A 72089-nucleotide genomic window follows, 5' to 3' on the forward strand; every position below is an offset into this window, starting at 1 on the left:
TCTCGCCTCCGTTTTCATGACGAACAGAGGTTTGTTTTTTTTCTTTTTAAAACTGCGGCGATTAATCGTGATTTAAAACCGCATCCGCGATTAATCGGGCATCCCTAATATCTATATATTTATATTTTGCCAATTGTTGTGATATCCGTTTTCAATAGTTGCTGGTAATATTTGTGCTATTATGAGATAGAAATGTGTTGTATTTTACTGATGTTTTGTATTACACATTAAAGATGAGCAAAACCCAATTTTTTTTTTATTTCACGATTCAGATAGAGCAAGCGTTTTTTAAACAAAAAGTGTTTGAATGCAGTTGTTTGAGACATATCTACATATGCTCATTGCACAGTAAAAGCAACGAAATAGTGATACATTTTACTGATGCATTTCTGCTAATACATGAGCACAACAAAAGTTATTCTTTTCAAAGATGAAATGTGTGCTTCAATTGTTGCATTATCTTTATCATTATAATTTGGTTACATTAGATGGAACTATTGCTTTCTAGAAAATGTTTATTTTCTTTTGACTTTTCTACTGTATTATATATAATATTATATATAATGCGGATTGTTCATCTTTTAAACTATAAAACCTTGACATATTTATTTTGTTTGTATTGCTATGGAATAGTATATATTTCTACTTATTTTTTTTAATATTTTCTGCTTCATGCTATGGCTGACAATATTAATTTAATAATATTTTCATATATAATATTTACATTGTAGATTAGAAAATTGCTCGCTAATCATTTATGAAAAAGAATGTTGTAGATAAAAACCTGTTAAAATGACTATCTATGTAGTTTGTCCTGTAACCACTAGAGGACAGTAGAGCTCCATAAACGATTTGGAAGCCGTAATCATGAAATTAATGACATATTTTCAGCACTGCAGCGTCTTGTCATTCCCTTGACAATTCTAATTCATGAAACTGGCTGTTGCATAAGTGGGACACTGTTTTAAACATATTCGCATACATATAAAATTCATTCATAGTCTTCAAGTACAGCTCAATGTTGACAGGTACTTAATAGGAAGCCTTTACTGACGTAATAGTAACAGACGAAACAGCTTGTGTTTTATTCATATAAAATATTTGAAAGACATACATGAGTTGTCTCATGATTATATTACACACAAAAACATAGTTCTGTACAGCGTTCCCTCTAAGGTCAGTTTTGTGAGCGACCCAGCAGTGAAACAGTTAATAAGGGAACCACACCTTGCAGTCGTCACTGTGTATTATTTGGTAATTGCTCTAATTAACTGTATCACTACTGGGCTACTCACAAAACTGGCCTTAGAGGGAACACAGGTTCTACAGTATAAATGAGTTGTCAGATGCGTTTAACCCCTTGGCAGATCTCTCTGGCAGTCAAGGGGTTAATGTTCCAGCATGTTCTCATCTAGGCCAGCACCTAACAGGTCTAGTCTGGGTCTTGCTGACCCTTTTCCCATCTAATATCTAAATGATCCACTAGGGATATGCAAAGGCTCCAGGTTTCTGCAAGAGGTTGGCATCTAGCATAGAGAGATATGGTATTCTGTCTGTAGGGTAGATGCTTTATACTCTTTCACAATAACAACTTGCTCAAGAGGTCAACCAATATCCACCAAAGTGGTTTCTAGCTCTTAATTGGAAAGAACAATCCTAACAATACATTTAAGAGAAGCAGCGTACAGCTATTACCTATTTCTGTCAAACAACTATGTATATTATCCATTTCACTCTTCTATCTGGGTCAAAACCAATATAGAAGGTACCCTAAGGCACTGGCTACGTCTCTTAGAGCAGCAAATTCAGGTAGAAGCTCAGAAACAACAATTGATTTTCTTTATCAGCTTCTACAAATTTCTTCTCCAGCATCCACCCGGGAGAGATTATTTTATCCAGACTGATTTAAACTGAGAATGATCTAATGCCGCGGACATGTATGTCGTATATTATAGTGAGATAGAACTGGGGCAGGATGCAAGACCTAGTTAGAATTGAGACTGTAGAAAAAAAAAATCAGAACAGCAAGGCTTTGGAAGATTATCAATGTAAACCAGAATTGTTGCTAGTCAGCCAACAACATAATAGATTTTAGGGAGCAATGTAATGTTGCAGCCAATTTATATGTGCTTTTGTTTGTGCAGAATGTTTTGCACAGCAATGAGTTTAAATTAAAATTACATTTAAAGGGACATTAAACACTAAATACATGCTAGATAGAATGATGCATTCAAAGAAAAGATTAGTCCATGACTAACATGTAGATGTATTTTTTAAAGTTTCATTAGTTGTTTAAAAAAAGTGACAAAATATGTGTAAAGTTTTAGTGTCTATAAAACACTGGGAGCTGCCATGTTGTAACTTGTGTTACCTTCTCTGCTGTGGCCAATTAGAGACGGTTATAAATAGGTCACTAGAGTGTGTAGCCAATGGTTGTGCTGGATTTAACAGTGTTCTGCACTTCCATTTCTAACAGGAACTGAAAAGCTCACAATTTCAGAATGGAATTACAGGCAAAGAGGACAAAATAAATAATGAAAGTATATTGCAGAGTTGTTTTATATATACAATTTATCATTTTATATTACCATCTCAAAGTGTTTAATTTCCCTTTAAAGTGAAGGTAAAGTTTTTACTTCCAGAAGACAGCACTGCATTTGTTAATATTAATATAATACAATCGCTAAGTTTATTTCTCTATTACATAGCTAGTTTTAAAAATATATTTCTTTATAAATCCCTACCGTTTCGCAGCTGACTCCTCCCAACCCCTATTTCCGTGTTTTAAGTAAGTGACGTATAGAGCGGTCCCACCCGCCTCTCTACGTCTCTCAAAAGCATGTTCCTGATGGATGCAGCTTTTAACAGTGCATGCGCTAATACCCGATTTATAGACATAAACTATTATACTTAAAAATAATAGCTGCTATTCAGATATAAAGTTGTGTTAGATGTATTACCCATTAATGAAATTTATATTAGAATTTTATGGTCAAATCTATGTATCTGTTGAAATTTAAATTACTATTTAGCAAACATGATGAAACAATTTGTTTCTATTCAATTGTAATAACCATTCCTTATTATAGTATTGAAATTCAATACACAATACTTGTATTACGGTAAATAATATCATTAATAGTTTGAGACATATAGATTTTGTTTAAAAATCACGATCGTGGGCTGCTTGCAAAGTGAAAAGATGCGCTTGTCCGTATCATTTATACGATGCGGATGACGTATTGGATTCAGACCTGTAAATAGAATGCATGGCAAACATGGGAGCGTGCTTGGTGTTGAATGTTACGAAAAAATTAGTTGCGCATGCACGCTTTAACGAGTAGGCGGATGACGTGCAGTGACGGCCGCCTAACGGCCTACATTTCAAAAGGACAAGCTAAAAACGTGACCGCAGTGAAAAAAAAAACAACAAAAAAACGGGTTGAATAAACAAGGTTAGTAAATTGCTGGAAAAATGTTGATAACTCGATTTAAAGCAATAATGAACAAAAATTATGAATGAGACCTGTGTTATTTTTACCACATAAATGGAATTCTGGATAGAGACTAACGTAACTTTACATTCACTTTAAACTCGTTTTACTGTGTTCTAGAATTTTATTATTGTACTCTTGCCTTCAAATGAGTTAAACGCATAATTAAAGTCATCTCTAGAGCAGCAATGTGCAACTACCGGGAGCTAGCTCATCTGGCGAGGCAATGCCAGGAGGTACCACTCACCAGCTAGCTCCCAGTAATGTGTTACTGCTCCTAAGCTTACCTAGGTATGCTTTTCAAAAAAAGATTTTATATTTTGAAGAAATTTAACATTAAAATCATGTTAGATAAAAAAAATTATGCTGAATACAGGGACATGGGAAGTCTAACCCATCACTTTCTGTCCAGTTGTATAGTGCATGTATCGGGAACATGTACAGAAAAAAACAAACACATTATAACACTCATTTTGTCAACACAAGTTAACCCCTTCCCGCCTGTACTTATTTGTCTACATCAGAACAAAGTTCCGATGTAAGCAAATAAGTAAAACATTTAAATCACGCAATCGTTCAGGTGATCACATGATTTCAATGATGGGAACTGGTCAGGGGGGAGTGCCTGTGATGCTAGGCACGCCCTCACGCCCGCAATCCTATTTAGGAAGAGCCTTTGGCTTTAGTACAGCCAAACGGCTATGACGTTCTATAGTGTAATAAGGGCTTTAAAGCACAGTGCGGCATAGAACGTCATAAGGTCGTGAAGAGGTTAAGGTCTTGCAACTGAGTGCAATTCAGATATGTACCCCTTAAAAATCCTGTTGCAGCTAATAAGGGAAAGATATAAATGCACTTTTGCTTGTATCTAAACAATCACTGTGTAGAATAAAACAGGGTCATGTAAACTTTACCATCCAGCATCTCAGGAGGGCGTGGAACTACAGTTTTCAGTGTACTTTGCAAAAGCAGGGTAAATAAATACGTTTCTTTCATGTAATTGGCAAGAGTCGATGAGCTAGTGACATATGGGATATACAATCCTACCAGGAGGGGCAAAGTTTCCCAAACCTCAAAATGCCTATAAATACACCCCTCACCACACCCACAATTCAGTTTTACAAACTTTGCCTCCTATGGAGGTGGTGAAGTAAGTTTGTGCTTGATTTTCTTCTGTGATATGCGCTTCTCAGCATTTTGAAGCCCGATTCCTCTCAGAGTACAGTGAATGTCAGAGGGATGTGAAGGGAGTATCACCTATTGAATTCTATGGTTTTCCTCACGGGAAATCTTTTCATAGGTTCTCGGTTATCGGTCCTACCTCCCTTTTCAGATCGACGATATACTCTCATATTCCATTACCTCTACTGATACTATAATGGAATAGGCCTAGTACTTCTTATATTCCTTCTTTTAGGTTTAAGAAGTTGTATCATTTGCCAGCAGCTAGCTGCCAAACATACTACTATTACTATGAGATAGTACTTCTTGTAAGGTTCCTTTAGATAGGAAACTTGAATTTTATCTAAGGAAAGCTTATTTCTTTTCTGGCTATATTCTTAGGCCTGCTATATCCATGGCTGATGTTGCAGCTTCATCATTATTTAGGTTGGAAAGCTTAGCGCAACAGGAAACAGATTTTGATTTGTCTAGCATTGTTTGCTTTCTTCAACATGCTAATCATTTTATCTGTGATGCTATTTTTGATATAATCAAAATTGATGTTAAATCCATGTGGCCTATCTATCAAGCTCCGAATGGAGCTTGATGCCCTGTGTTTCTGGCGAGCCTGCAGGCTCGCCAGAAACAGCAGTTATGAAGCAGCGGTCACAAAGACTGCTGCTCCATAACCTGTACGCCTGCTCTGAGCAGGCGGACAGACATCGCCGGAAATCAACCCGATTGAGTACGATCGGGGTGATTGACACGCCCCTGATTGAGCTGCTGGTGCAATGCTGAATACGGCGAGCGTATTGCTCGCCGTATTCAGCGAGGTCTGGTGGACCTGATCCACACTGTCGGATCAGGTCCGCCAGACTTTCTTAAATAGGGGCCTATGTCTTTTGCTATTTTAGCTAGAAGAGCTTTGTGGCTTAAATATTGGAATGCTGACATGGTATCTAAGTCTAGATTACTATCTCTTTCTTTCCAAGGTAAAAATTTATTAACCTTCTTCAAGTTGGAATAGATCCAAGCCCTTTAGGAAACCAAAGCTAGCCCCCAAGTCTGTATGAAGGTGCGGCCCTCATTTCAGCTCAGCTGGTGGGGGGGCAGATTTCATTTTTTTCCAAAACATTTGGACAGATTCTGTACAAAATCAGTGGATTCAGAGTATTGTCTCTCAAGGGTATCGAATAGGATTCAGAGTAAGACTTCCTGTGAGAAGATTTTTTTCTCTCACACGTCCCAGTAAATCCAGTAAAGGCTCAGGCTTTTCTGAAGTATGTTTCAGATCTGCAGCTTTCAGGAGAAATCATACCAGTTCCGTTTCAGGAACAGGGTCTGGGGTTTTATTCAAATCTATTCATTGTCCCAAAGAAATAAAATGTATTCAGGCCAGTTTTGAATCGTTTTGTAAGAGTGCCATCTTTCAAATGGTAACTATAAGGACTATTCTACCTTTTGTTCAGCAAGGTCATTATATGTCCACAATAGGCTTACAGGATTCATATCTTTATATTCCGATTAATCCAGACCACTATCGGTTTCTGAGATTCTCTTTTCTAGACAAGCTTACCAATTTGTCGCTTTTCCATTTGGCCTAGCGACAGCTCCAAGTTTTTTTCTCAAAGGTACTTGGTGTCCTACTCTTTGTATTCAGAGAACAGGGTATTGCGATGTTCCTTATTTGGATGATATTTTGGTACTAGCTCAGTCTTTACATTCTGCCGAATCTCACACGAATCAACCAATATTGTTTCATCAAAGACATGGTTGGAGGATCATTCTTGATCATTCCCTTTGCTAGTTTTCATATAAGACCTCTTCAGCTTTGTATGCTTTATCAATGGTGCAGGTATTATACAAGGATATAACAGTCAATATCCTTAAATCCCAACGTTCGAGTCTCTTTGTCTTGGTGGTTAGACCACCATCGTTTAGTTCAAGGGGCCTTTTTTGTTCGTCCAACCTGGACTGTAATCACAACAGATGCAAGTCCTTCAGGTTAGGGAGCTGTCTAGGGATCTCTGACAGCACAAGGAGTTTGGAAACCTCAAGAGGCGAGGTTACCAATTAATATTTTAGAACTCTGTGCTATTTTTAGGGCTCTTCAGGTTTGGCCTCTGTTAAGAGATAATCATTTATTTGTTTTCAGACGGACAATATCACAACTGTGGCATATGTCAATCATCAGGGTGGGACTCACAGTCCCATAGCTATGAAAGAAGTATCTTGGATACTTTCTTGGGCGGAATCCAGCTCTTGTCCAATTTCTGCGGTATATATCCCAGATATAGTCAATTGGGAAGCGGATTATCTCAGCCATCAGACTTTACATCCGGGGGAGTGGTCTCTCCATCCAGATGTGTTTTTTTCTGTTTTTTTCAGATGTGGGGTCTTCCAGAAATAGATCTGATGGCTTCCCATCTAAACAAGAAACTTCCCAGGTACTTATTCAGTTCCAGGGATCCTCAGGTGGAGTCGATGGATGCGTTAGCAGTTCTTTGGTTTTACCAACCTGCTTATATTTTCCCGCCTCTAGTTCTTCTTCCAAGAGTGATCTCCAAGATCATCATGAAACAATCGTAGTACCAGCATAGCCTCACAGGTTTTGATATGCGGATCTTGTTTGGTTGTCCGTTTACCAGTCTTGGCCACTTCCTTTAAGACCAGACCTTTTGTCTCAAGGTCCGTTTTTCCATCAGGTTCTCAAATCTTTAAATTTGAACGTATGGAAATTGAATGCTTAGTGCTTAGTCATAGAGGTGTCTCTGACTCAGTGATTAATACTATGTTACAGGCTTGTAAATCTGTTTTTAGGAAGATTTATTATCGAGTTTGTAAGACTTTCTCCAACATTGGTGTGTCAGGTCCACGGCGTCATCCTTACTTGTGGGATATTCTCTTCCCCAACAGGAAATGGCAAAGAGTCCCAGCAAAGCTGGTCACATGATCCCTCCTAGGCTCCGCCCACCCCAGTCATTCTCTTTGCCGTTGCACAGGCAACATCTCCACGGAGATGGTTAAGAGTTTTTTGGTGTTTAAATGTAGTTTTATTCTTCTATCAAGTGTTTGTTATTTTAAAATAGTGCTGGTATGTACTATTTACTCTGAAACAGAAAAGGATGAAGATTTCTGTTTGTAAGAGGAAGATGATTTTAGCAGACAGTAACTGAAATCAATTGCTGTTTCCACACAGGACTGTTGAGATGAAGTAACTTCAGTTGGGGGAAACAGTTAGCAGTCTTTTCTGCTTAAGGTATGACTAGCCATATTTCTAACAAGACCATGTAATGCTGGAAGGCTGTCATTTCCCCTCATGGGGACCAGTAAGCCATTTTCTTAGTTAAACATAAAAGAATAAAGGGCTTCAAAAAGGGCTTAAAAACTGGTAGACATTTTTCTGGGCTAAAACAATTGCTTTACTAGGCATATTATGCAGATTCTAACTAATTATTGGTATTATAATCTTGGGGAACGTTTAGAAAAACGGCAGGCACTGTGATGGACACCTTTTTCAGATGGGGGCTTTTCTAGTTATAGACAGAGCCTCATTCTGGGACTGTATAGGGGTTAAATGTAAAAACGGCTCCGGTTCCGTTAATTTAAGGGTTAAAGCTCTGAAATTTGGTGTGCAATACTTTTAATGCCTTAAGACACTGTGGTGAAATTTTGGTGAATTTTGAACAATTCCTTCATACTTTTTCACATATTCAGTAATAAAGTGTTTTCAGTTTGAAATTTAAAGTGACAGTAACGGTTTTATTTTAAAACGTTTTTTGTGCTTTGTTGACAAGTTTAAGCCTGTTTAACATGTCTGTACCATCAGATAAGCTATGTTCTATATATATGAAAGCCAATGTGTCTCCCCATTTAAATTTATGTGATAATTGTGCCATAGTGTCCAAACAAAGTAAGGACAGTATTGCAACAGATAATGATATTGCCCAAGATGATTCCTCAAATGAGGGGAGTAAACATGATACTACATCATCCCCTACTGTGTCTACACCAGTTATGCCCACACAGGAGGCCCCTAGTACATCTAGTGCGCCAATACTTATTACCATGCAACAATTAATGGCTGTAATGGATAACTCCATAGCAAATCTTTTATCCAAAATGCCTACTTATCAGAGAAAGCGCGATTGCTCTGTTTTAAACACTGAAGAGCAAGAGGACGCTGATGATAACTGTTCTGACATACCCTCACACCAATCTCAAGGGGCCATGAGGGAGGTTTTGTCTGATGGAGAAATTTCAGATTCAGGAAAATTTTCTCATCAAGCTGAACCTGATGTTGTGACATTTAAATTTAAATTAGAACATCTCCGCGCACTGCTTAAGGAGGTGTTATCTACTCTGGATGATTGTGACAATTTGGTCATTCCAGAGAAATTATGTAAGATGGACAAGTTCCTAGAGGTTCCGGTGCCCCCCGACGCTTTTCCTATACCCAAGCGGGTGGCGGACATAGTAAATAAAGAGTGGGAAAGGCCCGGCATACCTTTTGTTCCCCCCCCCTATATTTAAGAAATTATTTCCTATAGTCGACCCCAGAAAGGACTTATGGCAGACAGTCCCCAAGGTCGAGGGGGCGGTTTCTACTCTAAACAAACGCACTACTATTCCTATAGAAGATAGTTGTGCTTTCAAAGATCCTATGGATAAGAAATTAGAGGGTTTGCTTAAAAAGATTTTTGTACAGCAAGGTTACCTTCTACAACCAATTTCATGCATTGTTCCTGTCACTACGGCAGCGTGTTTCTGGTTCGAGGAACTAGAAAAATCGCTCAGTAAAGAATCTTCGTATGAGGAGGTTATGGACAGAGTTCAAGCACTTAAATTGGCTAACTCTTTTGTTTTAGATGCCGCTTTGCAATTAGCTAGATTAGCGGCGAAAAATTCAGGGTTTGCTGTCGTGGCGCGCAGAGTGCTTTGGCTAAAGTCTTGGTCAGCGGATGTGTCTTCCAAGACAAAATTGCTTAACATTCCTTTCAAAGGTAAAACATTATTTGGACCTGATTTGAAAGAGATTATTTCAGACATCACTGGAGGAAAGGGCCACGCCCTCCCACAGGATAGGTCTTTTAAGGCTAATAATAAGCCTAATTTTCGTCCCTTTCGCAGAAACGGACCAGTCTCTAATTCTGTATCCTCTAAGCAAGAGGGTAATACTTCACAACCCAAACCAGCCTGGAAACCAATGCAAGGCTGGAACAAGGGTAAGCAGGCCAAGAAGCCTACCACTGCTACCAAAACAGCATGAAGGGATAGCCCCCGATCCGGGACCGGATCTAGTGGGGGGCAGACTTTCTCTCTTTGCTCAGGCTTGGGCAAGAGATGTTCAGGATCCTTGGGCGCTAGAAATAGTTTCTCAAGGTTATCTCCTGGAATTCAAGGAACTACCCCCAAGGGGAAGGTTCCACAGGTCTCAATTATCTTCAAACCAAATAAAGAGACAGGCATTCTTACATTGTGTAGAAGACCTGTTAAAGATGGGAGTGATACATCCAGTTCCAATAAGAGAACAAGGAATGGGATTTTATTCCAATCTGTTCATAGTTCCCAAAAAAGAGGGAACATTCAGACCAATTTTGGATCTAAAGATCCTAAACAAATTTCTCAGGGTACCATCGTTCAAAATGGAAACTATTCGAACGATCCTACCTACTATCCAGGAAAATCAATTTATGACTACCGTGGATTTAAAGGATGCGTACCTACATATTCCTATCCACAAGGAACATCATCAGTTCCTAAGGTTCGCTTTTCTGGACAAGCATTACCAGTTTGTGGCACTTCCATTTGGATTAGCCACTGCTCCAAGGATTTTCACAAAGGTACTAGGGTCCCTTCTAGCGGTTCTAAGACCAAGGGGCATTGCAGTAGTACCTTACTTGGACGACATCCTGATTCAAGCGTCGTCCCTGTCAAAAGCAAAGGCTCATACGGACATCGTCCTAGCCTTTCTCAGATCTCACGGATGGAAGGTGAACAAAGAAAAAAGTTCTCTGTCCCCGTCAACAAGAGTTCCCTTCTTGGGAACAATAATAGATTCCTTAGAAATGAGGATTTTTCTGACAGAGGTCAGAAAAACAAAACTTCTAAGCTCTTGTCAAGTACTTCATTCTGTTCCTCGTCCTTCCATAGCGCAGTGCATGGAAGTAATAGGATTGATGGTTGCAACAATGGACATAGTTCCATTTGCACGAATTCATCTAAGACCATTACAACTGTGCATGCTCAGACAGTGGAATGGGGATTATACAGACTTGTCTCCGACGATTCAAGTAGATCAAAAGACCCTGGACAATCTGTCACAGGGAATGAGCTTCCGCAGACCAGAGTGGGTCATTGTCACGACCGACGCCAGCCTAGTGGGCTGGGGCGCGGTCTGGGAATCCCTGAAAGCTCAGGGTCTATGGTATCGGGAAGAGTCTCTTCTCCCGATAAACATTCTGGAACTGAGAGCGATATTCAATGCTCTCAGAGCTTGGCCTCAACTAGCAAAGGCCAAATTCGTAAGGTTTCAGTCAGACAACATGACAACCGTTGCATATATCAATCATCAGGGGGGAACAAGGACTTCCCTGGCGATGAAAGAAGTGACCAAGATAATTCAATGGGCGGAGGATCACTCCTGCCACTTGTCTGCGATCCACATCCCAGGAGTGGAAAATTGGGAAGCGGATTTTCTGAGTCGTCAGACATTCCATCCGGGGGAGTGGGAACTCCATCCGGAAATCTTTGCCCAAATAACTCAATTATGGGGCATTCCAGACATCGATCTGATGGCGTCTCGTCAGAACTTCAAGGTTCCTTGCTACGGGTCCAGATCCAGGGATCCCAAGGCGACCCTAGTAGATGCACTAGTAGCACCTTGGACCTTCAACCTAGCTTATGTATTCCCACCGTTTCCTCTCATCCCCAGGCTGGTAGCCAGGATCAATCAGGAGAGGGCCTCGGTGATCTTGATAGCTCCTGCGTGGCCACGCAGGACTTGGTATGCAGACCTGGTCAATATGTCATCGGCTCCACCATGGAAGCTACCTTTGAGACAGGACCTTCTTGTTCAGGGTCCATTCGAACATCCGAATCTGGTTTCCCTCCAACTGACGGCTTGGAGATTGAACGCTTGATTTTATCAAAGCGTGGGTTTTCAGATTCTGTAATAGATACTCTGATTCAGGCTAGAAAGCCTGTAACTAGAAAAATTTACCATAAAATATGGAAAAAATATATCTGTTGGTGTGAATCTAAAGGATTCCCATGGAACAAGATAAAAATTCCTAAGATTCTATCCTTTCTACAAGAAGGTTTGGAGAAAGGATTATCTGCAAGTTCTCTGAAGGGACAGATCTCTGCTTTATCTGTTTTACTTCATAAAAGACTGGCAGCTGTGCCAGATGTTCAAGCATTTGTTCAGGCTCTGGTTAGGATCAAGCCTGTTTACAGACCTTTGACTCCTCCCTGGAGTCTAAATCTAGTTCTTTCAGTTCTTCAAGGGGTTCCATTTGAACCCTTACATTCCGTAGATATTAAGTTATTATCTTGGAAAGTTTTGTTTTTGGTTGCAATTTCTTCTGCTAGAAGAGTTTCAGAGTTATCTGCTCTGCAGTGTTCTCCGCCCTATCTGGTGTTCCATGCAGATAAGGTGGTTTTGCGTACTAAGCCTGGTTTTCTTCCGAAAGTTGTTTCCAACAAAAATATTAACCAGGAGATAGTTGTACCTTCTTTGTGTCCGAATCCAGTTTCAAAGAAGGAACGTTTGTTACACAATTTGGACGTAGTCCGTGCTCTAAAATTCTATTTAGAGGCTACTAAAGATTTCAGACAAACCTCTTCCTTGTTTGTTGTTTATTCTGGTAAAAGGAGAGGTCAAAAAGCGACTTCTACCTCTCTTTCCTTTTGGCTTAAAAGCATTATCCGATTGGCTTATGAGACTGCCGGACGGCAGCCTCCTGAAAGAATCACAGCTCACTCCACTAGGGCTGTGGCTTCCACATGGGCCTTCAAGAACGAGGCTTCTGTTGACCAGATATGTAAGGCAGCGACTTGGTCTTCACTGCACACTTTTGCCAAATTTTACAAATTTGATACTTTTGCTTCTTCGGAGGCTATTTTTGGGAGAAAGGTTTTGCAAGCCGTGGTGCCTTCCATTTAGGTGACCTGATTTGCTCCCTCCCTTCATCCGTGTCCTAAAGCTTTGGTATTGGTTCCCACAAGTAAGGATGACGCCGTGGACCGGACACACCAATGTTGGAGAAAACAGAATTTATGCTTACCTGATAAATTACTTTCTCCAACGGTGTGTCCGGTCCACGGCCCGCCCTGGTTTTTTAATCAGGTCTGATGAATTATTTTCTCTAACTACAGTCACCACGGTATCATATGGTTTCTCCTATATATATTTCCTCCTGTCCGTCGGTCGAATGACTGGGGTGGGCGGAGCCTAGGAGGGATCATGTGACCAGCTTTGCTGGGACTCTTTGCCATTTCCTGTTGGGGAAGAGAATATCCCACAAGTAAGGATGACGCCGTGGACCGGACACACCGTTGGAGAAAGTAATTTATCAGGTAAGCATAAATTCTGTTTTTGTTTTATTTTACAGTTTCTTCAGGATGGTTTGGATAAAGATTTGTCTGCATGTTCCTTGAAGGGAGAAATCTCTTCTCTTTCTGTTTTATTTCACAGAAAGATTGCTAAGCTTCCTGAAATTCACTGTTTTATACAGGCTTTGGTCCGTATCAAGCCTGTCATTACATCAATCTCTCCTCCTTGGAGTCTTTAATTTGGTTTTGAAGGTTTTACAGGCTCCTTCTTTTGATCGTATGCATTGTTTGGATATTAAACTACTTTCTTGGAAAGTGTTGTTCCTTTTGGCTATCTCTTCTGCTAGAATAGTTTCCGAATTATCTGCTCTTTCTTGTGAGTCTCCTTTTCTAATTTTCCATCAGGATAAGGTTGTTTTGCGGACTTCATTTGAATTTCTTCCTAAGGTTGTGAATTCTAATAACATTAATAGGGAAATTGTTGTTCCCTCTTTGTGTCCTAATCCTAAGAATTCTTTGGAGAGATCCTTACATTCTTTGGATGTTGTTAAAACTTTGCAATATTATGTTGAAACTACTTAATATTTCAGGAAGACTTCCAGTCTATTTGCTGTCTTTTCTCGTTCTAGGAAAGGTCAGAAAGCTTCTGCCATTTCCTTGGCATCTTGGTTAAAGCTTTTGATTCATCAGGCTTATTTGGTAGTGACGTAAATGTATGCAAAGAAGACCAAGTTGCTGCTTTGCAAATCTGATCAACTGAAGCTTCATTCTTAAAAGATCACAAAGTGGAGACTGATCTAGTAGAATGAGCTGTGATTCTCTGAGGCGGGGCCTGCCTTCTATATCGTGCAAAAGTTCATTTATTTCACTAATGCAACTTAAAAGGTGAAACTAATATATGAGATAGACTAATTACATGCAAAGCAAGATAGTTCGTGATTTGTCATAATTCGTGATTTGTCATAATTGTGATGATGATGGCTTACAGCTCATGAAAACCACAAATCCACAATCTCAGAAAATTAGAATATTACATGCAATCAATAAAACAAGGATTGTACATACCTGTAGAACAATATCTGACCTCTGAAAAGTATATGCATGCATACTTTATGTACTCAGTACTTGGTTTGGGCCCCTTTTGCAGCAATTACTGCCTCAATGCGGCGTGGCATGGAAGCTATCAGCCTGTGGCACTGCTGAGGTGTTATGGAAGACTAGGATGCTTCAATAGCGGCCTTCAGCTCTTCTGCATTGTTCGGTCTCATGTCTCTCATCTTTCTCTTGGCAATGCCCCATAGATTCTCTATGGGGTTCAGGTCAGGCGAGGTTGCTGGCAAATCAAGCACAGTAATCCCATGGTCATTGAACCAGATTTTGGTGCTTTTAGCAGTGTGGGCAGGTGCCAAGTCCTGCTGGAAAATGAAGTCAGCATCCTCATAGAGCTCGTCTGTGAAAGGAAGCATGAAGTGCTCCAAAATCTCCTGGTAGAGGGCTGCGTTGACCCTGGACTTAATGAAGCAAGTGGACCAACACCAGCAGATGACATGGCTCCCTAAATCAACACAGACTGTGGAAACTTCACACTGGACTTCAAGCATCTTGCAGTGTGTACCTCTTCATTCTTCCTTCATACTCTGGGTCCTTGGTTTCCAAATGAGATGCAAAATTTGCTCTCATCAGAAAAGAGGACTTTGGACCACTGAGCAACATACCAGGTCTGTTTTTCTTTAGCCCAGGTAAGACGCTTCTGACGTTTGTTGTTCAGGAGTGGCTTGACAAGAGGAATACGACATTTGAAGCCCATGTCCAGGATCCGTCTGTGTGTGGTGGCGCTTGTGAAAGTCCCCAACACTTTTGAATGGCCTTTTCCTGACAATCCTCTCCAGGCTGCTGTCATCCCTGCTGCTTGTGCACCTTTTTCTTCCACACTTTTCCCTTCCACATAACTTTCTATTAATGTGCTTTGATACAGCACTTTGGGAACATCCAACTTCTTTTGCAATTACCTTTTGAGGCTTTCCCTCCTTATGGATGGTGTCAATGATGGTTTTCTGCACAACTGTCAGGTCATCAGTCTTTTCAATGATTGTGATTCCTACTGAACCAGACTAAGAGACCATTTAAAGGCTCAGGAACCCTTTGCAGGTGTTATGGCTTAATTAGCTGATTAGAGTGGGATACTTTGAGCCTAGAATATTGCACCTTTTCACAATATTCTAATTTTCTGAGATTGTGGATTTGGGGTTTTCATGAGCTGTAAGCCATAATCATCACAATTATGACAAATCACGGCTTGAACTATCTTGCTTTGCATGTAATAAGTCTATCTCATATATTAGTTTCACCTTTTAAGTTGCATTAGTGAAATAAATGAACTTTTGCACAATATTCTAATTTTTCGAGTTTCACCTGTGTATCTATAATTTCTACAGTATGTTTTTAATTAAAAAAAAAACATTTTTTATTGAATTTTCAAACATAGGTATATAGATTGATATAGAATGATATGATTCTACAAAAGTATACATATCCTGTATAGGAACTTGTATAAACATAGGTGGTTTAACCTTTTCTTTTGAAGCAACATGTGTGATTGGCAGTCTTTAGTTCTCTGCCTTAGCTGCACAGTCTCCAAAAGTTGCTGTGTTGCTTGAGAAGATGTTTGAAAACAAAGCAAAAACTTATAGATTTACTTTTAGAACATTAAAACTGGTTTAACTTATACAATAAACCATATAGAAACCTGTAAATTAGAAGGTTCTTACTTTAACATAGCATATGTCTAGTTGTTGTGGAACCAAGTATCACAATTAAAAATTGAAAATATAGTTTCTCAGCTGCCTCGGGTCCATAAGGGGGGGGGGGGGCGTCTATCCCAGATGTGTTTCATTCCCAATGTCATCATGCTTCACGGGGGTATGTCTGGATTTTATTAGCGATTCCCAGTAGAATTTAACATCAAGGAATATAAGAAGTTTATTACGTTTGTAATAGCCATACTGTTCTAGGGGTATGGTTTCTGTGACCTTTGACATCCACTGTTTTTTTGTAGGTGTTTGTATGGACTTCCAATGTTGTGCAACTAATGACCTAGCGCTATTTAAACTTATCTGTATCAGAATAGAAAGTATTTTGTAATTACAGGCTGGTCTCTTATTTAAATAAGGCAACTTCAGGTGTCAACGTAAAATCTGGGCCTACTACTGCCTGTAATATTAGTTCCACAGATTTCCAAAAAGGGGTTATTTTAGGACAGTGCCACCACATATGTAGCATAGCTCCTGTTTCTCCGCAGCCTCTCCAACACAATGGGAAGGAGGAAGGGTAAATCTTATTTAGTCTGGCTGGAGTTAAGTACCAGCGTAGAAGTATCTTAAAATTAATTTCTATTATTCGTGCTGAAGTGGATGATTTTTGTGTGTTATTATATATCTTCCACCATTCTTTCTCTTCTAATTGTAGGTTTAGTTCATTTTGCCATTGGGTAGCATACGTTGGGATTGGGGATAGTCGTACGTTATCAAGTGTGTTCCTTGCAAGTGAAAGGGTACCTCTGAGCAGTATGGATGATAGACATAGTTGTTCAAATGATGTAGGGGGTCTAACTAAATTTTCTCTAAATTGGTTGATGAGTATAAAGTGGTTTAGTTGGGAGTTTTGTAGCTATGACAAAAAGACTCTGTTTAGTATGTTTGACAAGCTGTGGCACGGTTTTAGTGTACCTCGGTCTAGGAGTGTGATAATGGGTACCGAATCAGGGAGTTCCCATGTGACTATGGTTTTCCCTAAATGTTCGTAGCCGCCTGTGAGTTCCATATTTGGTGATATTAGTGTAAGTGGGGATTGTGGTGAAGAGAGTTTCGGGAAATATCGGACCAGGTAGTCCCAAGTGTCAAATATATGCTTGTAAAAGGGTGATTTGTGACATATGGGTGGTCTAAAGTCTTTTGGGATCCAGCATATTGAACCAGGTTTAGGGGCTCTAATGACACCTAAGCTTTCGTGTCTCTTTTGCTATGCCAGTTCAGTATATGTTGAAGAGCTATAGAATGATAATACGTTTCTAGTTTCGGTACTCCCAATCCCACTCCTCTGAGAGGACGATACTTGTGACTGCATTTATACGAGGTCTTATTCGACCCCAAATAAATAAATTAATAGATCTTTGGAGCTGTTGAAGGCATTATTTTGGTATTGTGAGTGGTATCGTCTGAAAGATATAAAGTATTTTTGGAAGGGTCATCATCTTTATTGCTTGGACTCTGCCCCTCCATGACAGTGGTTTGTCTTGCCACGTATGCAGGGTAGGCTGTATAGAGGTTTGTAATGCTTTATAATTATCGTCAAATAGTTGTAATATTTTGGGAGTTAGTAGCACTCCTAAGTATTTTAGGTGGGTGTTTTGTAGGGGCAAATAATCTTAATATTGCTGAAGTCTTTTGGATGTAAGGAGATATCAAGGATTTCCGACTTTTGTTTATTAATTAAAAAGTTTGATCATTTACCAAAGTTGTTGAATTCTTCTAAAAGTGCTGGTAAAGACTGGCTAGGCGATGTTAATGTGAGCAGAACGTAGACACTTTATACTGATTTGGGCCTATAGTTGCTCCTTCTATGTTTGGATTTGTTTGTATGTGTGATGCTAATGCTTCATTTGTGTATGTTTAATAATTTTTATTAACTTTTAAAAATATTTTATATGTAATATTTCAATAATGCGTCTTAAAGGGACGTGCACATCTGGAGCACCACATAACAGGAAATAGTGCTGCCATCCAGTGGTCTTGCTAATGTATAATATCGTTGCTAAACTGCTGCCATATAATGCTGCAGTGCAGACAGATGCACACTCCTGAACTTACCTTTCTTGCTTTTCAACAAAGGATAACAAAAACACAAAGACAATTTGATAAAAGAAGTAAACTGGAAGGTTGTTTAAAATTGTATGTTCTATCTGAATCATGAAAGAAAAATGTGTGGGTTTATGTCCCTTTAAGGATATACAATTTCCATGTGTGCTAACCTGACTGCGTTAAAATCTAAATCCCGAAAAACAATGGGCAAAACACTTATTTTTAAATTCCTATGTTCTTCACATAGAATATAATTTTTTTTTAAATTAAATATATATTTCTATATATCTGATACTGTTCATGTAAAATAGATATCTATGCTATATATCTATATCTTGGAGACCAAGCTGATTTAATCCTGCTATGTGACTAATCCATTTGATATTAGTCAGGTAACGAAACTAGTCAGGTAATGAAACTAGTCAGGTAATGAAACGTCATGGGATGTTGTATATATCTATAGGAATAGATATACAGGTATAAGATATAGATATACAGGTGTGTGTATATATATATATATATATATATATATATATATATATATATATATATATATATATATATATATACTGACAGGTAGCCCTCAGTTTACGCCGGGGTTAGGTTCCAGAAGGAATGGTTGTAAATCGAAACCGTTGTAAATTGAAACCCAGTTTATAATGTAAGTCAATAGGAAGTGAAGGAGATAGGTTCCAGGCCCCTCTCAAAATTGTCATAAGTAACACCTAATACATTATTTGAAAAGCCTTTAAATGATAGACAGCATTATAAACCTAATAAAATAATCACACAACACAGAATATATCATTAAACTTAAGTTAAATAAACAAAAACTTTTGCTAGACAGCATTTTAAACCTAATAAAATAATCACACAACACAGACTTCACTTGCATTTTTCTGCAAACGGTTCTTTCTATGCATTCCAATCTGGACTGAGTTATAGACAGGAAGACCTTGTTCCTTTGAAAGCTGCTAGATAGCTCAGGTCTGGTAAAAACTGATTAATTTCAGCTTGCTTGGCTTTGCTGCGACACAAGCGGACAGCTCCACCTACTGGCTATTTTATTAAATGCACTGCTTCTCAATGCTTTTCAATAGCAGTCACATGACTGGAAAAAAGGTTGTTATTCTGAAACGGTGTAAATTGAACCGTTGTGAAACAAGGGTCACCTGAATATATATATATATATATATATATATACACACAGTATATATACTGTATGTAATGTGTGTGTATTTAAAATAAAAAGTACAATTATCCTGAAGAACATTGGAATGTTACTTTTTTGTCTCACGTAACAGTTAACCAGAGCTCTGAAGTTGTGCTCACACGACGCATATTAAATTCGGTTGCGCTCAAACACACGTTTACTTTCAACTCGTAATACACACGCTACTTCCGATGCGTGCAGAGTTGCAAAATACCCTTTATTGCTCGTGCACAACAGTTACCGCGTCACTCGTCACTCAAGCCCTTAATTGGGTTTTGATTTCATTTACTAGAACCAGTTATTTTGTATACAAAAATAAACTTCAAGTTACAATTCCCCATGCATTTTAAACTCTGTAGCTTGAATAAAAAGCCATTAGAAACACATTAAAGGGACAGTCTAATCAAAATTAAATTTTCATGATTAAGATAGGGCATGTCATTTTAAACATTGAACTTTCCCATTTACTTTTATCATCAAATTTGCTTTGTTCTCTTGGTATTCTTTGTTAAAGGCTAAGCCTAGGTAGGCTCATATACTAATTTCTAAGTCCTTGAAGGACGCCTCTTATCTGAATGCATTTGACAGTTTTTCACAGCTAGAGGGTGTTAGTTCATGTGTGCCATATAGATAACATTGTGCTCACACCCATGGAGTTAAGTATGAGAGGGCACTGATTGGCTAAAATGCAAGTCTGTCAAAAGAACTGAAATAAGGGAGCAGTCTGCAAAGGCTTAGATACAAGGTAATTACAGAGCTAAAAAGTATATTAATATAATCGTGTTGGTTATGCAAAACTGTGGAATGGGTAATAAAGGGATTATCTATCTTTTTAAACAATAAAAATTCTGGAGTAGACTGTCCCTTTAAGGGAACAGATTTTACAGTACACTGTCCCTTTAATCACTAAAAAACTATGTTATTTTTTTTATCTCTTCTTTGAAATAAATTAATATGTTTAAAAATAAAATTGTTTACAGCTTGTACTGAATATAATTAGATATCATAAAGGGCTATGCATTGTTATTCAGTATAAAATACAATGAAGCATTTTATATATATATATATATTTTTATGTTTGTTTTTTGTTTTGTTTTTTTCAACCGGCTTGTTGTCATACATCTCTATAAGTGACCAGCAGAGGGCACACTATTATATATTTTGCAGCTCTGATATTAATGAAATAACCACTTTACATTCTAAGCAGGGCAAACAAAAAAATGAACGTTTCTCTTTCTACAAACTATTTAAAGGAACTGCAAGGATTGTTGACAACGGAGATAATTTAATTTTATATTCAAATTCAATCATACTCATTAATGGGGCTCTGTATAAGCTTCCGTTAGATAGATCATATTAATTTTATGATCACTGGAAGACTTTACCCATAAAAGCAAACAAATCTCTGGTGCATTGTACAAAGTAAGCTTTACAAGATAAGACCTCATTATCAAGAAATTCATGAGAATGATAAAAGCAGTGAATATAATACATACACGTAGAAAACAGAAAAAGCAAAAATTAGCTTTGGCAGTTTCACGTGTAGGAGTTAACCCTTTAGTGACCAGACATTTTTACATTTTCTGACTGTTTGGGACCAGGGCTATTTTTACATTTCTGCAGTGTTTGTGTTTAGCTGTAATTTTCTTCTTACTCATTTACTGTACCCACAGATATTATATACTGTTTTTCTCGCCATTAAATGGACTTTCTAAAGATACCATTATTTTCATCATATCTTATAATTTACTATAAAAATATATAAAATATGATGAAAAAATTGAAAAAACAAACTTTTTCTAACTTTGACCCCCAAAATCTGTTGCACATCTACAACCACCAAAAAACACCCATGCTAAATAGTTTCTAAATTTTGTCCTGAGTTTAGAAATACACAATGTTTACATGTTCTTTGCTTTCTCTGCAAGTTATTGGGCAATAAGTACAAGTAGCACTTTGCTATTTCCAAACCATTTGTTTTTCCAAATTAGCCATAGCTACATTGTAACACTGATATCTGTCAAGAATCCCTGAATAACCCTTCACATGTATATATTTTTTTTAGTAGACAACCCAAAGTTATTGATCTAGGCCCATTTTGGTATATTTCATGCCACCATTTCACCTCCAACTGCAATCAAATAAAAACAAATTGTTCACTTTTTCACAAACTTTAGGTTTCTCACTGAAATTATTTACAAACAACTTGTGCAATTATGGCACAAATGGTTGTAAATGCTTCTCTGGGGTCCCTTTAGTTTAGAAATAGCAGACATATATGGCTTTGGCATTACTTTTTGGTAATTAGAAGGCCGCTAAATGCAGCTGCGCACCACACTTGTATTATGCCCAGCAGTTAAGGGGTTAATTAGGTAGCTTGTAGGGTTAATTTTAGCTTTAGTGTAGAGATCAGCCTCCCACCTGACACATCCCACCCCCTGACACCTCCTCAAACAACTCTCTTCCCTCCCCCCACCTCACAATTGTCACTGCCATCTTTTTTAATTAAAACATTTTTAAAATTGATTCTGCAGTGTTGGATCCCCCCTTAGCCCCCAACCTCCCTGACCCCCCCCCCCCCATAGAGCTCTCTAACCCTCCCCCCTCTACCTATTTGCCGCCATCTGGCAGCTGTCTGCTAGTACCCAGTTTGCCAAAAAAATGGGTTTTATTATATATAATAAAATATTTTTTGTAGTGTAGCTTTCCCCGCTCAATACCCTACCCCCTCCCATATTCCTTGCCCAATATTTATTCCTCCCCCTCCTTATCCCTCATTCCAATGCATTTCCAATATATTTATGTAAATGTGGTGTGCACGCGTGCTCACACACCAGCGCCAACCCCCCGCCGCACTCCCGACTCGTGGTGCACACTTCATGGGACCAGATCAGAAAATTGACCAATGATGGGATGCCCACCCGCCTCCCTGCAACAGCTCCCACCCACCAACGATCAGAACCATCGATGACACAGAGTGGCCCTCTCTTCATCGGTGGGTAAAAAAGGGTATTGCAGTGATGCCCCAATATTGCTTCCAGCGCATGAAACCACAGAGGACGTGTCAGGTACATCCTTGGTCCTTGGACGTGCCTGACATGTCCTTGGTCATTCAGAGGTTAAAGGGATACTAAACCCATTTTTTTTTTTCTTTCATGATTCAGATAGGGCATGTAATTTTAAGCTTAGTACATGGCCCATTTTTGGTTCAGCACCCTGGGTAGCGCTACTTTTAGCCACCAATCAGTAAGTGCTACGTAGGTGCTGAACTAAAAATGGTCCGGCTCCTAAGCTTACATTCCTGCTTTCCAAATAAAGATACCAAGAGAACTAAGAGCATTTTATAATAGGAGTAAATTAGAAAGTTGCTTAAAATTACATGCTCTATCTGAATTATGAAAGAAAAAAAAATGTGGGGTTAGCATCCCTTTAAAGGAACATTAAAAAGGGAAAAGAAACCCACATTTTTTTCTTTCATGATTGATAGAGCATGCAATTTAATACAAATTTCCAATTTACTTCTATTATCAAATTTGGTTTATTCTGTGGGTATCCTTTGTTGAAGGAGTAGCAGTGCACTACTGGGAGCTAGCAGAACACATCAGGTGCAGTGTTAATTTTGGCAGCAAATTTCTATTTAGTCTTAGTTTTAGTCTTTTGACTAAAATTCCATTTTAGTTTTAGTCGTATTTTAGTCATCTGAATTGTTTTAGTTTTAGTCTAGTTTTAGTCGACTGAATCTCCAGTAGATTTTATTCGACTAAAATCTTAGGGGTGTAGTTAAAGTGTAATGCATTATTTAAGCATTTCTCTATAATTTGCAAACTGATTATATACTCCAGAAGTAAACATAACACCTGTTAATATTTATGGTATTAAGGTTTAAACATGCAATACAGACACAGATTTAGCCGTTGTGATATGTAACATCTTTATTAAGCTTAAAATTAAATAAAACCAAGTTTCATAAACAAACAGAAGTGTAACTTTAAAATATAAAAAACCCTGTAAACTGTATTGGCTGTATTGAACAAATTACCCATAATAAAAACTTTAACAGTTCTCTGTTACTAATTAAAACAAGTGTTAAGTAACTCAACACAACAAAATGTTTCTGCAGCTAGCACAGGCACAGCATAACTTAAACCCATATTCGTGGGTTATGCTTATTTCTATAGGAAGAATCAATTCATTGTTCACAGATTCGAAAACAATTTGGCAACGATATTAGCACTGCTCTAGAACTTCCAAACTCATTATATACTCCTGGAGTAAAGGTTTATTAACCTGTTTCTATTTATGGCATTAAGGTTTGAACATGCAGTACAGATTTAACAGATTTACCTGTTGTGGTATATAACATGTCTTTATTTATCTTAAAATTTAATAAAATTAGGTTTTGTAAAATTTACAAAAAACAGTAATTGGATATGGATTGATTATAACACCTTGCATAAAATGTTTTTGTCAGCAAATTTTGATTTAGTTTTAGTCATAGTCTTTTGACTAAAATGCAATTTTGATTTAGTTTTAGGCATAGTCTTTTGACTAAAATGCCATTTTAGTTTTAGTCGTATTTTAGTCACCAGAATTTCATTAGTTTTATAGTCATTTTAGTCTAGTTTTAGTCGACGAAATTAACACTGATCAGGTGAGATAATTACAGCAGTCATATACTTCCAGCCACCAATCAGCAGATAGTTCCTGTGTGATATTGAGATTATCAGTTGGTATGAACCATATCAACCTGTTATGTGCACAATGGTAGAGTCAGGAAGTGCCTCTTGCATAGTGTGTGTGTGCATAGATTCTTAATAAAGTTTACAGTTATGAAGACCTGTGCTTGATCCCACTTCTAGTAGCAAAAAAGATTTGTTCCAGCCACCAATAGTTAAAAAACCTTTATTTCTTCATATAGGGTCTTTTGTCAAAAGACCCTATATGAAGAAATAAAGGTTTTTTAACTATTGGTGGCTGGAACAAATCTTTTTTGCTACTTGAAGTATTTGCAGGATAAGGCAGATCCTGGGTTCCGTGCCCCACAAGCCACATATCTGTTGGTGCTGTTTTCCACACTTTGCTTTGAGGACTTGATCCCACTTCTGACACCATGTTTTATCTTAGTTTATATAAGGAGATCAAGCACAGGTCTTCATAACTGTAAACTTTATTTAGAATCTATGCACACACACACTATGCAAGAGGCACTTCCTGACTCTACCATTGTGCACATAACAGGTTGATATGGTTCACACCAACTGATAATCTCAATATCACAAAGTTCCCAGTAGTGCAGTTAGGGTTGCCACCTCAGCCATGTTTTCCTGGACACTTATGAGTTATACATACTGCTGGGTGTGCAGGTAGAAACATGAATTTCCACCCTGGACAGCACACAAATAGTTACACTGAACAACCCTGTTCATGTTCCTCCCTGCACACCCTGCAGCATGTATAAATCATAAGTGTCCAGGAAAACATGGCTGAGGTGGCAACCCTAAGTGCAATGCACTACTACCTAGGTATGCTTTTCAAACATGGATACAATGAAAAGGAAGCAAAACAGAAAATATAATTAAATTGGAAAGTTGTTTAAAGAACCACTAAATACAGTAAAATTGCATAATTAACACGTGCATAATATAAAGACAATTTATTAGTCAAATAAGCAGTAGATTGTTTTTCCTGACAATTATTTTCCCTGTATCATGTGACAGCCATCATCCAATCATAGAGTAGTATACATATACCCTATGACCTTGTGCACATGCTCAGTAGGAGGGGGGTGGAAGTGTTGGTAAGTTCCCACACTTGTTTTGTAGGATTTGACCCCTGACTTTTGATTGCCTTCGAGCATTATTAATGCCCAAAAGCGCTAATATTTTATGCTCCACTTGTAATGTTTAATTATGCATTTCTAAAAAGCAAAACAAAAAAAACTGCAATTAATTTTAATAATTTAATTAGTCTCCTCTTTGATTCATTTCTACTTCCCCTATTGAGGGTGAAATACATGGAATGCAAATGTCTGACACTCCTACGTGCTGCACAGTAATTGGTTGATATGTACAGGAATTTGTATATATCAGGTGCTTATTGGCCACAGTGTAGAAAGTAAGATAATTAAAGGGATACTAAACTCATTTTTTTCTTTAATGATTCAGATAGAGCGTGCAATTTTAAGCACTTTTCTAATTTACTCCTATTATCAAATTTTATTTGGTCTATCTTTATATAAATAGCAGGAATATAAAGCTTAAAAGCCGCTTGCTGATTGCTGACTAAATGTAGCCACCAATCAGCAAGTGCTATCCAGGATGCGGAACCTTAAATGGGACAGCTCACTGTTGGAGAGCTGTGATTAATTTCTGATGCACAAATACAAATTTGACTTTAATGTCCCTTTAAATAAACATTTTTACAGTTATATGGAATGTTGAATGTAATGTCCCTTTAAAGAAAAATATAGGATAACCTACAATTTAGGCAATAGTTAACCAGCTTTTTGATAGGAACATGTTAAAATGTACTACAGTATATAGTTTTATTTCAACACAATACACCATTTTTCTATTTCACTTGCAAGAAGAATAATTTCTGGAATAAAAATGTCTCCCATAATAGATTTTCAATGTTCATATTGTATGATTTGCCTTCTCAAACTAGGAACTAATAGGACACCTGCAAAGAACCGCACAGCAATTTTATTTCTCTCTGCTGTGAGGAAATTTGTTCAGATGATAAAAAAGAATCTTCTTTATTTTACAAACTTAATGCATTTTCACTAGTGTGGGGGGAGGAAATAGAATTCTGTTTTATATTCTATTTTTTTATGCATACACTTACTTAATGGCCAATCCAGCCACACATTGCTTTTCTTTGATTAAGCCCAAAAGTCATGCTGTTGTGGTAAAACGGGCCCAGCAGATTCAGAATATGTATGCCATTATTATATTTATATTTCATGGCATGTGAGAAAAAAGGTTACACATAGAACAAGTAGTATCTGTTATCCAAAAGAGGCTAAAATGCTATAAAACTACCGAAACCGCTCCTGTGTCAGATGGGGTCAACAAACGTACATAAAATTATATAACGGGTAGCCCTTAAAAAAGGTGAAACTTTATACCGTGTCACATAAATATAACAATTTATTGTACATATATATAAACACATAAAACGTGTGATACAAGTATAGGTACCTCTTCACTTCCGGTTCTGGTCAACAGTCACACCCGGTTGACCTGTGACATATCTGATGCACCAATGTTTACTGTTTACTTCTGTTTACTTCCGGCGTAAACCGCTAAGAATTAGGGGACATGTAGACAATTTATAAGCTGAGTCTGCTGCATTATAGACCTAGTTAAAAAAATGTAAGTAAAGTCTTTGATATTTTTCTCATTATAGGGATATCTTTAAAGGACACTGAACCCAATTTTTTTCTTTTGTGATTCAGATAGAGCATGCAATTTTAAGCAACTTTCTAATTTACTCCTATTATCAATTGTTCTTAGTTCTCTTGCTATCTTTATTTGAAAAAAAAGGCATCTAAGCTTTTTTTGGGGTTCAGACTCTGGACAGCACTTTTTTATTGGTGGATGAATTTATCCACCAATCAGCAAGGACAACCCAGGTTGTTCACCAAAAATGGGCCGGCATCTAAACTTACATTCTTGCATTTCAAATAAAGATACCAAGAGAATGAAGAAAATGTGATAATAGGAGTAAATTAGAAAGTTGCTTAAAATTCCATGCTCTATCTGAGTCACGAAAGAAAAAAATTGGGTTTGTTGTCCCTTTAAGGTGAATAGTGATTCTAGCAAAGGTAAATACATATAAAAATTATGTATATAAAAAATATATTAAAATTTTAGGGAGCACAATAATTGTAACATGGCTTTAACAATAAACTGCATTAAAGGGATACTAAACCCAATTTCTCTTGTTAGGTGTATCCAGTCCACGGATCATCCATTACTTGTGGGATATTCTCCTTCCCAACAGGAAGTTGCAAGAGGATCACCCACAGCAGAGCTGCTATATAGCTCCTCCCCTAACTGCCATATCCAGTCATTCTCTTGCAAGCTCTCAACATAGCTGGAGGTAGTTAGAGGAAAGTGGTAAAATATAGTTAGTTTTTTCTTCAATCAAAAGTTTATTGTTTTTAAATGGTACCGGAGTGTACTATTTTATCTCAGGCAGCATTTAGAAGAAGAATCTGCCTGCGTTTTTCTATGATCTTAGCAGAAGTAACTAAGATCCACTGCCATTCTCACATATGTCTGAGGAGTGAGGTAACTTCAGAGGGAGAATGGCGTGCAGGGTATCCTGCAATAAGGTATGTGCAGTTAAGTTTTTCTAGGGATGGAATTTGCTAGAAAATGCTGCTGATACCGGATTAATGTAAGTTAAAGCCTAAATACAGTGATTTAATAGCGACTAGTATCAGGCTTGCTATCAGAGGTATATACTCTGATTAATGTGCAATATAAAACGTTTGCTGGCATGTTTAATCGTTTTTATATATATGCTTTGGTGATAAAACTTATTGGGGCCTAGTTTTTTCCACATGGCTGGCTTTATTTTTGCCTAGAAACAGTTTCCTGAGGCTTTCCACTGTTATAGTATAAAGTTACAGTTGGTGCAGTTAAAATTACAAACTGTGACATTCAGCTTCCCTCAGCAGTCCCCTGCATGCTATAGGACATCTCTGAAGGGCTCAAAAGGCTTCAAAAGTAGGAGCTGTGGCAGTTGTTATGACTGTTTAAAAAACATATTTTTCGTTTTGTTAATCTGTTTTTTGTATTAAGGGGTTAATCATCCATTTGCAAGTGGGTGCAATGCTCTGCTAACTTGTTACATAAACTGTAAAAATGTTGTTAGTTTAACTGCCTTTTTTCACTGTTATTTCAAATTTTGGCAAAATTTGTTTCTCTTAAAGGCACAGTAACGTTTTTTTTTTATATTGCTTGTTAACTTGATTTAAAGTGTTTTCCAAACTTGCTAGTCTCATTGCTAGTCTGTATAAACATGTCTTACATAGAGGAAACTCCTTGTTCACTATGTTTAAAAGCCATGGTAGAACCCCATAGGAGAATGTGTACTAAATGTATTGATTTCACTTTAAACAATAAAGATCAGCTGTTATCTTTAAAAGAATTATCACCAGAGGTCCATCTGTCCAAAGGTATAACCTTTCGCAGGCCAGATTGGACAATTGTAACAACAGATGCCAGCCTTCTAGGTTGGGGTGCAGTCTGGAATTCCCTGAAGGCTCAGGGATCGTGGACTCAGGAGGAGAAACTCCTCCCAATAAATATTCTGGAGTTAAGAGCAATATTCAATGCTCTTCTAGCTTGGCCTCAGTTAGCAACCCTGAGGTTCATCAGATTTCAGTCAGACATCATCACAACTGTGGCTTACATCAACCATCAAGGGGGGACCAGGAGCTCCCTAGCGATGTTAGAAGTCTCCAAGATAATTCGCTGGGCAGAGACTCACTCTTGCCATCTATCAGCGATCCATATCCCAGGTGTAGAGAACTGGGAGGCGGATTTTCTAAGTCGTCAGACTTTTCATCCGGGGGAGTGGGAACTCCATCCGGAGGTGTTTGCTCAATTGGTTCATCGTTGGGGCACACCAGAATTGGATCTCATGGCGTCTCGCCAGAACGCCAAGCTTCCTTGTTACGGATCCAGGTCCAGGGACCCAGAAGCGACGCTGATATATGCTCTAGCAGCACCGTTGTTCTTCAACCTGGCTTATGTGTTTCCACTGTTTCCTCTGCTCCCTCGACTGATTGCCAAAATCAAACAGGAGAGAGCATCAGTGATCTTGATCGCGCCTGCGTGGCCACGCAGGACCTGGTATGCAGACCTGGTGGACATGTCATCCTTTCCACCTTGGCCTCTGAGACAAGACCTTCTACTACAAGGTCCTTCCAATCATCCAAATCTAATTTCTCTGAGACTGACTGCCTGGAGATTGAACGCTTGATTTTATCAAGGCGTGGCTTCTCCGAGTCAGTCATTGATACTTTAATACAGACACAAAAGCCTGTAACCAGGAAAATCTACCATAAGATATGGCGCAAATATCTTCATTAGTGTGAATCCAAGAATTACTCATGGAGTAAGGTTAGGATTCCTAGGATATTGTCCTTTCTCCAAGAGGGTTTGGATAAAGGATTATCAGCTAGTTCTTTAAAGGGACAGATTTCTGCTCTGTCTATCCTTTTGCACAAGCGTCTGGCAGAGGTTCCAGACGTCCAGGCATTTTGTCAGGCTTTGGTTAGAATTAAGCCTGTGTTTAAACCTGTTGCTCCTCAATGGAGCTTAAACTTGGTTCTTAAGGTTCTTCAAGGAGTTCCGTTTGAACCCCTTCATTCCATTGATATCAAACTTTTATCTTGGAAAGTTCTGTTTTTGATGGCTATTTCCTCGGCTCGTAGAGTCTCTTAGTTATCAGCTTTACAATGTGATTCTCCTTATCTGATTTTCCATATAGATAAAGTAGTTCTGCGTACAAAACCTGGGTTTTTACCTAAGGTAGTTTCCAACAAGAATATCAATCAAGAGATTGTTGTTCCATCATTGTGTCCTAATCCTTCTTCAAAGAAGGAACGTCTTTTACATAATTTGGACGTAGTCCGTGCTTTAAAGTTTTACTTACAAGCGACTAAAGATTTTCGTCAAACATCTTCCCTGTTTGTTGTTTACTCTGGACAGAGGAGAGGTCAAAAGGCTTCGGCAACCTCTCTTTCTTTTTGGCTTCGGAGCGTAATACGCTTAGCCTATGAGACTGCTGGACAGCAGCCCCCTGAAAGGATTACAGCTCATTCTACTAGAGCTGTGGCTTCCACCTGGGCCTTTAAAAATGAGGCTTCTGTTGAACAGATTTGCAAAGCGGCGACTTGGTCTTCGCTTCATACCTTTTCAAAATTTTACAAATTTGATACTTTTGCTTCTTCGGAGGCTATTTTTGGGAGAAAGGTTCTACAGGCAGCGGTCCCTTCCGTTTAAGTACCTGCCTTGTCCCTCCCTTCATCCGTGTACTTTAGCTTTGGTATTGGTATCCCACAAGTAATGGATGATCCGTGAACTGGATACACCTAACAAGAGAAAACATAATTTATGCTTACCTGATAAATTTATTTCTCTTGTGGTGTATCCAGTCCACGGCCCGCCCTGTCCTTTTAAGGCAGGTCTAAATTTTAAACTACAGTCACCACTGCACCCTATGGTTTCTCCTTTCTCGGCTAGTTTCGGTCGAATGACTGGATATGGCAGTTAGGGGAGGAGCTATATAGCAGCTCTGCTGTGGGTGATCCTCTTGCAACTTCCTGTTGGGAAGGAGAATATCCCACAAGTAATGGATGATCCGTGGACTGGATACACCACAAGAGAAATAAATTTATCAGGTAAGCATAAATTATGTTTTTTTTCTTTCATGATTCAGATAGAGCATGAGATTTTAAGCACCTTTCTAATTTACTCCTATTATCAATTTTTCTTTGTTCTCATGCTATCTTGATTTGAAAAAGCAGTACTGTAAGCTTTAGAGCCGGACCATTTTTTGTTCAGCACCTGGGTAGCACTTGCTGATTTGTGGCTAAATGTAGCAAACCAATCAACAAGCTCTACCAAGGTGCTGAATTAAAAATGGGCCGGCTTCTAACCTTTTATTACTGCTTTTTCAAATAAAGATAACATGAGAACAAAGAAAAATTGATAATAGGAGTAAATTAGAAAGTTGCTTAAAATTGAATCAATAAAATCTGAATCATGAAAGAAAAAATGTGGGGTTAGTATCCCTTTAATCACAATTATATTATAGAAATGCCTTGATTATAAAAATGTTATATCAAAAATATATTATACAAAAAATAATTATAAATCCATTATTATACAATTTATTGTTAAACACAAAATGTGAACATATTTATGACCTTTTTTAAGGGCTACCATTTATATAGATAAAGGCAACAAACTATGTAAAAAAAAAAAAAAGTATATTTTTGATTTTAGTAAGTAATATTGAAAATGGTCAGGTAACCACTGTTCTTACTGTGATTACCTTACTAAATTGTTATCAAGGGTAGCCATTTTTGGTATATATAATGCCAACATTTGACTGCTAAATGCAATCAAATAAAAAAAAAAAATGTTGACATTTTCACAAACTTGTTGGTTCTCACTGAAATTATTTACATATCACATATGCAGTCATAACATAAATTGTTGTAAAATCTTCTCAGGAATCCTCTTTGTTTAGAAATAGCAGACATGCAGGGCTTGCCATTGCCTTTTGGTAATTAGAAGGCCACTAAGTGCACCACACTTCTGAAATTCCCGGCAGTTAAGGGATTTATCAGGTAGCTTGTAAGGTTAAGTTTAGCTGTAGTGTAGAGATTACCTTCCCACCTTATACCTCCCACCCCCTGATTCCTATCTGATCCCTCCTAAACAGCTCTCTTCCCTCACTCACCCCTACTGGTCACCACCTCTAACTACTATCTGTCATCATAGGTACTGGCAGCTGTCTGCCAGTACATATACATTCTCACCTTTTTTATTTAAAAAAAAATCTTGTTTCTATAGTGTAGCAGCCCTCCCCACCTTCCCTCTCCCAACACATTTTCTGTAGGTAGAGTCTCTCTCTCTCTCTCTCTCTCTCTCTCTCTCTCTCTCTCTCTTTCTCTCTTTCTCTTTCGCTCTTTCTCTTTCGCTCTTTCTCTTTCTCTCTTTCTCTTTCTTTCTTTCTCTCTTGCTCTTTCTCTTTCTCTCTTGCTCTTTCTCTCTTTCTCTTTCTCTCTTTCTCTTTCTTTCTCTTTCTTTCTCTTTCTCTCTTTCTCTTTCTTTCTTTCTCTTTCTCTCTTTCTCTCTTTCTCTCTTTCTCTCTTTCTCTCTTTTTTTTTGTCTCTCTTTCTTTTTTTTTCTCTTCTCCATCCCTCCCTCTCGCTGTAGAAATCTTTTTCTGCAGTGTAGCGGTCACACCCACCTGACCCTCTCTGTATCGGTGATCTTCTGTCCTGCTATTTCAGCACTTTTTAAAAAAATGTATATAAATTATTTTAAATTATTATACATACAGTATGTATAATATTTTAATTAGTTTATATTATTTTTTTAAATGTAATATAACAATAACAGAAGAAGACCACTTACCCCAATTGATTTCTTATAGTAGTCTCAGGATGCTATTGGGCAACAGCTCATACCTAATAAAAAATAAATAAAAATGTTGTCATGGGGGCGGACAGGGGGACCAGCCAAAGATTGAATTCAATGACTCCATTGAAGCAAAGGTAATTTTAACCTTTATTGTCATTTTTAGCTACAGATAAAAAATTACATGAAGACTTAACAGGATACTAAACCCACATTTTTTCTTTCATGATTTGGATAGAGCATGCAATTTTAAGTAACTTTCTAATTTAGTGCTATTATCAATTTTTCTTCGTTCTCTTGCTAGCTTTATTTAAGAAGCCTGGAATGTAATGCCGGGCCATTTATGGTTGAGAACCTGGGTTATGCTTGCTTATTGGTTTGCTAAATGAAGCCACCAATAAGCAATCTCTATCCATGGTGCTGAACCTAAAATGGGCCGGTGTTCTATCAGATTCTGCTCCTTTGTTAGAATCTGCTCCCTCTGACTGCGCATGCTCTGTATGACGTAATCGCACTCCACATATGTTTGATTGACATAATCACATTCCGCACGTTCCTATTTAACATATGTGAAGTGCGATTACGTCATACAGAGCATGCGCAGTCAGAGGGAGCAGAATCTGATAGAACACCGGCTTCTAAGCTTTAAACTCCTGCTTTTTAAATAAAGATAGCAAAAGAACAAAGAAAAATTGATAGTAGGAGTAAATTACAAAGTTGCTTAAAATTGCATGCTCTATCTGAATCATTAAAGAAAATATTTGGATTTAGTATCGCTTTAAGTTATATAACTGTATATTTTTACAATAAAGAAATGTATGGTGTTAGCTGTTACAAAATCAGTAAGCATTTAAAGGGACATTAAAACTCAATTTTTTAATTTCATGTTTCAGATAGAGCATATAGTTCTAAACAGCTTTCCAGTTTACTTCTATTATCAAATTTGCCTCATTCTTTTGGTATCCTTTGTTTAAGGAGTAGCAATGCATTACTGGAAGCTAGCTCAACGCATTGGGTGAGCCAATAGCAAGAGGCATTTGAGTACAGCCACCAATCAACAGCTAGCTCCCAGAAGTCCATTGCTGCTCCTGAGCCTACATAGGCATATTTTTTTCAACAAAAGATAGGAAAAGAACAAAACAAATTAGATAATGGAAGTCAACTGGAAAAATGATCAAAATTCCATCCTCTAGTTGAATCATGAACGTTTAATTTACACTTTACTGTTGCTTTAAAGTTATAGCTTTAATAATTGCCTTAGTACCATTATAATGCATTCCTGAAGAAAGCAAACTTTACAGCTCGCATCGGAAATGGTATATAACTATACCTCACTAGGCCCGAGGGCAGTGTCCTTTCAGCAGAAGCTAAATCAGCAGCCATATAGAAGAAAGAAGCGCTGTCTTTCTGTGGCTGTGATTCATCCTTCTCTCATGGTTAGCCTAGCCTGTGCCAGTAAATATGTATTTGCACAGCCTTCTTTTAAAATATGGTAGCAAGTGTTTCTGTATAACAAAACTTTGGCAGCCATCTTGGAAATCGTGCCACCATATTGTAAAACAAAATCCATGCATTTTCCTTAAACTGGGAATCCTTTTTTGCAGCAGGTCACAAAGAGAGACCAGACATGACACAGGTTGAGCCTGGACCCGATCAGGCTAGCGACATACTTGCAACATTATCCGATTGGCTGTGCTTCCTGTCCCTCACGGGCACACAGACCAATGAGATAATGCAAAAATGGCCGATGGCAGATACTCTCCAGAGCGATCTGTTCTAATCAGAGCCTTGGGTGTCGCAACCGCCTCTGGGAACCTAACCATGGGTCCCATCCCCCCACAACGTGCTTTTACCCGCATTCTGTCCAGGAACCTGCAAAAGCACACTTTTGAAACAGCTATAGCTTTTATTAGAAGCATTTTTGCTAATATATGTATATTAGAAAAATGCTTTTATTTAAAACTTAAATGCATCCATGTGGATTCTAATTTTGGATGGAATGTCCCTTTAATAACACCAAAATAATACTAATAATACATTGTGCTAATCGATATTGCAAAGTATTGCACTTTGTTTGTTTTTTGTTGTTGTTATTAAAAAAAACCCGACCATCTATCAGCTTTTCACAGCATGCATGCCGTTCTGTGCATAATTTTCATTATGTCCCGTTCTGATGAGAAATAGAACAAGGCATGAGTGCTAAATGGTCTGTGTATAGTTGAAAAAGAAAGCATTAAATCTGAGTGTGTTTAAATGATTTCTAAATCTGTTTATCCCGTCATGGAGTTTAACTGTCAAATGTAGATAAGGGAATATGCTGGTCGGATGTCATTGATTCTAAAGTAAACTGGTTCCAGTATTCCTAAAAGTTTTGCACTTTTCAAAAATAATAATTAAAAAAAATAATTTCTAGTTTAATTATTTATTGGTTCTTACTTTGAAAATCCTATGAAAAAAGCTTTTATTCTTTTAAAAATCTATATTTGACAACAAATAGACAGTGCTAAGCGACGTTTACTGATCGTTTTTTATGTTATTATTATTATCGGTTATTTGTAGAGCGCCAACAGATTCAGCAGCGCTATATGTTACTATATAAGCATTTAAGTAGCAGCCAAACACACCCGCCTGATAAAGGGGCGAAACGCCTTGTGGAGCTGTTTGCAGTCTGGCAAGACAAGCGGTCTTTTTTTTAAATTGCTTATATATTTGCATTTACTGATTTTCTGTTTTTAAAGGTAGAGTGAATTCAAAATTACACTTTCATGATTCAGATAGGTCATGCAATTTTATACAACTTTCAAATTTAGTTTTATCATCAGATTTGCTTTGTTGTCTTGGTAGTCTTTGTTGAAAGCTAAACCTAGGAAGGGTCAAACGGATTTCTAAACGGTTGAAGGCCGCCTCTTATCTGAATGCATTTGACAATTTTTCACAGCTAGACAGCGCTAGTTCATGTGTGCTATATAGATAACATTGTGCTCACGCCCATGGAGTTACTTATGAGAGGACACTGATTGGCTAAAATGCAAGTCTGTCAAAAGAACTAAAAAAAAGGGGGCAGCCTGCAGAGGCTTAGAGGGTAATCACAGAGGTAAAGTATATTATTAATATAACTGTCAGTTATGCAAAACTTGGGAATGGGTAATAAAGGGATTATCTCTTTAAACAATAAAAAAATCAAGTAGACTGTCCCTTTAATTGTTATTGGTGGGAGGACTGTGTGTTTTATGTTATAAGTGTGTTGGTCTGATCCTGTCAGGGCTCGACAAACCCAGGAGCCAGAGAGCCACTGGATCCTAAAATTTTACCCCTGGCTTCTAACTTTTTGGGCTATTCTCCACATATCTATGTACAACTACCACTATTTGACTTCTAAAAGTATGTCTGGCTCCTAAATTGTTTTACTGGCTCCTAAATTTTTAACAGATTTGTCGACCCCTGCTCTAAGTATATAATTCTACTCTGAATGGTTGAGTATATCAGCAATAGAATTCATTTATTCGTTGTTATTTTGTTATATCATTAGTATTTTGTTATAATTGTCCGTGCACGCTCTATGGTCATTTAAATAAATATATATCTATAAAGTATTGCACTAGAAAAATATGTTTTTGTATTTGATTTATATACTATCTTTATCTCATTGGTATTCTTAAGCGTTTCATAGTTTTCTTTAAGGGACAGTAAAGTCAAAAATAACTTTCATAAGCATTCAGTTTTAAACAACTCTCCAGTTTTTAAGTCTATTATCAAATGTTAGTATCCTTTTTTAAAGCGTAAACACAAGAATAACAATGTACTACTTGGAGCTACCAGAATATACATCTGGTGAGCCAACGACAAGAAGCATATGTGTAGCCTCCGATCACCAGCTAGCTCCCAGCAATGTATCAATTCTTTCTGAGCTAACCTAGGTATTCTCTTCAGTAAACTATACTAAGAGAACAAACATTTCCAGTACAATGCATTATCTGTACTGACAAAATAATTTATAAATATAATTACATTATGTTCCTTTGGTTTTTTTTTTCCTCAGCTCTATAATTGTACATCTTGAAGTGGCCTTTTTAAATAAAATGTAAACTAAAATAAATGTAGATACATAAATAAATAAAATCTATTACACATGTAAAAATATTAGCGTGCATGTAAAAAGTTACTTTAAATATATTTAAACTAATATTAGTTTTATTTAAACTAGGGTTTTTTAAAGTGAAGGTCCACTTTGATGAATTAGTGCCCAGTTTTTAATAATCCTATTAAAAAAAGGGCACTTTAATTCATCAAAATTGACATTTCACTGTTTTCTTCAAAGTCGTACCTTTTAATCCTGAATGCCGCTCCAGCGATTCCCCCGGCCGTCAGAAGCCTCTGCAGACGTCAGAAATGATGAATCAGGCTTCCTCCAATCACAGCTTCCCCCCCCCCCCCCCGGGGAATCTTGGCATGATGCAACGCTGTGATTGAAGGAAGCCGGATTCATCATTTTGGACCCGCGAAGACTGCTTGCGACGGGTGGAGGAAGTGCTGCAGCGGCTGTCAGGATTAAAAGGTAAGTTTTTGAAGAAAACAGTGAAATGTCAATTTTGATAAATTAAAGTGCCCCTGTTTTTAATAGGTTTATTAGAAACCGGGTGCTAATTCATCAAAATGGACCTTCAATTTAAAGTCTTAGATGGAGGGCCTCCCCTCTGATGAAATTTACAAGTCACCCCCCTCCCCCTGCATAATAGATGTTACTTTAATTTTATTTTTCTTGAAAGGAAATTGTAACATTTATTTCTCCAACATAGGTGTGTCCGGTCCACGGCGTCATCCTTACTTGTGGGATATTCTCTTCCCCAACAGGAAATGGCAAAGAGCCCAGCAAAGCTGGTCACATGATCCCTCCTAGGCTCCGCCTACCCCAGTCATTCTCTTTGCCGTTGTACAGGCAACATCTCCACGGAGATGGCTTAGAGTTTTTTAGTGTTTAACTGTAGTTTTTCATTATTCAATCAAGAGTTTGTTATTTTCAAATAGTGCTGGTACGTACTATTTACTCAGAAACAGAAAAGAGATGAAGAATTCTGTTTGTATGAGGAAAATGATTTTAGCAACCGTAACTAAAATCCATGGCTGTTCCACACAGGACTGTTGAGAGCAATTAACTTCAGTTGGGGGAACAGTTTGCAGTCCTTTGCTGCTTGAGGTATGACACATTCTAACAAGACGATGTAATGCTGGAAGCTGTCATTTTCCCTATGGGATCCGGTAAGCCATGTTTATTACGATTGTAAATAAGGGCTTCACAAGGGCTTATTTAGACTGTAGACCTTTTTTGGGCTAAATCGATTGATATTAACACTTATTTAGCCTTGAGGAATCATTTATTCTGGGTATTTTGATATAATAATATCGGCAGGCACTGTTTTAGACACCTTATTCTTTAGGGGCTTTCCCAAAGCATAGGCAGAGTCTCATTTTCGCGCCGGTGTTGCGCACTTGTTTTTGAGAGGCATGGCATGCAGTCGCATGTGAGAGGAGCTCTGATACTTATAAAAGACTTCTGAAGGCGTCATTTGGTATCGTATTCCCCTTTGGGTTTGGTTGGGTCTCAGCAAAGCAGATACCAGGGACTGTAAAGGGGTTAAAGCTTAAAACGGCTCCGGTTCCGTTATTTTAAGGGTTAAAGCTTCCAAAATTGGTGTGCAATATTTTCAAGGCTTTAAGACACTGTGGTGAAAGTTTGGTGAATTTTGAACAATTCCTTCATGTTTTTTCGCAATTGCAGTAATAAAGTGTGTTCAGTTTAAAATTTAAAGTGACAGTAACGGTTTTATTTCAAAACGTTTTTTGTACTTTCTTATCAAGTTTATGCCTGTTTAACATGTCTGAACTACCAGATAGACTGTGTTCTGAATGTGGGGAAGCCAGAATTCCTATTCATTTAAATAAATGTGATTTATGTGATAATGACAATGATGCCCAAGATGATTCCTCAAGTGAGGGGAGTAAGCATGGTACTGCATCATTCCCTCCTTCGTCTACACGAGTCTTGCCCACTCAGGAGGCCCCTAGTACATCTAGCGCGCCAATACTCCTTACTATGCAACAATTAACGGCTGTAATGGATAATTCTGTCAAAAACATTTTAGCCAAAATGAACCCTTGTCAGCGTAAGCGTGGATGCTCTGTTTTAGTTACTGAAGAGCATGACGACGCTGATATTAATATCTCTGAAGGGCCCCTAACCCAATCTGAGGGGGCCAGGGAGGTTTTGTCTGAGGGAGAAATTACTGATTTAGGGAACATTTCTCAGCAGGCTGAATCTGATGTGATTACATTTAAATTTAAATTGGAACATCTCCGCATTTTGCTTAAGGAGGTATTATCCACTCTGGATGATTGTGAAAATTTGGTCATCCCAGAGAAACTATGTAAAATGGACAAGTTCCTAGAGGTGCCGGGGCTCCCAGAAGCTTTTCCTATACCCAAGCGGGTGGCGGACATTGTTAATAAAGAATGGGAAAGGCCCGGTATTCCTTTCGTCCCTCCCCCCATATTTAAAAAATTGTTTCCTATGGTCGACCCCAGAAAGGACTTATGGCAGTCAGTCCCCAAGGTCGAGGGAGCGGTTTCTACTTTAAACGAACGCACCACTATTCCCATAGAAGATAGTTGTGCTTTCAAAGATCCTATGGATAAAAAATTAGAAGGTTTGCTTAAAAAGATGTTTGTTCAGCAGGGGTACCTTCTACAACCCATTTCATGCATTGTCCCTGTCACTACAGCCGCATATTTCTGGTTTGATGAACTGATTAAGGTGCTCGATAGTGACTCCCCTCCTTATGAGGAGATTATGGACAGAGTCAATGCTCTCAAATTGGCTAATTCTTTCACTCTAGACGCCTCTTTGCAATTGGCTAAGTTAGCGGCTAAGAATTCTGGGTTTGCTATTGTGGCGCGCAGAGCGCTTTGGTTGAAATCTTGGTCGGCTGATGCGTCTTCCAAGAACAAGCTTCTAAACATTCCTTTCAAGGGGAAAACGCTGTTTGGTCCTGACTTGAAAGAGATTATCTCTGATATCACTGGGGGTAAGGGCCATGCCCTTCCTCAGGATCGGCCTTTCAAGGCAAAAAATAGACCTAATTTTCGTCCCTTTCGTAAAAACGGACCAGCCCAAGGTGCTACGTCCTCTAAGCAAGAGGGTAATACTTCTCAGGCCAAGCCAGCTTGGAGACCAATGCAAGGCTGGAACAAGGGAAAGCAGGCCAAGAAACCTGCCACTGCTACCAAGACAGCATGAAATATTGGCCCCCGATCCGGGACCGGATCTGGTGGGGGGCAGACTCTCTCTCTTCGCTCAGGCTTGGGCAAGAGATGTTCTGGATCCTTGGGCGCTAGAAATAGTCTCCCAGGGTTATCTTCTGGAATTCAAGGGACTTCCCCCAAGGGGGAGGTTCCACAGGTCTCAGTTGTCTTCAGACCACATAAAAAGACAGGCGTTCTTACATTGTGTAGAAGACCTGTTAAAAATGGGAGTGATTCATCCTGTTCCATTGAGAGAACAAGGGATGGGGTTCTACTCCAATCTGTTCATAGTTCCCAAAAAAGAGGGAACGTTCAGACCAATCCTAGATCTCAAGATCTTAAACAAATTTCTCAAGGTCCCATCGTTCAAGATGGAAACCATTCGAACTATCCTTCCTTCCATCCAGGAAGGTCAATTCATGACCACGGTGGATTTAAAGGATGCGTATCTACATATTCCTATCCACAAGGAACATCATCGGTTCCTAAGGTTTGCTTTCCTGGACAAACATTACCAGTTCGTGGCGCTTCCTTTCGGATTAGCCACTGCTCCAAGGATTTTCACAAAGGTACTAGGGTCCCTTCTAGCGGTGCTAAGACCAAGGGGCATTGCAGTAGTACCCTACCTGGACGACATTCTGATTCAAGCGTCGTCCCTCCCTCGAGCAAAGGCTCACACGGACATCGTCCTGGCCTTTCTCAGATCTCACGGCTGGAAAGTGAACGTGGAAAAGAGTTCTCTATCCCCGTCAACAAGGGTTCCCTTCTTGGGAACAATTATAGATTCCTCAGAAATGAGGATTTTTCTAACAGAGGCCAGAATAACAAAGCTTCTGGACTCTTGTCGGATTCTTCATTCCGTTCCTCTTCCTTCCGTAGCTCAGTGCATGGAAGTGATCGGGTTGATGGTAGCGGCAATGGACATAGTTCCTTTTGCGCGCATCCATCTAAGACCATTACAACTGTGCATGCTCAGTCAGTGGAATGGGGACTATACAGACTTGTCTCCAAAGATACAAGTAAATCAGAGGACCAGAGACTCACTCCGTTGGTGGCTGTCCCTGGACAACCTGTCACAAGGGATGACATTCCGCAGACCAGAGTGGGTCATTGTCACGACCGACGCCAGTCTGACGGGCTGGGGCGCGGTCTGGGGATCCCTGAAAGCTCAGGGTCTTTGGTCTCGGGAAGAATCTCTTCTACCGATAAATATTCTGGAACTGAGAGCGATATTCAATGCTCTCAAGGCTTGGCCTCAGCTAGCAAGGACCAAGTTCATACGGTTTCAATCAGACAACATGACGACTGTTGCGTACATCAACCATCAGGGGGGAACAAGGAGTTCCCTAGCGATGGAGGAAGTGACCAAGATTATTCTATGGGCGGAGTCTCACTCCTGCCACCTGTCTGCTATCCACATCCCGGGAGTGGAAAATTGGGAAGCGGATTTTCTGAGTCGTCAGACATTGCATCCGGGGGAGTGGGAACTCCATCCGGAAATCTTTGCCCTAGTCACTCAACTGTGGGGCATTCCAGACATGGATCTAATGGCCTCTCGTCAGAACTTCAAAGTTCCCTGTTACGGGTCCAGATCCAGGGATCCCAAGGCGGCTCTAGTGGATGCACTAGTAGCACCTTGGACCTTCAAACTAGCTTATGTGTTTCCGCCGTTTCCTCTCATTCCCAGGCTGGTAGCCAGGATCAATCAGGAGAGGGCGTCGGTGATCTTGATAGCTCCTGCGTGGCCACGCAGGACTTGGTATGCAGATCTGGTGAATATGTCATCGGCTCCACCTTGGAAGCTACCTTTGAGACGAGACCTTCTTGTTCAGGGTCCGTTCGAACATCCGAATCTGGTTTCACTCCAGCTGACTGCCTGGAGATTGAACGCTTGATTTTATCGAAGCGAGGTTTCTCAGATTCTGTTATCGATACTCTTGTTCAGGCCAGAAAGCCTGTAACTAGAAAGATTTACCACAAAATTTGGAAAAAATATATCTGTTGGTGTGAATCTAAAGGATTCCCTTGGGACAAGGTTAAGATTCCTAGGATTCTATCCTTCCTTCAAGAAGGATTGGAAAAAGGATTATCGGCAAGTTCCCTGAAGGGACAGATTTCTGCCTTGTCGGTGTTACTTCACAAAAAGCTGGCAGCTGTGCCAGATGTTCAAGCCTTTGTTCAGGCTTTGGTTAGAATTAAGCCTGTTTACAAACCTTTGACTCCTCCTTGGAGTCTCAATTTAGTTCTTTCAGTTCTTCAGGGGGTTCCGTTTGAACCCTTACATTCCGTTGATATTAAGTTATTATCTTGGAAAGTTTTGTTTTTAGTTGCAATTTCTTCTGCTAGAAGAGTTTCAGAATTATCTGCTCTGCAGTGTTCCCCTCCTTATCTGGTGTTCCATGCAGATAAGGTGGTGTTACGTACTAAACCTGGTTTTCTTCCGAAAGTTGTTTCTAACAAAAACATTAACCAGGAGATTATCGTGCCTTCTCTGTGTCCGAAACCAGTTTCAAAGAAGGAACGTTTGTTGCACAATTTGGATGTTGTTCGCGCTCTAAAATTCTATTTAGATGCTACAAAGGATTTTAGACAAACATCTTCCTTGTTTGTTGTTTATTCAGGTAAAAGGAGAGGTCAAAAAGCAACTTCTACCTCTCTCTCTTTTTGGATTAAAAGCATCATCAGATTGGCTTACGAGACTGCCGGACGGCAGCCTCCTGAAAGAATCACAGCTCATTCCACTAGGGCTGTGGCTTCCACATGGGCCTTCAAGAACGAGGCTTCTGTTGATCAGATATGTAGGGCAGCGACTTGGTCTTCACTGCACACTTTTACCAAATTTTACAAGTTTGATACTTTTGCTTCTTCTGAGGCTATTTTTGGGAGAAAGGTTTTGCAAGCCGTGGTGCCTTCCATTTAGGTGACCTGATTTGCTCCCTCCCTTCATCCGTGTCCTAAAGCTTTGGTATTGGTTCCCACAAGTAAGGATGACGCCGTGGACCGGACACACCTATGTTGGAGAAAACAGAATTTATGTTTACCTGATAAATTTCTTTCTCCAACGGTGTGTCCGGTCCACGGCCCGCCCTGGTTTTTTTAATCAGGTCTGATAATTTATTTTCTTTAACTACAGTCACCACGGTACCATATGGTTTCTCCTATGCTAATATTCCTCCTTAACGTCGGTCGAATGACTGGGGTAGGCGGAGCCTAGGAGGGATCATGTGACCAGCTTTGCTGGGCTCTTTGCCATTTCCTGTTGGGGAAGAGAATATCCCACAAGTAAGGATGACGCCGTGGACCGGACACACCGTTGGAGAAAGAAATTTATCAGGTAAACATAAATTCTGTTTTTTAGTTTAAATTTGAGGAATTTACATCTGATACAGCCATCCAGGGTTCATACACAGCTCTCAAGAGATGATTCTGCTTAAAGGGATACTGAACCCAAATGTTTTCTTTATTGATTCAGGTAGCGCGTGCATTTTTAAGCAACTTTATAATTTATTGCTATTATCAATTTTTCTTCGTTCTCTTGCTATCTTTATTTAAAAAGCCGGCATGTAAAGCTTAGCAGCCGGCCCATTTTAGGTTCAGCACCCTGGATGGCGCTTGCTTATTGGTGGCTACATTTAACCAGGTTCTGAACCAAAAATGGGACGGCTCCTAAGCTTTACATTCCTGCTTTTAAAATAAAGATACCAAGAGAAAGAAGAAAAATTTGATAAAATCAGTAAATTAAAAAGTTGCTTTAAATTGCTCTATCTGAATCATTAAATCATTTAGTGTCCCTTTAACCAGAAGAGAGCTTTACTCACATTTCAGTTTGCATGTTTGTTACGCCTGGGTTAAACGCAAATTACTAATCAAGACAATAAGTGAAAGTGTGATTGTCTGTTAGTAAAAACCTTTCTATGTTTTGCCAAAGTCAACTGCTGCATGTGATTTCCATAGAAAAGTGCAAAGGGTCTCTGCTAACGTTCTTCCCTTATATGCTCTAGGGTCCCTCACGAAAAAAATGGGTCTTAAGGACCCTAGTGACGAAATGGTACGTCCTCTCTTTTGATCCACATTTCAAAGGGATCCCCACACCTGCCCGCAGCCGCGGAACTTGACTCGCAACTGTGGCAGTGTGTCCGGGGTCAGTCAGAGCCCACGGCAGTCATGTGATTGCTGTGATAGTGAATCACAGCGATCACATGATCACTGTATTACAAACAGTAAACAATGAGGGTGGGCGGCCAAGAGGTGCAGAGGGGATGGAGACGGCACAGCGGCGGAGAGGGGTTGGGAGGGGGATGTGGGGAGCTTCACTACCAAACCAAACTTTGGTAGGGAGAGGGAGGAATGGGAAGTTACTATACAGAAAAATGTCAAATCAAAGTGGTGACGGGGCTACTAAATGATCGGAAGGAGGGGGGAAGGGGAGGGAAGACCACTGTGCTACAGAAAAAAAATATTAGTAAGTAAATACAATTTAAAAATACTCTAATTTGGGTACTGGCAGACACCTGCCAGTTGAAGGGGGATCTTTACACTGCAGGAAAAAAAGCACTAAACTGCTTAGTGACAAGCTGTCTGCCAGTACCTAAGATGGTGGTGTGGGTGGGAGGCAGAGAGAACTATTTGGGAGGGATCAGGAAGGTGGGCAGTGTCAGTTTTGAGGGAAATACCTACATTACAATAATATTACCCTTACCAACTAACTAATTAACCCCTTTAGTGCTGGGAAATTCAGAAATGTGAAACGCAGTTATCAGCCTTCTGATTACCAAAAAGCAATGTCAAATAATGTCTGCTATTTTCAGAACAAAAAGGATCCCAGAGAAGTTTTTACAACCATTTGTGTTATGACTGCACAGGTAGTATGTAAATAAATTCAGTGAGAAACCCAAGGTTTGTGAAAAAGTAAAAAAAAATAATATAACTGTATGATTGAATTTTAAACAACTGTCTAATTTACTTATACTATCAAAATTTCTTCGTTCTCTTGGTATCTTTCTTTAAAAAGTAGGGCCATAAGCTCAGGAGCATGCACGTGTCTGGAGTCTATATGGCAGCAGTTTTGCAAGGATGTTATTCATTTGCAAGAGCACTAGATGGCAGCACTACTTCCTGCCACAAAGTGCTCTAGACACCTACCTAAATATCTTTTCAACAAAGAATACCACAGGAAAGTTGCAAAATGGATGATAGAAGTAAATTGCTATCTTAAAATGTAATTGACTGAACAGCTATCTGTTTAGTGATGTTGTCATCTAATTTGGCAGGGGTAAAATCCTTTAGAAAAGCTTATCAAATGATTTATCTACAAAAAAATAGACCAAAGCAGACTCTAATAGTGATTTTTTTAGATAAAAAAAACATTAGCTAAACATATATTTTTAAAGGTTTTTGATGGACCCAAAGCAGACCATGCCGTGATCTGAGATGTCAAAACAGAAATTGCAGCATATTGTCAGAAAGAACAGGACACATACTAGTGATTTCAGGCTGTTCTCTTCAAACAGCGCTGTGCTCTGGATGCACGGTGTAGTTTTTCCTTAAAACGGTGCAGCCAAAGCAAAGTGCTGTTTGAAGAGACAGTTGAAATATGGAGCAGTGCTGCGAAGCAGAAGCACATTGATCAATGATTGGCTCTCAGGGTTTGTTTGTTTTTTAACCCGGCCCCCTTTTTCCAGTCTGCAAAGCTAGGATGCATGAATGTAACATGTCCTTTTTTATTACTACATTTTTACCTTATAATTATGTGATGTTAGACCAAGAGCAAATGAAAAATAATAATTTGAGACATTTTAAAAACATAACAAAATGTACCTTTCCCTCTGCAGCTAATTTGCAATGCATTTATCTGCTGCAATATATTATACAACTTTGTTACATAATGCACTTTGTCATTTCCTGCCATGTAATAGTCCACACGCCTACCTAGGTATCTCTTCAACAAAAAATACCATGGGAACAAAGCAAAATTTGATACTAGAAGAAAACTGGAAACGTTTTAAAGATTATACGCTCTGTCGGAATTGTTATGTTCTCTGTGTAGTCAGGATTAGAACATTCAGTTGTGTGCTGTTACCTTGTGTCTGATGTCTCTTGCACATATCATGAAGACTCTGCAGCAGGAACTTTACATAACTTTTATTCAGCTACAACCACATGGCTTATTATTCACTAGCAGGTTCCATCAGTAAAACTAACATGGCTTATGATGATGTCACAGAGACCCAGACACACCCAGAGGGTGTGGTGAGCTGAGCTTAAAGCTGCAGCACTTCTAACATATAATTATGAGACAAGGCTAGTGCAAAGACACAGTAAAAGCTGCAGTAATCTTAACATCCCCTTTTTTCTCAAAAACAAAATTAATAAAAATATAAAAAATAAATAAAAATAAAGAACAGACAGTGGATAATATTGTAACATACAAGTAACTAAAACATACACTTGAACTTAGAACAGTTTATCTCTATAGTCTATGTGCACAAGACCTAGGTCGCAGCCTAGATTTTAGTCACAGTTATGTTTTCTGCGATAACTCCGCCTTCAGATTAGGTAATTCCTTGCTGAATAATCTCTCACGGAATCCTCACATTGCCATCTAGAAGGTGGACTTCTGTTTCTAGAGGGCCGTAGAGTATTTGGTTCAGGAAAAATTGTCTGTGGAGGAGTACCCAATGGTTGTTGATCACCTGTGATATTTTGTTGTTGGACAGAATCATTCTGAGGTTGATCTGTTTCAGTTATGTTCATTGCATTTTCATCCTCAGAAGACTCAGGTGGGCACCACACTCCATGCCAGATATCCTCACCATCTGAATCATTTGATATTTGTGTAGCTGGTTGAGATCTATGTCTCATTTGTTCTACATGGCGGGAAACTGTACCACCAGCTTGTAGTTGAACTTTAAACATTCTGTTGCCCATGCCTTGTAGTATGACAGCTGGAATCCATTTATTTGGGCCACGGTAGTTTCTAACCCATACTCTGTCATGAAGAACAAATTCTGAAACGCTAGAAGTGTTCAACTCTTGTTTGGGATGTTCTGGTCTAACTTTATCCAGTGGAGTTCTCAGGCGTCTTCCAAACATTAACATTGCAGGTGATAGCCCAGTAGTGGCATGGGGTGTGTTTCGATAGTTAAACAAAAAATTAGAAAGGGAGTTTGGATTAAATTTTGATTTGTCAGAGACAGCTAAGTGGTATTTTAAAGTTTGTACAAATCTTTCAGCCTGTCCATTAGAGGCTGGAAAATATGGAGCTGTCTTACAGTGTTTGATGTTATTTGTATCTAGAAATGTTTCAAATTCATGTGATATGAACTGTGGACCATTGTCTGAGACTAAAGTTTGTGGCAGTCCAAATCTTGCAAACATACTGGAAAGAATGACAATGGTTTGTTGTGTTGTAGTACTTGACATTTGAACTACTTCTGGCCACTTGGAATGAGCATCCACAGCCACCAAATACATTCGTCCATCCACTGGGCCTGCAAAATCAACATGGATTCTTGTCCAAGGTTCATTTGGCCATGGCCAAGTTTTTGAGGTGTCCCTGCTGGGATTCCGCTGTGTCTGTGCACATGCATTGCAAGCAGCTACATAAGAAGCAATATCTGTATCCAATTTAGGCCACCAAAAATATTCTCATGCTCTTTGCTTCATTTTTACTACACCCTGGTGTGAGCTGTGTAGTAACTTTAATGCTAATGTTTGCAGTAAGTTCGGAATTATCACTCGTGACCCCCATAACAGACAGCCTGAGTCATGCACAATTTCCTTCTTTCTTGTAAAATATGGCTGAAGGTCAGAGCGAACTACTTTAGGCCACCCATGTTGAACAAAAGACTTGATTTCCTGTAAGGTAGAATCAGAGCATGTATAAGTAGCAATCACTTTGGAATTTAGATTTACAGGCTGTGGAGGGGTTTCTATGATTTTAGAAGATGTTGTCATGTGATGTACCATTGGTAATCTAGAAAACATATCCACATTCGTATGATCACTGTGGCATCGATATTTAATGGAGTAGTTGTAAGCTGCCAGCTGAAGTGCATAGAGCAGCTGTTGTGTTGGAGATACCCTTCTGAGGGTGCAGAATGGACAAAAGTGGTTTATGATCCGTGATCAGAGTAAAAGGTCTGCCATATATATAAATGTGGAATTTATTCACAGCCCAAATTATTGCTAAAGCTTCCCGATCAATCTGGGCATAATTTCTCTCCGATGGAGTTAAAGATCTGGACTCAAAAGACACAGGACGTTCAGAACCATCGGGCATAATGTGTGAAAGTACTGCACCTAAACCATATGGTGAAGCATCACAGGCTAGTACTAAAGGCTTCTTAAGGTCATAGTGGACAAGGAGTCTTGATTCCAGAAGAAGTTGCTTAGAGCGTTCAAATGCTCGTGTACATAAGTCAGTCCAGGCTCACTGGTTTTTACTATCTAAAAGACGGTGTAGTGGATATAGTAAATGAGCCAAATTTGGTAAAAATCTGTGATAGTAATTGAGCAACCCCAAATAAGAACGTAGCTGAGATACATTAACAGGGGTGGGAGCATGAACCAGCGCTTTCACTTTTTCAGCAGTTGTGTGGAGACCAGTCTTGTCCACTACATGTGCACAATATTCTAAACTCTTGCAGAAGAACTCACACTTTTCCATGTTAACTTTCAGTCCGAATTCCTGTAGGCGTTGTAAAACAGCTTCAACATTAGCTTTATGAGCAGCATCATTTTCACCAGTGATAAGCATGTCATCTAACATACAGTGGGTATGTGGAATACCTGCCAAGATCTCATCCATTATCCGTTGCCACACTGCAGGTGCTGGGGCACACCATCCGCGTATACTGAAAAAGTCCTTTGTGAGTGTTGATAGTTAACAGGTGTCTGGAGTCTGGATGCACCTCTAATTGTAAGTATGCTTGATGCAAGTCAATTTTTGTAAATTTTTCACCCCCTGCCAGAGAACTAAACAATTCTTCAATCTGTGGTAAAGGATACTGATCCACAAGTAATTGAGGGTTAAGGCCCACTCTGAAATCTCCACAGATGCGAATGTCCCCATTCTTTTTTCTGACAGGAACTATTGGGGAAGCCCATTCACTGCTAGACACTGGAACAATAATCCCCTGATTTCGTAGTCTTTCTAGCTCTGCTTCAATTTTAGGTTTAAGTGCAAATGGTACAACTCTTGGTTTACAAAATTTTGGAATAGCATTTTCTTTTAGGTGAAGCTGAATCTGCTTGTCTTTCACTAAACCTAGGTTCCCATCAAATACAATTTTATATTTGTGCTTTAGTGAATTAATCCAAGAAGAATTTGAATTGCCACTTTGGTCCAGCAGTTTGTTAAGCGGTAACTATTGTGGTAACTTTGGCATGCCCAATGCTTGGATCCAGGATCTACCAAACAAAGGTGGTCCTCCTTTAGGTAAAATGTGGAGGCGTAGCTTTTTAGTTATCCCATTAAATGTCACTGTAGGTGATACACACCCAATAGGCTTTATTATTTCAACTGAATATGTTTGCATGGTGACAGCTGTTGGAACAATTGGTTGCCTTAGTCCCAGGCGGTTCCAGTCAGCAGCTGTGATAACAGAGACTGCTGCTCCTGTATCAACTTCCATAATGAGAGGTCTACCATCTATATTCACCTTTGCTTGCAGTTCTGGAATTTTATTTTCAATGCTGTAGATCTGTAATGTGTATAATGGTTTGTCTTCCTCTTAATCGGTGTGTGGTGTATCTACTTGCACATGAAAAGCTGCACGTGACTTGCTGCCTTTCCCTGTCTAAGGAACTTCTGCACACTCTCTTTGTATGACCAATCTTCCCATACCCATAGCAGGTGCTGTTCCTAAACCTGCAGGCATTTGCTGTGTGATTTGTGTCACCACATCTGTAACAGGCTGTCTGTGACCCTTGTCTAGCTGGATACTGTTTATTTAGGTGCACACTTGTATGAAAAACATCTATTTCCTTATCACAAAATGCCTGTGCTGGGGCCTTGAGCATTTGTGCATCTTTAGCAGCAAGTTCCATGACTGTAGCTATCTCTATAGCACGCTTTAGTGTTAACTCATCCTCTGCTAATAGTCTCTTTTGTACTGTACAGTCCATGAGTCCAATAACAAACATATCACGTAAAGCAGTGTTTAAATAATCCCCAAATCTGCAGCTACTTGCTAGTTTCTTTAAACTGATCACATAAGTTTTAATGTCCTCATGGTGCAATTGCTTGCGTGTGTAAAACTTAAAGCGTTCTGATATCTCCAGAGGCTTAGGTAGGTAGTGGTCAGATAACAGGCAGATCAGGTCAGACAGAGGTTTAGCATTAGGTTTATCTGGTGAGAGAATGTCCCTTAATGTAGTGTAAGCTGCTGAGCCTATAGTTGTCAGAAAAACAGCCACTTGCTTATCAGCTCCTATGTTATTTGCTGTACAATATAGCTCAAACTGTTCAACCCATGTGTCCCATCTGTCTGTGTCTGCTGCAAACACAGGTAAGGTGCCAATAAGTGTCATTATAGGGTCAGACCACAGATCCTCGTCGCCAGCTGTTATGTTCTCTGTGTAGTCAGGATTAGAACATTCAGTTGTGTGCTGTTACCTTGTGTCTGATGTCTCTTGCACATATCATGAAGACTCTGCAGCAGGAACTTTACATAACTTTTATTCAGCTACAACCACATGGCTTATTATTCACTAGCAGGTTCCATCAGTAAAACTAACATGGCTTCTGATGATGTCACAGAGACCCAGACACACCCAGAGGGTGTGGTGAGCTGAGCTTAAAGCTGCAGCACTTCTAACATATAATTATGAGACAAGGTTAGTGCAAAGATACAGTAAAAGCTGCAGTAATCTTAACAGGAATCACAAAAGAAATGGGTTGGGTTTCAAATCCCTTTAAAGTTATCCAACTATACTTTAGAAAGGAACGACCAAGGACGTACAAGGTACGTCCTACAAAAACCGGTCATTAATGACCAAAGACGTATAAGGTCCATCCTACAAAAAACGGTCATTAATGACCAAGGGGTTTTAAGTGCTAGAAGCGATTGTGATCGCTTCCAGACACTTTCAGGGTATTGCAGCGATGCCTCAATATTGTGGCATCGTGCAATACCCTCTGGTAAGCAACCGATGCAGAGAGGGCTACTCTGTGGCCCTCTCTGCATCGGCCAGCGATGGTGCCGATCGTTGGTGGCGTGGGAGGGATAGGAGGGAAGCAAGTGGACGGCCCATCATTGGAGAGAGCTTGATGAGGGTGGGAGGGGGGCAGGAGGGGGTGTGTGAGGGGCGTGAGAGGGGCTGGAGGGGGCGGGAGCGGCTGGGACCGCTACGGTAACGCTAAAGAAAGCAATTTGTGAGGGGGCATAAGTGTTGGGAAAGGGATCTGGGAGGGGGAGGCGGGTAGGGTATTGAGAGGGGGCAGGTACACTACAGAAAAAATGGGTTTATTAAAAAAAATGTTAACATTGAGCCCAATTTTACTGCAAACCGGGTACTGGCAGACAGCTGCCAGTACCTAAGATGGCCGCAAATAGGTAGAGAGAGGAGGTTTAGAGAGCTGTTTGAGTGCGGATCAGAGAGGTTGGGTGATAAGGGGGAATCCTTCACTGCAGAAAATAAATTAAAAAACAAACAACTTATTTCTTTCATGTAAGTGACAAGAGTCCATGAGATAGTGACGTATGGGATATAGATTCCTACCTGGAGGGGGAAAAGTTCCCCAAACCTCAAAATGCCTATACATACACCTCCCACCTCACTCATACTTCAGTTTTACAAACGTTGCCTTTGTTGGAGGATGGTGCAGCAAGTCGTGCTTGATTTCTTCTGTGAAAGGGGATTCTAAGCATTTTAAAGCTCAGTTCCTCTCAAAGTACATTGTTTGTCTGAGGGATGTGAAGGGAGTATTTGCCTAATGAGGCCATGTTTTCACCTATGGGAAATCTATTCTAAGGCTCTCTGTAAATTCGGTCATGGGGATTCATCTGCTACCTCCCTTTACAGATCGACCTTATACTCCTCTTCCATTACCTCTGCTGATATGTTTCAGTACTGGTTTGTCTGTCTGCTATATTTGGATGGGTGTCTTCAAGTAAGTATATATCTTTTTTTAAGACACTATCAGCTATGTTTGCCACTTTATATTTTAAAGTTTTAAATATATATTGCATATATTTGCCATGTGTCAGGTCTATGTTTATTTCCCTTTGCAGTTTCAGCATGGAAAATTATGTTTGGGAGAAATTTAGTAAATTTTTTCTTACCTGGGGTTCCAGCTAGATGTAACTTCGGTCTTCTTTTTTCAAATTTTCGCAGGCAAATTAGGCTCGCGATGGCACAAAATGCTTCTATTTATTGCGTCATTCTTGGTGTGATTTTTTTTTTTTTGTGCGAAGGTTGCGTTTGTTGTGACACGAGTTAAGTCATTTCTTGCGTCTTTGTTGGCGCACATTTTATGACGCGAATCGTGTCATTTTCTGGTAACCTTGGCGCCAAAAGTTTTTTTCTCTGCATTTGCGTCATCTTTGTTAGCATCATTTTTGGCGCCAAAAATTTTGTTATTAAGTCTCTCCCTCTTTTGCTATCTGCTTTCATTTGTTACAGAGGGCTATGATATTTGCTTTTTTTTTTACATATAAGCATTTTTCCCATTCCTGAAACTGCTATTTTGTAGAAATTGGATATTTTGTTTAAATGTTATTTTTTCTTTTTTTGTTACATTTTGCAAGATGTCTCAAACTGATCCTGCCTCTGATGTTACTGTAGGAACCAAGTTGCCTGAAAACAAATCTACCAAAGCTAAGTGTGTATGTTGTAAATTGGCTGATCTTCTTCTTCAGCTCAAGTATGTGGCACTTGTTATGAGAAATTGTTTTATGCTGATAATGTTTTTATAAGTACAAATACATCAACTGTTAAACCTTCACAGTCAAATGTACTTGATATTCCTGTAGATATAAAAGATTATATTGCTGCAGCCATAGAGACTTCAAATAAACGTAAAAGGTCTCTCCTTACTTCTCATATTTCTGATGATGTTTGTATTGATCAACAGCATACTGAAGTATTTTCTGCTGATAAGAATTTCTCTGGCTCAGAGGACCCTACATCAGACTCTGAAATTGATAAATCATCCTTTTTTTTTAAGATGGAATATATCCGTTCTTTGTTAAAGGAAGTATTGTTTACTTTGGTATTGAGGAATCTAGTCCTCTTGATAACAAGAATAGGTTTTTAAGACCTATGAGGTTACTCCTGAAGTTTTCCTATTCCAGATGCTAGCTCGAATATGATTACTAAGGAATGGTTTAAGCCTGGTACTTCTTTTAATCCTTCTTCTAGGTTTAAAAAATTGTATCTTTTACCTGTGTCCAATTTAAAACTTTGGGAAAAAGTCCCTAAGGTTGATGGCGCTATTTCTACTCTTGCTAAACGTACTACTATTCCTATGGAAGATAGTACTACTTTTAAGGATCCCTTAGATAGGAAGATTGAATCTTATCTTAGGAAGGCATATTTACATACTGGCTATATTCTTAGACCTGCTATTTCTATAGCTGATGTTGCTGCTGCTTCAACTTTTTGGTTGGACAGTCTAGTACAGCAGTTATCAGATCCTGATTTGTCTAGCATTGTTCTTTTACTTCAACATGCTAATCATTTAATTTGTGATGCTATATTTGATATTATTAAGATTGATATTAAATCTATATCTTTAGCTATTCTATCTATAAGAACTTTATGGCTTGAATCATGGAATGCTGATATGTTGGCTAAATCTAGATTACTATCTTTATGTTTTCAAGGTAATAATTTATTTGGTTCTCAATTGGATTCTATTATCTCCACTATCACTGGGGCTAAGGGAGTTTTTCTGCCCCAAGATAAGAAATCTAAGGGTAAATTTAAAGCTCCCAATCGTTTTCGTTCCTTTCGTCAGACTAAGGAACAAAAAGCACTCCTTTCCCTAATGCATCTGATTCCAATTGGAGACCATCCATGAATTGGAATAAATCCAAGCCTTATAAGAAACCAAATACAGCCCCTAAGACTTCATGAAGGTGCGGCCCTCAAACCAGTTCATCTGGTGGGGGGCAGATTGAAATTGTTTCAAGACATTTGGGCAGATTCTGTCCAAAATCAGTGGATTCAGGATATTCAGGGGTATCGAATAGGTTTCAGAATAAGACCTCCCATGGGAAGATTCTTTCTTTCCCATGTTGCAACAAACTCTGTGAAGGGTCAGGCTTTTCTGAAGTGTATTTCAGATCTAGAGCTTTCAGGGGTGACTGTTCCTGTTCCTCTACAGGAACAAGGTTTGGGTTTTTATTCAAATCTGTTCATTGTCCCAAAGAAGGAAGATTCATTCAGACCAATTCTGGATCTGAAAACTTTAAATCGTTTTGTAAGAGTCCCAACTTTCAAGATGGTGACTGTAAGGACTCTTCTGCCTTTTTTTTAGCAAGGTCATTTTATGTCTACAATAGTCTTACAGGGCGCTTATCTTCATATTCCGATTCACCCAGACCACTATCGGTTTCTGAGATTCTCTTTTCTAGGCAAGCATTACCAATTTGTCGCTCTTCCGTTTGGCTTAGCGATAGCTCTGAGAATCTTTTTAAAGGTTCTCGGTGCCCTTCTATCTGTAATAAGAGAGCAGGGTATTGTGGTGTTTCCTTATTTGAATGATATCTTGGTACTAGCTCAATCTTTTAATTTAGTAGAATTTCACACAAAAAAACTTGTCATTTCTTCAAAGACATGGTTGGAGGATCAATTTACAAAAGAGTTTCTTGATTCCTCAGACAAAGGTCACCATTTTAGGTTTCCAGATAGATTCAGTGTCCATGACTCTTTATTTGACAGACAAGAGACGAATTAAGTTAGTGTTAGCTTGTCTAAACTTTCAATCTCTATCATTCCCTTCAGTGGCTATGTGCATGGAGGTTTTAGGTCTCATGATTGCAGCATCGGACATGATCCCCTTTACTTGTTTTTATATGAGACCTCTACAGCTTTGCATGTTGCACCAATGGTGAAGGAATTATACTCGGATATCACAGTTGATATACTTAAGTCCCAACATTCAACACTCTCTGACTTGGTGGTTAAACCATCACCTTATTGTTCAAGGGGCCTTCTTTGTTCGTGTTTCTAAACTGTGATCACGACAGATGCAAGTCTTACAAGTTGGGGAGCTGTCTGGGAGTCTCTGACAGCACAAGGGGTTTGGGAACCTCAGGAGGCGAGGTTACCAATCAATATTTTAGAACTCTGTGCTATTTTCATTGCTCTTCAGGCTTAGCCTCTATTGAAGAGAGAACTTTAGATTCAATTTCAGACAGACAATATCACTACAGTAGCGTATGTTAATAATCAAGGGGGGACTCGCAGTGCTTCAGCAATGAAAGAAGTATCTCTGATACTTTCTTGGGCGGAATCCAATTCTTGTCAAATTTCTGCGATTCATATCCCAGGAGTAGACAATTGGGAAGCAGATTATGCTCTAGCAGTTCCTTGGTTTTACCAACCTGCTTACATTTTTCTGCCTCTGGTTCTTCTTCCAAAGGGGATCTCCAAGATCATAATGGAACGATCTTAAGTGTTTCTAATAGCTCCAGCTTGGCCTCTCAGGTTTTGGTATGCAGACCTTGTCAGGATGTCCAGTTGCCAACCTTGGCCACTTCCTTTAAGGCCAGACCTTCTGTCTCAAGGGCCGTTTTTTTCCATCAGGATCTCAAATCTCTAAATTTGATGGCATGGAAATTGAATGCTTAGTGCTTAGTCAGAGGTTTTTCTGACTCAGTGATTAGCACTATGATACAGGCTCGTAAGTCTGTTTCAAGGAAAAAAATTATCGGGTTTGGAAAACCTATATTTCAGGGTGTTCAACTCATGATTATTCTTGGCATTCTTTTAGAATTCCTAGGATTTTACAGTTTCTTCAGGATGGTTTGGATAAGGGTTTGTCTGATAATACTTTGAAAGGACACATTTCTGCTCTTTTTGCTTTATTTTATAGAAAAATTGCTAAACTTCCTCACATTCACTGTTTTTGTTCAAGCTTTGATTCATATCAAACCTGTTATTAAATAAATTTCTCCTCGGAGTCTTAATTTGGTTTTGAAAGCTTTACAGGCTCCTCCTTTTTTGCCTATGCATTATTTGGATACTAAACTACTTTCTTGGAAAGTGATATTTCTTTTGGCTATTTCTTCTGCTAGAAAAGTTTCAGAGATCTTGTGAGTCTCCTTATCTGATTTTTCATCAAGATAAAGTTGTTTTGCGGACTTCATTTACATGTTTACCTAAAGTTGTGAATTCTAACAACATCAATAGGGAAATTGTTGTTCCTTCTTTGTGTTCTAATCCTAAGAATACTCATGAAAGGTCTTTACATTCTTATTTGGAGGTGGGGCAGGCTCCGCCTCAGAGAATTACAGCTCATTCTACTAGATCAGTTGCCACTTCTTGGGCTCTTAAGAATGAAGCTTCACTTGATCAAATTTGCAAAGCAGCAACTTGGTCTTTTTTGCATACTTTTACTAAATTTTACCATTTTGATGTGTTTGCTTCTTCAGAAGCAGCCTTTGGTAGAAAGGTTCTTCAGGTAGTTGTCTTAGTTTGATTCTAATGCCTTTGATTTGAGTTTTTCTGACATTTTTAAGAAAACGTAATTATTTTTTTGGATTTAATTTCTCAGCGGAATTAGCTGTTTTTATTTTATCCCTCCCTCTCTAGTAACTCATGGGCTTCCACATCTTGGGTATTATATACCATACGTCACTTGCTCATGGACTCTTGCCACTTACATGAAAGAAAACAAAACATAATTTATGTAAGAACTTACCTGATAAATTCATTTCTTTTATAGTGGCAAGAGTCCATGAGACCCACCCTATTTTTTTGTGGTTATGATTTTTTTTTTAAAAAAGCAAAAAAGAGAGAGTCCCATCCAGACTATTCATGTACTATAAACATACAAAATTTAAAGCCAACTTTTCCGGAGTATACCTTCAATGAGAGTCCTCAGGGAAATGTAATTATTGAATACAAGTCTCACTGCTTCGGCCCTTAATTTATTACTCAGGCCCAAAGTTACACATTAGTAATCCTTTATATCTTGTATTTATCAATTACAGTGCCCGGTTATGGAAATAGTGTCCGTTTAATACATTTAACACAGTCCTTGTAAACCAGACTTCCGTGAGCCAACACAGCATCTATCATCAAATAAACACGCTGGTTTTATTACCTTAGGAGGATCTTTAATTTCACCACTCCTTGTCGGTTGCCGTTACTGCTCTCCCAGGCTACGATAACAGCCTGTCCACCATTCGCGGATCGAACGGCTCCTGTGTCTGGCGTCTTCCGTACACGTCAGAACCACGTGTTTACTCCTTACTCCATGATTGGACCCTATGGGCCAGTGTGTTTTCTGCGTCACTCCGTGAATCCTCTATCCTTCGGGAATCCAAACTTATACCGGGCACTGGAACCAATATACAAGAGACTTGTCTGGGGAACAATATATAGATAGTTCCAATCCGCTACCTTAGTCAGGACCACTCCGGGGGCAAATGCAGATAAAGTGCGGGCTTGTGGCAAGAAATGTATAGCCAAAAAAGATGAAAACAAAGCCCGACACTCAAATAATGAATAAAATTCTAAACTTTATTGGTATACATTAAAAATAAAATATAACAAAGAGAGTGTGTACCCTCCAGTAGACTGACTAACGCGTTTCGGCTGGGAAAGCCGTACTCATAGCCATTAAAACCACTTAATACACACCGGCTTAAATATCCAGTGCTCAAATTTCATTGGAGGATACGTTGATCATTCATTAAAGGGACTGAATACATATATACAGATACATCTTTTACATTTCTTCCTTTACATAAATAGTTCATTGGTCCTATTCACAAAATAATGAATGAATAAATGAATTTATATACACTTCATAAATATAACGGTTAAATCGATAGAGTTCAAAACATTGAAATAATAATGATGATAATAACAAAACTCCTATTACCTATAAGCACTTAAGATGGAATTATAGAATTATAGAGCTGACTTAGTGTGTTCATAGATTTACACTATTAATTATCATTATTATTTTCTGTCTATATGTGTGGATATGATATTAAAAATAAAATAAATTTTATTTTAACTATACACCTATTTATAAAATATCTGGCTGACCTTACACCTTTATAACTCATAGGTATATAACAACTGTCTGAGAAAGTTTGTTCACAGTAACTACATCAATCAATGGATAGTGAATATTATACTAACCATTACCAAAGTATTTTAAGACCACACAAGGTACCATATGCACCTAGCCTTAATCTCACATACTAGGACCAATGGTTAATAAAATCGTACTCGGAATTCAGGCCCCTTGGTCTCTTAGTTTGGAGCCTGAAAATCCAGTACATTTCTTGTCGTGACAAGATTTTAAATCGATCCCCACCTCTCTTCTGGGGTAGGACTTTCTCAATTATCATCCACCTAAGTGACTGATAATCCTTGTCATGGTACTGTACGAAATGTGATACCAGTGTGGTGCTACTCTTGCCCACCCGGATCGTGGACAAATGTTCCCGTATCCTTGAACGGACGTCCCTGGTGGTCAACCCTACGTACTGCAAATTACAAGAGGAGCACCACAACAGGTAAACACAGTACGTAGATTTACAATTTACACAGGAGGAGATGTCAAAGGATTCCCCTGTGACCACTGATGCAAAGGAGGAACCAACCTGGACATACTCACATGCTGTGCATTGTGAATATCCACATTTATAGGTCCCCCTATGCCTTAACCAAGACGAAGATTGTATTAACTCTGAGCTGGGTTTTTTTAGCATAGAGGGGGAAATCAAATTCCCTATTGTTTTGTTTTTTCTATACGAAAATCTACAACCTTTCTTTGCCACCTCAGAGAGAGCATCATCCGCCACTAGTAAACGATAGTGATTACGAATCACACCACAAATTTGCTCATACTGGGCAGAATAGTCAGTGACAAAGGTCAAAATGTTATCCTTTTGTCTTTTCGATGTACGTGTATCCCTCAACAGGTTCTCTCTAGGCATGCTTTCCACTTCACTCCTAGCTCTTTTTATCACATTCCTACTGTACCCTCTTTGAAATAACCTATTCTCTAGGTCATCTGCATGTGACTTAAACATATTTGATAGAGTATAGTTTCTTTTAATACGTACAAACTGTCCCTTTGCCACTGAATAAGGCATATGTCTAGGGTGACAGCTTCTTGCATGCAAGAGGCTGTTCCCTGAAATGGGTTTTCTGTATACTTGTGAAGTCACCTTCCCTGAAGGCCAACCTCTCAATTCCAAATCGAGATAGTTAACCTTATTTGAATTATATTCAAATGTAAATCGTAAATTTACTTCATTACACTCCAGATAATCCACAAATTTGCTTGCCAATGTACTTTCACCTTCCCAGATGAACAAGAGATCATCTATGAAACGGATGTACAACTTAATTTCCAGCCTGAAGGGGTTCCCACCCGCATAGATATAGGACCGCTCCTCCAACCCATAAATAGGTTGGCGTAGGTGGGTGCAAATTTAGCACCCATAGCGGTCCCACGCTTCTGCAGGTAGAACTCCCCCTCAAACTGGAAATAGTTATGAGACAAAAGAAAATGCAGAGCTTCTTTCACAAAGGCCACAAAGGTATCACTATGTGTGGTCTCATTCTTCAAAAAATACATAACCGCCTCAATACCCCATTCGTGCGGTATGGAAGAATATAGAGAGACCACATCCACAGTAAGCCATCCGAAGCTCTCTTTCCAATGCACTTTCTCTACTTGGTTCAACACCTGTGTAGAATCTCTCACATAACTTGGCAATGATTTTACCAAGGGTTGAAGAATTCCGTCTATCCATTCAGAAAGGTGTTCTAACATGGACCCAATTCCATTTACTATGGGTCTCCCCTGGACATTTACCAATGTCTTATGCACCTTTGGTAGGTGGTGGAACAGAGGGATAACAGGGTATTTCACATATAAATATTGTGAAGTTCTTTCATCGATTATTCCCTCCTCCACCGCTCTATCCAAAAGGTGCACCAGTTCATATTGAAACTTATTAGTTGGATCTTGTTGTAAACACTCATAGTTTTCTTCATCCTGAAGCTGTCTTAGGGCTTCCCCAATGTAATCCTCTCTATCTAAAAGGACCACTGAGCCCCCCTTATCCGCCTTTTTAATCACCACTTTGGTGTTTGTTTCTAAAGACTTGAGAGCCAAACGCTCATTTGCTGTCATATTTTTTGGTATATCTCTCTGGGACAAAGAAAGCTGTCTCAAATCTGTCTCCACTCTTCGATAGAATGTTTCTATTATACTACCCCTGCTCTGAATGGGGTAGAAAGTGGAAGGATTCCTATATTTTCTAACTATAGTCTGGTCAGTATTATCAGGAATTGCTGAGCTCTCTCTTTCTAACTCACCCAGAGCTATTACGTCACATGTCTCCAAAAAGTCTAGTTCTTGGTGGCTACCTGTTTGGTCATTTATTTCTCTAGTCGCTGTCGTTTGTTCCTGGTCTGCACCAACAAAATGTTTCCGTAAGGTTATATTACGAACAAATTTGTTCAAATCCAACATTGTTTTAAAAAGATTAAAATTTGCAGTTGGCACAAAACCAAGACCAAGCGACAGCACTCTCTTCTCATGGGATGTCAGAACATGGCTAGAAAGGTTTAAGACGGAATATATTTGGACGGAGCTCTCGTTTGACGAGAGGGGTATCTCCCCTGTTGTGGTCCCTGTCCTGTTGTACCTCCCCCTTCTCTGGGAAATTGGCCCACCTGAAAAACCTGTTCCATCTGTACTAACTCATCATCCCTATTGGGAGTAGCGTTATTGGTAACAGGCTGTCTTGTGGAATGTGGAAAACTGGGTGATGGCTGATAACTACTCTGTTGGTCAAATTGACCCCTTTGGTGTGCTGGGTATTGTGTAGTTCTTCCTCTATTATAACCATATCTATTTCTCATTCTGGAACGTGGAAAATACTGCCCTCCTGTTCTATTGTACTGGGTGTTCATATTCACTACTTCCTGGGTGAAACTGTCTTCACTTTCTGACTGCGTGCTATCCCCGCCAGAATCAGCCTCGCTGTCAGAAAATGTGACCGATTTATTACCTCTACCTCTTTGTCTTCTCCCCCTACCTCTTCTACTTTCTCTGGTGAAGTTTTGAGTTCTCCTATATTGGAACCTCTGGCTCTTTCTCCAAATATACACTTTGTTGTTATCATAATCTGCCTTGTCCCTAATGAATTTTGTGTGTTTAACATTCACTATCTCACATTTAACCTCTAACATTGTTTGCTGCAAAACACCATCAAAGTTAGGATAATCAATTGCATTACAATGAGTGTTTAGAAGCAACTGTACCTCATCAATCTTAGATCTAATAGAAATCAATAATTTAGATTTATAATTAACCAATAAATTCATCAGTCTAATCGAGCAATCACTCAAGACTGAATTCCACAATTCTATAAATTCTGAATCCTCAGTATCAAACGTGGGAAACTTATTTACTTTAAGGCCTCTTGGTATCATCTTTAAGGCCAAATATTTTTCTAGAGTCCAAATGTCCCACTTCAATTTCTTTTCTCTGATTAACAACCGCTCCATGTCATCAAACAGCATAGACAAGTCAAAATTATTTCTATGTTGTGAAAAAATTTGATCAACTTCCCTATTGTCCACATCTCTTTCTTCAACATTCTTTAGAGAGTAAAATGTAACCATAGATCCATCCTGATTTTGCTGCATCATTATTTCAATCTAAATGGGACGAATGACTTGCCACTTGTCACTCAAATTCCAAAAAGCAAAAAAGAGAGAGTCCCATCCAGACTATTCATGTACTATAAACATACAAAATTTAAAGCCAACTTTTCCGGAGTATACCTTCAATGAGAGTCCTCAGGGAAATGTAATTATTGAATACAAGTCTCACTGCTTCGGCCCTTAATTTATTACTCAGGCCCAAAGTTACACATTAGTAATCCTTTATATCTTGTATTTATCAATTACAGTGCCCGGTTATGGAAATAGTGTCCGTTTAATACATTTAACACAGTCCTTGTAAACCAGACTTCCGTGAGCCAACACAGCATCTATCATCAAATAAACACACTGGTCTCATTTGAAGAATGAGACCACACATAGTGATACCTTTGTGGCCTTTGTGAAAGAAGCTCTGCATTTTCTTTTGTCTCATAACTATTTCCAGTTTGAGGGGGAGTTCTACCTGCAGAAGCGTGGGACCGCTATGGGTGCTAAATTTGCACCCACCTACGCCAACCTATTTATGGGTTGGTGGGAGCGGTCCTATATCTATGCGGGTGGGAACCCCTTCAGGCTGGAAATTAAGTTGTACATCCGTTTCATAGATGATCTCTTGTTCATCTGGGAAGGTGAAAGTACATTGGCAAGCAAATTTGTGGATTATCTGGAGTGTAATGAAGTAAATTTACGATTTACATTTGAATATAATTCAAATAAGGTTAACTATCTCGATTTGGAATTGAGAGGTTGGCCTTCAGGGAAGGTGACTTCACAAGTATACAGAAAACCCATTTCAGGGAACAGCCTCTTGCATGCAAGAAGCTGTCACCCTAGACATATGCCTTATTCAGTGGCAAAGGGACAGTTTGTACGTATTAAAAGAAACTGTACTCTATCAAATATGTTTAAGTCACATGCAGATGACCTAGAGAATAGGTTATTTCAAAGAGGGTACAGTAGGAATGTGATAAAAAGAGCTAGGAGTGAAGTGGAAAGCATGCCTAGAGAGAACCTGTTGAGGGATACACGTACATCGAAAAGACAAAAGGATAACATTTTGACCTTTGTCACTGACTATTCTGCCCAGTATGAGCAAATTTGTGGTGTGATTCGTAATCACTATCGTTTACTAGTGGCGGATGATGCTCTCTCTGAGGTGGCAAAGAAAGGTTGTAGATTTTCGTATAGAAAAAACAAAACAATAGGGAATTTGATTTCCCCCTCTATGCTAACAAAACCCAGCTCAGAGTTAATACAATCTTCGTCTTGGTTAAGGCATAGGGGGGCCTATAAATGTGGATATTCACAATGCACAGCATGTGAGTATGTCCAGGTTGGTTCCTCCTTTGCATCAGTGGTCACAGGGGAATCCTTTGACATCTCCTCCTGTGTAAATTGTAAATCTACGTACTGTGTTTACCTGTTGTGGTGCTCCTCTTGTAATTTGCAGTACGTAGGGTTGACCACCAGGGACGTCCGTTCAAGGATACGGGAACATTTGTCCACGATCCGGGTGGGCAAGAGTAGCACCACACTGGTATCACATTTCGTACAGTACCATGACAAGGATTATCAGTCACTTAGGTGGATGATAATTGAGAAAGTCCTACCCCTGAAGAGAGGTGGGGATCGATTTAAAATCTTGTCACGACAAGAAATGTACTGGATTTTCAGGCTCCAAACTAAGAGACCAAGGGGCCTGAATTCCGAGTACGATTTTATTAACCATTGGTCCTAGTATGTGAGATTAAGGCTAGGTGCATATGGTACCTTGTGTGGTCTTAAAATACTTTGGTAATGGTTAGTATAATATTCACTATCCATTGATTGATGTAGTTACTGTGAACAAACTTTCTCAGACAGTTGTTATATACCTATGAGTTATAAAGGTGTAAGGTCAGCCAGATATTTTATAAATAGGTGTATAGTTAAAATAAAATTTATTTTATTTTTAATATCATATCCACACATATAGACAGAAAATAATAATGATAATTAATAGTGTAAATCGATGAACACACTAAATCAGCTCTATAATTCTATAATTCCATCTTAAGTGCTTATAGGTAATAGGAGATTTGTTATTATCATCATTATTATTTCAATGTTTTGAACTCTATCGATTTAACCGTTATATTTATGAAGTGTATATAAATTCATTTATTCATTCATTATCTTGTGAATAGGACCAATGAACTATTTATGTAAAGGAAGAAATGTGAAAGATGTATCTGTATATATGTATTCAGTCCCTTTAATGAATGATCAACGTATCCTCCAATGAAATTTGAGCACTGGATATTTAAGCCGGTGTGTATTATGTGGTTTTAATGGCTATGAGTACGGCTTTCCCAGCCGAAACGCATTAGTCAGTCTACTGGAGGGTACACACTCTCTTTGTTATATTTTATTTTTAATGTATACCAATAAAGTTTAGAATTTTATTCATTATTTGAGAGCCGGGCTTTGTTTTCATCTTTTTTTTTTATAAAGCACATAATTTTTTCCATTTTTTTTTTGTATGCTTTTTACTCCTTTTTTAACACCTTACTTCTTGGCTTTACGTTAAACTGAAGTATGAGTGAGGTAGGATGTGTATTTATAGGCATTTTGAGGTTTGGGAAACTTTGCCCCCTCCAGGTAAGCACATGGACTCTTGCCACTATGAAAGAAAGAAATTTATAAGGTAAGTTCTTATATAAATTATAGTTTTTGTACTGGCAGACTTTCTGCCAGTACTTTATATGGGGGTGACCTTTGGGGGGTGGGGGAGGGAAAGAGAACTATTTGAGAGTGGGTCAGGGAAGGATCAGGGGGCGGGATGTGTCAGGTGGGAGACTGATCTCTACACTAAAGCTAAAATTAACCCTGCAAGCTACCTAATTAACCCCTTCACTGCTGGGCATAATTCAAGTTTCACAAATTTGTGAAAAAGTTAACAATTTTTTTATTTTTTTATTTGATTGCATTTGGCATTGAAATGGTGTCATGAAATATAATAAAATGGGTCTAGATCAATACCTTGGGTTGTCTACTAAAAATAAAATATATACATGTGAGGGGTTATTCAGGGATTCCTGACAGATATCATTGTTACAATGTAACTATTGCTAATTTTTTGGGGGGGGGGGTTTGGAAATAGCAAAGTGCGTCTTGTACTTATTGCCCTATAACTTGCAAAGAACATGTAAACATTGGATTTTTCTAAACTCAGGACAACATTTAGAAACTATTTAGCATGGGTGTTTTTTGGTGGCTGTAAATGTGTAACAGATTTTGGGGGTCAAAGTTAAAAAAGGGTGTTTTTTCAATTTTTTCATCATATTTGTAAAAAAAAAATATAGTAAATTACAAGCTATGATTAAAATAATGATATCTTTAGAAAGTCCATTTAGTGGCGAGAAAAACGGTATATAATATGTGTGGGTACAGTAAATGAGTAAGAGGAAAATTACAGCTAAACACAAACACTGCAGAAATGTAAAAACAACCCTGGTCCTTAACGGTAAGAAAATTGAAAAATTGTCTTGTCACTAAAGGGTTAATGGGACACGAAACACAAAACTTTTCTTTCAAGGTTCAGATAGAGCATGTAATTTAAAAAAAAAAACACTTTCTAATTTACTTCTATTATCAAATTAACGCCTAGATTTAGAGTTCTGCGGCCAATGGGGTGCATTAGCTACGCTTGCTTTTTTTCTCCCGCACCTTTTAAATACCGCTGGTATTTAGAGTTCACAGAAGGGCTGGGTTTTCAGTGTGTTAGGCTCCAAAAAGGGAGCGTAGAGCATAATTTAACGCCACTGCAACTCTAGATACCAGCGGTGCTTACGGACGCGGCCAGCTTCAAAAACGTGCTCGTGCACGATATCCCCATAGAAAACAATGGGGCAGTTTGAGCTGAAAAAAAACCTAACACCTGCAAAAAAGCAGCGTTCAGCTCCTAACGCAGCCCCATTGTTTTCTATGGGGAAACACTTCCTACGTCTGCACCTAACACTCTAACATGTACCCCGAGTCTAAACACCCCTAACCTTACACTTATTAACCCCTAATCTGCCGCCCCTGCTATCGCTGACACCTTCATATTTTTTTTAACCCCTAATCTGCCGCTCCGTATACCGCCGTTACCTACATTATACCTATGTACCCCTAATCTGCTGCCCCTAACACCGCCAACCCCTATATTATATTTATTAACCCCTAATCTGCCCCCCACAACGTCGCCGCCAGCTACCTACAATAATTAACCCCTAATCTGCCGATCGGAGCTCACCGCTACTATAATAAATGTATTAACCCCTAAAGCTAAGTCTAACCCTAACACTAACACCCCCCTAAGTTAAATATAATTTAAATCTAACGAAATAAATTAACTCTTATTAAATAAATTATTCCTATTTAAATCTAAATACTTACCTGTAAAATAAACCCTAATATAGCTACAATATAAATTATAATTATATTGTAGCTATTTTAGGATTAATATTTATTTTACAGGCAACTTTGTATTTATTTTAACCAGGTACAATAGCTATTAAATAGTTAAGAACTATTTAATAGCTACCTAGTTAAAATAATTACAAAATTACCTGTAAAATAAATCCTAACCTAAGTTACAATTAAACCTAACACTACACTATCAATAAATTAATTAAATAAAATACCTACAATTATCTACAATTAAACCTAACACTACACTATCAATAAATAAATTAAATAAAATTCCTACAAATAAATACAATTAAATAAACTAACTAAAGTACAAAAAATAAAAAAGAACTGTTACAAAAAATAAAAAAATATTTACAAACATAAGAAAAATATTACAACAATTTTTTAAACTAATTACACCTACTCTAAGCCCCCTAATAAAATAACAAAGACCCCCAAAATAAAAAAATGCCCTACCCTATTCTAAATTACAAAAGTTAAAAGCTCTTTTACCTTACCAGCCCTTAAAAGGGCCCTTTGCGGGGCATGCCCCAAAGAATTCAGCTCTTTTGCCTGTAAAAAAAAAACATACAATACCCCCCCCCCAACATTACAACCCACCACCCACATACCCCTAATCTAACCCAAACCCCCCTTAAATAAACCTAACACTAAGCCCCTGAAGATCTTCCTACCTTGTCTTCATCATGCCAGGTATCAACGATCGTTCCAGGCTCCAAAATCTTCATCCAAGCCCAAGCGGGGGCTGGCGATCCATAATCCGGCGGCTGAAGATGTCCAGAAGAGGCTCCGAAGTCTTCATCCTATCCGGGAAGAAGAGGCTATCCGGACCGGCAACCATCTTGATCCAAGCGGCATCTTCTATCTTCATCCGATGACGACCGACTCCATCTTGAAGACCTCCACCGCGGACCCATCTTCTTCTTCCGACAACTTCCCGACGAATGACGGTTCCTTTAAGGGACGTCATCCAAGATGGCGTCCCTCGAATTCAGATTGGCTGATAGGATTCTATCAGCCAATCGGAATTAAGGTAGGAAAATTCTGATTGGCTGATGGAATCAGCCAATCAAAATCAAGTTCAATCCGATTGGCTGATTCGATCAGCCAATCAGATTGAGCTTGCATTCTATTGGCTGATCGGAACATTCTTTGGGGCATGCCCCGCAAAGGGCCCTTTTAAGGGCTGGTAAGGTAAAAGAGCTTTGAAGTTTTGTAATTTAGAATAGGGTAGGGCATTTTTTTTATTTTGGGGGTCTTTGTTATTTTATTAGGGGGCTTAGAGTAGGTGTAATTAGTTTAAAAATTGTTGTAATATTTTTCTTATGTTTGTAAATATTTTTTTATTTTTTGTAACTTAGTTCTTTTTTATTTTTTGTACTTTAGTTAGTTTATTTAATTGTATTTATTTGTAGGAATTTTATTTAATTTATTTATTGATAGTGTAGTGTTAGGTTTAATTGTAGATAATTGTAGGTATTTTATTTAATTAATTTATTGATAGTGTAGTGTTAGGTTTAATTGTAACTTAGGTTAGGATTTATTTTACAGGTAATTTTGTAATTATTTTAACTAGGTAACTATTAAATAGTTATTAACTATTTAATAGCTATTGTACCTGGTTAAAATAATTACAAAGTTACCTGTAAAATAAATATTAATCCTAAAATAGCTACAATATAATTATAATTTATATTGTAGCTATATTAGGGTTTATTTCTTCTGTTATGTGTGATCAGTCCACGGGTCATCATTACTTCTGGGATATAACTCCTCCCCAACAGGAAATGCAAGAGGATTCACCCAGCAGAGCTGCATATAGCTCCTCCCCTCTACGTCACTCCCAGTCATTCTCTTGCACCCAAAGACTAGATAGGATGTGTGAGAGGACTATGGTGATTATACTTAGTTTTTATAACTTCAATCAAAAGTTTGTTATTTTACAATAGCACCGGAGCGTGTTATTGCCTCTCTGGCAGAGTTTGAAGAAGAATCTACCAGAGTTTTTACTATGATTTTAACCGGAGTAGTTAAGATCATATTGCTGTTTCTCGGCCATCTGAGGGAGGTAAAAGCTTCAGATCAGGGGACAGCGGGCAGATGAATCTGCATTGAGGTATGTAGCAGTTTTTATTTTCTGAATGGAATTGATGAGAAAACCCTGCCATACCGTTATAATGACATGTATGTATACTCTACACTTCAGTATTCTGGGGATGGTATTTCACCGGAATTACTCTGTTAAAAGTACATTAAACCTTTTAATAGGTATTTATTATGTTAAACGTTTTTGCTGGAATGTAGAATCGTTTGCATTTTCTGAGGTACTGAGTGAATAAATATTTGGGCATTATTTTTCCACTTGGCAGTTGCTTGTTTTAATTGTGACAGTTTCGTTTCTCTCTCACTGCTGTGTGTGAGGGGGAGGGGCCGTTTTTGGCGCTCTTTGCTACGCATCAAAAATTTCCAGTCAGTTACTCTTGTATTTCCTGCATGATCCGGTTCATCTCTAACAGAACTCAGGGGTCTTCAAACTTCTTTGGAGGGAGCTAGATTCTCTCAGCAGAGCTGTGAGACTTATATATTGACTGTTATTAAAAACGTTGCTCTGTAATTTTTATGTTTCAAATTTAATTATTGTTACTTTACTAATGGGAACAAACCTTTGCTAAAAGTTGTGTTGTTTTTAAGGATTGATGCTATAACTGTCTTTCAGTTCATTATTTCAACTGTCATTTAATCGTTTAGTGCTTCTTTGAGGCACAGTACGTTTTTGTTAAATAAGATTGTAACCAAGTTGCAAGTTTATTGCTAGTGTGTTAAACATGTCTGATTCAGAGGAAGATATCTGTGTCATTTGTTCCAATGCCAAGGTGGAGCCCAATAGAAATTTATGTACTAACTGTATTGATGCTACTTTAAATAAAAGCCAATCTGTACAAATTGAACAAATTTCACCAAACAGCGAGGGGAGAGTTATGCCGACTAACTCGCCTCACGTGTCAGTACCTGCATCTCCCGCCCGGGAGGTGCGTGATATTATGGCGCCTAGTACATCTGGGCGGCCATTACAGATAACATTACAAGATATGGCTACTGTTATGACTGAAGTTTTGGCTAAATTACCAGAACTAAGAGGCAAGCGTGATCACTCTGGGGTGAGAACAGAGTGCGCTGATAATACTAGGGCCATGTCTGATACTGCGTCACAGCTTGCAGAGCATGAGGACGGAGAGCTTCATTCTGTGGGTGATGGTTCTGATCCAAACAGATTGGATTCAGATATTTCAAATTTTAAATTTAAATTGGAGAACCTCCGTGTATTACTAGGGGAGGTTTTAGCGGCTCTTAATTATTGTAACACTGTTGCAATACCAGAGAAATTGTGTAGGTTGGATAAATACTTTGCGGTACCGGCGAGTACTGACGTTTTTCCTATACCTAAGAGACTAACTGAAATTGTTACTAAGGAGTGGGATAGACCCGGTGTGCCGTTCTCACCCCCTCCAATATTTAGAAAGATGTTTCCAATAGACGCCACCACACGGGACTTATGGCAAACGGTCCCTAAGGTGGAGGGAGCAGTTTCTACTTTAGCTAAGCGTACCACTATCCCGGTGGAGGATAGCTGTGCTTTTTCAGATCCAATGGATAAAAAATTAGAGGGTTACCTTAAGAAAATGTTTGTTCAACAAGGTTTAATATTGCAACCCCTTGCATGCATCGCGCCGATTACGGCTGCGGCAGCATTTTGGATTGAGTCTCTGGAAGAGAACCTTAGTTCAGCTACGCTGGACGACATTACGGACAGGCTTAGAGTCCTTAAACTAGCTAATTCATTCATTTCGGAGGCCGTAGTACATTTAACCAAACTTACGGCTAAGAACTCAGGATTCGCCATTCAGGCACGTAGGGCGCTGTGGCTAAAATCCTGGTCAGCTGATGTAACTTCTAAGTCCAAATTACTTAATATACCTTTCAAGGGGCAAACTTTATTTGGGCCCGGTTTGAAAGAAATTATCGCTGACATTACAGGAGGTAAGGGCCACGCCCTGCCTCAAGACAAAGCCAAAGCCAAGGCTAGACAGTCTAATTTTCGTCCCTTTCGGAATTTCAAAGCAGGAGCAGCATCAACTTCCACTGCACCAAAACAGGAAGGAGCTGTTGCTCGTTACAGACAAGGCTGGAAACCTAACCAGTCCTGGAACAAGGGCAAGCAGGCCAGGAAACCTGCTGCTGCCCCAAAGACAGCATGAACCGAGGGCCCCCGATCCGGGACCGGATCTAGTGGGGGGCAGACTCTCTCTCTTCGCCCAGGCTTGGGCAAGAGATGTTCAGGATCCCTGGGCGCTAGAGATCATATCTCAGGGATACCTTCTAGACTTCAAATTCTCTCCCCCAAGAGGGAGATTTCATCTGTCAAGGTTGTCAACAAACCAGATAAAGAAAGAAGCGTTTCTACGCTGTGTACAAGATCTGTTATTAATGGGAGTGATCCATCCGGTTCCGCGGTCGGAACAAGGACAAGGGTTTTACTCAAACCTGTTTGTGGTTCCCAAAAAAGAGGGAACTTTCAGGCCAATCTTGGATTTAAAGATCCTAAACAAATTCCTAAGAGTTCCATCGTTCAAAATGGAAACTATTCGGACAATCTTACCCATGATCCAAAAGGGTCAGTACATGACCACAGTGGATTTAAAGGATGCTTACCTTCACATACCGATTCACAAAGATCATTACCGGTATCTAAGGTTTGCCTTCTTAGACAGGCATTACCAGTTTGTAGCTCTTCCATTCGGATTGGCTACGGCTCCAAGAATCTTCACAAAGGTTCTGGGTGCCCTTCTGGCGGTACTAAGACCGCGAGGAATTTCGGTAGCTCCGTACCTAGACGACATTCTGATACAAGCTTCAAGCTTTCAAACTGCCAAGTCTCATACAGAGTTAGTTCTGGCATTTCTAAGGTCGCATGGATGGAAAGTGAACGAAAAGAAGAGTTCTCTTTTTCCTCTCACAAGAGTTCCATTCTTGGGGACTCTTATAGATTCTGTAGAAATGAAGATTTATCTGACAGAAGACAGATTAACAAAGCTTCTAAATGCATGCCGTGTCCTTCATTCCATTCAACTCCCGTCAGTAGCTCAATGCATGGAGGTGATCGGCTTAATGGTAGCAGCAATGGACATAGTACCCTTTGCACGTCTACATCTCAGACCGCTGCAATTGTGCATGCTGAGTCAGTGGAATGGGGATTACTCAGACTTGTCCCCTACTCTGAATCTGGATCAAGAGACCAGAAACTCTCTTCTATGGTGGCTTTCTCGGCCACATCTGTCCAGGGGGATGCCATTCAGCAGGCCGGACTGGACAATTGTAACAACAGACGCCAGCCTACTAGGTTGGGGCGCTGTCTGGAATTCTCTGAAGGCTCAGGGACAATGGAATCAGGAGGAAAGTCTCCTACCAATAAACATTCTGGAATTAAGAGCAGTTCTCCATGCCCTTCTGGCTTGGCCCCAGTTAAAAACTCGGGGGGTTCATCAGGTTTCAGTCGGACAACATCACGACTGTAGCTTACATCAACCATCAAGGAGGGACAAGAAGCTCCCTAGCAATGATGGAAGTATCAAAGATAATTCGCTGGGCAGAGTCTCACTCTTGCCACCTGTCAGCAATCCACATCCCGGGAGTGGAGAACTGGGAGGCGGATTTCTTGAGTCGCCAGACTTTTCATCCGGGGGAGTGGGAACTTCATCCGGAGGTCTTTGCCCAAATACTTCGACGTTGGGGCAAACCAGAGATAGATCTCATGGCGTCTCGCCAGAACGCCAAACTTCCTCGCTACGGGTCCAGATCCAGGGATCCGGGAGCGGTTCTGATAGATGCTTTAACAGCACCTTGGAACTTCGGGATGGCTTATGTGTTTCCACCCTTCCCGCTGCTTCCTCGATTGATTGCCAAAATCAAACAGGAGAGAGCATCAGTGATTCTAATAGCGCCTGCATGG

The sequence above is a fragment of the Bombina bombina genome, chromosome 8 (assembly GCF_027579735.1).
Source record: "Bombina bombina isolate aBomBom1 chromosome 8, aBomBom1.pri, whole genome shotgun sequence".
Lineage (NCBI taxonomy): Eukaryota > Metazoa > Chordata > Amphibia > Anura > Bombinatoridae > Bombina > Bombina bombina.